This window comes from Gossypium hirsutum, chromosome A11, assembly GCF_007990345.1.
Source record: "Gossypium hirsutum isolate 1008001.06 chromosome A11, Gossypium_hirsutum_v2.1, whole genome shotgun sequence".
In the NCBI taxonomy this organism is placed as follows: domain Eukaryota; kingdom Viridiplantae; phylum Streptophyta; class Magnoliopsida; order Malvales; family Malvaceae; genus Gossypium; species Gossypium hirsutum.
Window position 1 is genome coordinate 54,219,536 of NC_053434.1, and position 72,089 is coordinate 54,291,624.

Here is a 72,089-nt window from a genome sequence, read left to right on the forward strand (position 1 = left end):
ACGACAATTTGCCTTACCTAGATGGTACTCAATCGAATAGTCATAGTCCGTTAACAACTCTATCCACCTTCGCTGTCTAAGATTCAGCTCCTTTTGAGTTAACAAGTACTTAAGACTCTTGTGATCTGTATAAATAATGCATCTCTCCCCATACAAGTAGTGCCTCCAAATTTTAAGCGCAAAAATCACTGCTGCCAACTCCAAGTCATGCGTAGGGTAGTTTACCTCGTGAAGCTTAAGCTGTTGTGAAGCATAAGCGACCACTTTACCCTCCTGCATCAACACGCAGCCCAAACTTACATGTGACGCATTGTTGTACACAGTGAAATCCTTACCAGACTCTGGCTGAATCAACACTGGCGCTTCTGTTAAAACCTTGTTCAATTTCTCAAAAGCCTATTGCTGCTTATTCGTCCAAACAAAAGGTGCTCCCTTCCTTATAAGTTTCGTTAACGGTGCTGCCAACACAGAAAATCCTTCCACAAATCTCCGATAATAACCTGCCAATCCCGGAAAACTTTGGATTTTTGTTACTGACTTCGGTGGCTTCCATTCCAAGATTGCCTCAATCTTTCCAGGGTCCACCTTGATTCCCTTAGCAGACACAACATGCCCCAAGAAAGTGACTTCCTTCAGCCAAAACTCGCACTTACTAAACTTTGCATAAAGTTGCTTGTCCCTTAGCACTTGCAGCACAACACGAAAATGCTCATCGTGCTTCTCTTCCGTTTCTGAATACACTAAGATATCATTGATAATAATGACCACAAACCGATCCAAGTACAGCTGAAACACCCGATTCATTAAATCCATGAATGCTGCTGGTGCATTAGTCAAACCAAACGGCATAACCAGAAACTCGTAATGACCATATCGAGTCCTGAATGTCGTCTTATGAATATCCACTTCTTTGACTCTCAGCTGATGATATCCTGATCGAAGGTCAAATTTTAAAAAATACCGAGGCTCCTCTTAATTGGTCGAACAAATCATCGATTCTTGGCAGAGGATACTTGTTCTTGATCGTCAGTTTATTCAACTATCGATAGTCAATACACATTCTCATGGTCCCATCTTTCTTCTTTACGAACAACACTGGTGCGCCCCACGGGGAAAAACTTGATCTTATAAACCCTCTATCCAACAGTTCCTGAATCTAAGCTTTCAATTCTACCAACTCTTTTGGTGCCATCCTGTAAGGCGCAATGGACACAGGAACCGTTCCAGGTAACAAGTCGATCCCAAACTCGACTTCTCTGTTCGGAGGTAATCCAGGAAGTTCCTCCAGAAATACATCTTAAAACTCTTTAATGGTCCTAACCGACTCCACAGTTATCCCCTCAGGTTCAACTTGACTTACAAATGCCAAGTACGCCTCACAACCTTTCCGAATCAACTTCTCGGCTCTTAAAGCCGAAACAACATTGGACAAATAATTCCTTCGTTCCCCTATGACCATTATCTCCTCATCTTCGGTAGTTCTTAGTACCATTCTCTTAGCAGCACAATCCAACGCCGCCCTATGCTTAGCTAGCCAGTCCGTTCCCAAGATAAGATCAAAATCCCCAAATGGCAGCTCCATCAAATCTCCTACAAATATCTTATCTTGTGTCTCTAAAGGCACCACCCTAAAGAGTTTATCTACCTTAACCGAGTGTCCTAAAGGGCTTATCACCGATACCCCACTCACCGTCTCCTCGGGAAGTACTCCCAAAGCCCCAGATACATCACAAGCAACATATGAGGGAGTGGAACCCACATCAATCAAAGCAGTATAAGGCGTGCTATGAATGAAGAACGTACCGGCTATAACATCAGGAGTGTCACCCTCCTCACAGCGTCGTGCAGCATAAACCAATGTCGGCTGTCGAGCTTCAGCATGCCCAGCACCCCTGCCAGGTGCCCCACGTCCTCGTCCATTTCCATTGCCACCTCTACCTTGCCCACGACCTCTCTGTGGTGGTGGTCCTCCTCACTGTGGTTGAACATCCCTTTGTTCCGCAGCTAGTTCCTGAGCTGCTCTTCGTTGACATTCTCTGAACTTATGCTCCTTTGACCCACATCGAAAACATGCTCCAATACGCTTCCAGCACTCCCCCATATGCACCCTACCATAGTCCCTGCAAGCCTACGGTCTAAAAGTATTCACTGGAACTGCTCGAATCGGTCCCTCCATTCTAGCTCTTTTAACATACCTACTTGCAGCACTCGAGGGTCCAGAATCCCTCCTAAGTTTGGGTCGATCCTTCTCACGATTCTGCCGTTCAGTCTGTTTTACCTCCACGACTATCTTATCCTTCTCTACCAATGCAGCAAAATCACGCTCCCTCTGTGGAGCTATCAATATCCTAAGCTCATCGTGGAGACCATCCTCAAATCGAACACTGCGCTCATTTTTAGTCGGAACTATCCCGCTGGCGTATCGACTCAGCCTCAGAAATTCCGCCTCATACTCCGCAGCAGTCTTATTACCCTGAGTCAGATTCAAAAATTCCTTTCGACGGGCATCCACATAACTAGCTCCAACATACCTCTCCTTAAAAGCAGTTTTGAACAGTTCCCGAGTTACTCGTTCAATTGAGGTACTCTCCCTCACGGTGATCAACCATCGGTATGCCTCGTCTCGTAGCAGCGACACAGCCCCCTTCAGCTTTTGCTCCACAGAACAATCTAGATCATCCATAATCCACTCTATTGCCTCTAGCCAATATTCTACCACATTTGAGGCTACTCCAGATACGCCCCTAAAAACTTCTACTCCGTTAGCCCGGAGTCGCTCCGAGATGGATCCCCTATTTACTGTCCCGGTACTAGCTCCAGCAACTCTTTCTAAAACCCTTAACATTGCTTAGGACAAAGCATCATCCCCCGCAGCCCGATCATAAGACCCAGTCTCAGTTGCCTGTGGCACGAATGCCTCCCCAGCTAGCCTATGTCCTGAGGATGAAGATTCAGCTTGCACCCTTCCGTGACCACGTCCGCGGCCTCGTCCAGGAGTTCTTCTTGTACTCATATCGAATTATCTGATTACGATTTTTATGATATTAGTATAATGTTCAATTGTTTATTATGAGATGTCTTATGGAAATATAGCAATTCAAGGATTGTTTTCGCAATGCCATAGTCTAGCTACAGTTCTCACTCCTACCGTTTTACAACTCTACCCTATCTAAAGTATCATAGTAGGGTCTCAATTCTATTCATAGCATCATATCATTATCACATAACGTAAATAGAGTATACTTACAGACTTGGTGCCGGGGATTCAGTGCGCCACTTCTTTCTCCAAACCACTTAAAACCACAAACCATGTATTTAGTCACGGAAAAATAGAATTTCTTGAAATTTGAAAAAATACCTTTGTTTTATAATTCTCGATTTTAGACCCGTAAAAATAGAAAAAACCTAAACCATTTTATCATATATAACTTGTAAAATATCTTGGGAAAAGAACTTTTCAAAACCATTTCAAAAAATACCCTTCCTGGACTAAGTTTGAATTTTTTTTGAACCAGATCCACAGCCGAGTTGTTACAACCTAGGCTCTGATACCATTAAATGTAACACCCCAAACCCGGCCCAGACGTTATGGCTGAATCTGACGTGCCACATTGAAGTTAAAAATCCATGTTTCATTTTAGTGTTTTAAAAACCGACTTTTGTTGAGCTAACAAAGTGAATGAAAGCTGGGCACCAGGTAGGAATCCGTAACAGAGGAGGTGAGCCATGAAGGCTGCTTAAGTACCAAGCTCCTCGATTGGATCCAATCCTCGACATGCCCAAAACTATTGCCACACTTGGTTACAACGAGTTGAAATTTCTTTGATAAATCGATTAATCGTGACATCGTGTTATTTTGAAACCAAGTATCATTTTAAAAATGCGTCCTAAGTCTAGCCCATTTGAATTATTATCAACCAGTTTAAAGTTATAAAAAGAAAAATAAATAAGTAAACCCAGAAAAATAAAGTTAAAATGGCCTTATTACAATCCAAAAATAAATAACAAATGAAGTAACCTAAAGAAACCAGTCATTTCTTTTAAAAGCCCAAAAGCGATCACCGTGGCCACTCTGAATCCCCTCCGACTCCAAGTCGCCATATCAAGGCCCACCTGTAAGGTTAAGGAAAGGGGGTGAGTTTGGAAACTCAGTGTGCAACAAGCCCCTTTCAGAGCCCAAAACAATATCAGCCTGCTGGGCCTAAGCCCAAATTCCATCTCAACATATACTAGGCCGAAGCCTTTTCATATTTCATATTTCATATTTCATAACACTGGGCTGAAGCCTTTACTGTAAACGGTTTGGCCCATAGGCCCATTTCAATATCACATGTAATGTCAATGAAAGAATGGAAGCCCATTTGGGGAGACTACTTGACCCACCATCCGCTACTCTCCACTCGTACCAACCAAGCTCTCCATGTGGGGAATAACTCAACTCACCCAACCAAAACTCTCCACTGGCAGCATCACTGGTTTATCATATAACTGGAGGCCTAGCCTCTTTTAATAACTGGGGCAAAGCCCTTTTGATAAACTGGGGCAAAAGCCTTTTTAATAAACTGGGGCAAAAGCCCTTTTCGGTAAACTGGGGCATAGCCCTTTTTGCACTTCCTCCATCCATATAATCCCAACCCAATGCATTATGAATACATCATGTGCATATCACACATATCATGTGCATATCATACATATCATGTGCATATCATATCAATCATGTATATCAAATACCATGTACCAAATTCATAATTAAACCCTAGGGGTATAATGGTCATTTTTACCTAGGGGCAAAATAGTCATTTTCATAATATAAGGGTAATTTCATAATTTTACCAAATATTAGGGATTTTCCATGTTCATTATCAGTTTCTAAGAATTCATGTGCTTAAACAGCGATTCTGGCCCATTTTTAGCGAAACTGAGTTATTGGGCCAAAAATCCCTAATGGGCCCTACATAGCCGAATTAGTCATCTAGGCCCATTTAGCCTATATTCCTCAACGGTAATAACAGTCTTAACACACAATTTATCAGAATTCCTTTTCCTCCCAAATTTACCCAAATGGGCCCAAAAGCCCATTGGGCCCGATTTCAGCCCCTCGAGGCCCAACTTACCGTGATGCCAAAAACCGTGCTCTTACCTGTTCCAACGATCTCGATAATCAACTTAGCGAATCTAACTAACCAATGAGCGTTCGCTTGCTCACAAGTCCTCGAAATGCTGAAATTTCGGATGGAAAAGAAAAAGAGAGAAAAAAAACTAAACCAAAAGAAGAAAATGGCACAACCTATACCCTAATGCCAAAAATTCTAACCTAATACCCTCTCTGCCGAAATCCCCTCTCCATACCCCCTAAACCGGCTAAACTCTATCTCCTTCTCCATCCCTAAAATCTCTCCCCTTATCCCTCCTTAATCCATGCATTTGACTGATTCAAACTCCCTCCCACAGAGTTCCATTCGGCTACAACTCCTACATGCTCAAAGCATAAAAATTAGCATCACATTTGCCATCACAGGGAATCGAACCCAGGTCTTCCCCCAACCACTTACATGCCACCTTTTTATCTCCCTAGTGGCGTCACTTAGCCACTTTACCAAAGGCTCATTTTATGATACATTTTACCCACAATTTTTAATAAGACCTCCTGTCCAAAACCCCTAACTTCTTAAGTCCAAAATTCTAAAATTCTTCCGGGTTTTGGCCAACACATGGGCCTTCCATAAGCCCATTTACACACTCCAATTATGAATTCACAACCAAATACCTAATTTTAAACACTTTACCAAAATATTGCGAATCACGACAAAACCCAAAAATTAGGATATTACATTTACCCTTTTGTAACATAGTCCCCTCAAAAGAAAGCGCATGCAAAGGGGATTCCAAAAGTACAAAAATTATCAAGGAAATCACTTACTAGTGTGAGTACTGAGTTGCTGAAATTTAAAGCTTCAAAAACCCTTCTCTTTGCTGAAATTTTTGGTGGAACAATGGAGAAGATGAAGTATGATATCATCTTTTCTTTATTATAATATTTCAAGTCAAATAGGTCCACCTAACTCACCTAAACCAAAATTTCTGTCTCCTATATTACTATGCCCGACCACCTTTGTTTTTAATGGGTTAATTGCCCTTTAAAAGCCTCCAAAAATTATTCCATGAAAAATTAACACTCGTTTTCTATATAATTTGGACTTTTGCACTTAATGCAATTTAGTCCTTTTTCACAATTAGACTCAAAATCGCTAAAATTAATTCATCAAAATTTTCATGTATCTATATAATCATGCTAGAAAACCAAAAATATAAATAAAATAATTTTCTTAGCCTCAGATCCGTGGTCTCAAAACCACTGTTTCGACTAGGCCCTATATTAGGATGTTACAATTCTTCCCCCTTTTAGGGACTTTCGTCCCCGAAAGTCTTACCAGAAAACAAATTCGGGTATTGTCTCCTCATGACTTCTTCAGGCTCCCAAGTGGCTTATTCCACTCCATGCCGATGCCATAACACTTTCACCAAAGCTATATCCTTTTTCGTCAATTTTTTGACTTCCCGAGCCAAAATCTTGACCGGTTCCTCACCATGGGTCATATCCGGTCTAATTTCGACTTCCGTCGGTGAAATCACGTGAGAGGGGTCAGATCGATATCTACGCAACATGGAGACATGAAATACATTATGTATCTTTTCCAATTCGGGTGGCAATGCTAAACGGTAGGCTAATGGTCCAACTCTTTCAATGATCTCATAAGGTCCAATGAACCGTGGACTCAATTTGCCGACTTTGTTAGCCTGTCAACTATAACCCAAATAGCGTCTTTTTTCTTCGGGGTCAACGGTAATCCGGTCACGAAGTCCATGGTAATCATGTCCCATTTCCATTCGGGAACCAACACAGGCTGTAACAAACCCAAAGGTACTTGGTGTTCAGCCTTGACCTATTGACATATCAAGCATTTCGATACGAATTCTGAGATGTCTCTTTTCATACCTGACCACCAATACATTTTCTTAAGGTCGTTGTACATTTTTAAACTACCCGGGTGGATGGACAAACAACAACCATGTGCCTCTCTCAGAATCTTCTAAATTAGCTCATCGTTCTTGGGTACACAAATTCTGTCTTTGAACATTATACAACCATCGGTACTAATACGAAAATCTGATTCAATCTCTGACTCACACTGAGTTTTCTTAGCTTGCAGTTTCTCATTATCTTTCTGAGCTTCACAGATTTCATGAAGAAAAGTCAGTCTAGCCCTCAACTCTACTAGGATCGAACCATCATTAGATATAGTTAACTGAGCGTTCATGGCTCTCAAAGCAAATAGCAACTTCCTGCTCAATTCATCGGCGATTACGTTCACCTTTCCCAGATGGTAATCAATGATCAGTTCATAATCTTTAATCAGCTCTAACTCCTTCGCCTCAGTTTTAATTCTTTCTGAGTCATTAGATACTTTAAACTCTTGTGGTCAGTGAATGTACGACATGTCTCACCACACAAATAGTGCCTCCAAATTTTCAAAGCTAAGACGATTGCGGCAAGCTCTAAATCGTGAGTCAGGTAGTTCATCTCGTGAGGTTTTAGTTGCCTCGAAGCATAGGTGGTCACTTTGCCCTCTTGCATAAGTACACAACCTAATCCATTTAGGGATGCATCACTATAGACCACAAACTCTTTTACTGACTCGGGTAATACCAAAACTAGAGCCTCGGTCAACAACATCTTTAATTTTTCAAAACTCTACTGACATTCCTCAGACCATTTGAACTTAACATCCTTTTGTAGCAATCTCGTCAATGGAGTTGCAATCATGGAAAATCCTTTTACAAAGCTTCTATAGTAACCGGCTAAGCCCAAAAAGCTTCTAACCTCGGTTACATTCTTCGGTGGTTTCTAATCGATGATAGCAGAGATCTTGTTTGGATCAACTCAGATACTATCAATCGAAATAATGTGACCCAAAAACCCCACCTCTCGGAGCCAGAACTCACTCTTGCTGAACTTAGCGTAAAGTTGCTTATCCCGTAGAGTCTGTAATACAGTCCTCAAGTGTTCTGTATGCTCCGACTCATCCTTGGAATAAATCAGGATATCGTCAATAAACACTACAACGAACTTGTCCAAGTACGGCCGAAACACCCTATTCATTAAATCCATGAAAACAGCTGGGGCATTCGTTAGACCAAACAGCATGACTAAGAATTCATAATGAGCATATCTTGCCCTAAAGGTAGTCTTGGGCACATCCGACTCTTTAACTAACAATTGGTAGTAGCCGTACCTCAAGTCTATTTCGAAAAATACAGTGGCTCCTTTCAACTGATAGAACAAATCATCAATCCTTGGCAATGGGTACTTGTTCTTAATGGTCACTTTGTTGAGTTGTCTGTAATCTATGCATAACCTCATTGATCCATCCTTCTTTCTAACAAACAAAATAGGAACACCCCAAGGCGAAAAACTCGGCCTTGCAAAGCCTTTGTCAGTCAATTCTTGCAACTGTACCTTTAACTCTTTCAATTCCATCGGTGCCATTCTATAAGGGGTAATAAAAATAGACGCTATTCCGGGTGCTAGCTCAATACCAAACTCTACCTCTCTAATAGGGGAAACCCAGGTAACTCTTCGAGAAACACATCCAGATATTCTCGTACCACTGGTACCGACTCCATCTTTAATTCAGATTCTTTGGTATTCAAAACAATGGCTAAGTAGGCTTCATACCCTTTCCTCAAATACATTTGGGCCGTTATCGAGGAAATCATAATCAGTGATGAGTCTGTCTCACTTGAGTTAACCCAGAGAGTCTCACCATTAGGACACGTCAATTTAACATACTTGCTACCACAATTTACAATCACGTTATGAATGGTCAACCAGTCCATGCCAAGAATCACGTCGAACTCATAAAAAGGCAAGAGCACAAGGTGGGCCAGAAAACAATGGCCTTGAATCGTCAAGGGACAGTTCTTACAAACTTTATCTACCAGAACAGACTTGCCCAGAGGGTTCGACACTCTAATTACAAATTCAATGAGTTCTATAAACAAGTTCATACTAGACGCCAATTTCATACAGATGTATGAATGGGTCAACCCCGGATCGATCAAAGCAATAACACAAGTATTATAAAGAGATAATATACCCGTTATGACATTAGGAGCAGAGGCCTCCTCTCAATTACGGGTCGCATAGGTTCTTGCTGGAGCTCGAGCCTCTGATTTTGCAGTGGAGTTTCTGGCAACTGTTCGACTATCACTAGCACTTCCGAGAGGTCTAGGAGGTCTACTCTGAGAATTAAGAGCAATTGATTTCAGAGCTGGCTCAACTTCTCTATTCGATCTTTCTAGGAAATCTCTAAGAAAGTGGTCGAGAGAACCACATCTATAACATGCCCCACTCTTCATTTGGCATTCCTCGAAGTTGAATTTGTTGCAACTCATGAACTTCAGCCTTTAATCATCAACGCTTCCCACACTTATGGCCAACGGAGAAGAAGACTTTGGGTTATGGCGCTTGGAACTCTTTGCACTGCCCGAGTATCCCACTGATGAAGTGGAGCGGTCTTGGCGACTCCTTGATTTCTTTGTAAGAAAAGAATACGCCTTGCTACTGGTCCTCTTACTTGATACCTGAGCCTTTTTCTTGGCTTGCTTCCTTTCATTGTTAAGCCCTTCGGCCTTCTTAGCCTGATCATCTAAGGCAGCGAATTCTTGTATCTCAAGAATTCCAATCAACAGCTTAATTTCTTCATTCAAACCATCCTCAAAACGTTTACACATTTCAACTTCTATTAGGACCCATTCATTCGAATACTGGCTTAGCCTCACAAATTCTCTTTCATATTCAAACACAGTTCTATCTCCTTGTTTGAGTTCTAGGAACTCTTTTCTTTTCTGATCTAAAAACCTTTGACTGATGAACTTCTTTTTAAACTCGGCTTGGAAAATTCCCATGTAATGGTCTTTCTCTGTGCCACCGAGGATATGGTCTTCCACCAATTATATGCAGTATCCTTCAGAAGAGATACCGCACATTTCAAACTTTCTTCTGGAGTACCAGACAAATCATCGAGCACTCTCATAGCATTTTCAAGCCAAAATTTTGCACGTTCTGGGTCATCATCTAGGGTGGCTCTTAACTCTTCGGCTCCATATTTCCTGAGTTTGTCTACCGGAGCCTTTCGCAATCTCACAGGTTCCACGACCCATGGTGCTGCTTCAAGTTGGGTGCCTGGTTGAGGAGGTCATGGTATCTCAGGATGATTTCTCATATATTCCTCGAACCACTCGTCCATCATCTCGAAGAAGGCAGCTTTCGCCTCTTCCTGGCCCCCAAACATGGGCCTTCTACTACTAGAGTTATCCCTCTGTACAGAAGCTGGAGCATAGCTCTCGGCTCCCTCGGACACATCTCGAGCTTGATTGGAAGACATTTTCTATATTCAAATATGGTTAAAAAGGTTAGGAGATGTCACACTATAATCACTTGTATAATGGCATGTATAACTAGACTTAATACATGCTACGTTAGTCTGAGAACCGACTAAACCGTAGCTTTGATGCCAATAAATGTAACACCCCTTGCCCGTATCCAACGCCAGAATAGCGCTTGAGGTGCTACCTAACTTAAACTCAATCAATCCTAGGAAATCAAGTCATAAAATCTTGATCAAATTAAAACTTTTTGTTTCACAAGCAATTTGTCCCTTAAATGACTTACAAGGCCCAAAACATGCATTCAAGATTGTTCGGGACCAAACCGAGAACTTAAGATAAACTTTGAAGAACTTTATGCTTTAGGCTCCACACGCCTGTGTAGCTTGGGCACGCCCATGTCCTTAGCCCGTGTGCAACATTGACTTCAACACGCGGCCATGGCACACTCCCGTGTGACCAACCCATGTACGATACTGACTTTAAGACACAGCCCTGTCACACGCCCATGTGGCCTGCCCGTGTACAACAATTACTTAAAATTTTAAGTGTAGGGGACGCACAGCCATAACACACACCCATGGGAGTGAGTCGTGTGTCATACACGGCCTAGACACACGCCCGTGTGTCCTGCCCGTGTGTCCTGCCCGTGTGGAAAAAAGATGCCATTTCCAAGCCATTTTGTCACCCATTTTACTCAACCTATACAAAATCATTTCAATATACTAATTTCGCCATAATGAACACCAACCCATCCATAGAAAGAATATTATATGCATTTACCAAAATGAATAACAGCCACTATTCTAGGCTTGATACAAAATGAAAGGCTTTTCACTTTGCCAAAATACATAACCAAATTCTCATTAAATCAAATATCCTGGTCTAGCCCTACACATGCCATTATAACAAAATAAAAGCTTTCACATATGCCCAAAATAGGATTAGATCGATAGTATGACCGACGCTCCAATCGTCTTCCAATCCTCAAGAGTCCACGAGTACTGTAAAACAGAGGAAAATAAAAAGAGGGTAAGCATTAACATGCTTAGTAAGTCCGGATAACGAAAAAGTAAACTTACCGATTATTTAACATGTAACCATAATAAATACTCCATCCAAACAAGTATAAAATAGATTTCCTATCACATGCACTCAACCACTAAGTTAGTCTCATGGCATGACAAGATAATAGTATATTTAGATGAGCTCATCACATCATTATTCCCAATTTACATCTGATGTTAGTCCCATTGAATTTCTCGGTTCTCTGATGGATATCTCATTTCCCAATTTACATCTGATGTTAGTCCCATTGAATTTCTCGGTTCTCTAATGGATATCTCATTTCCCGTCAATTCATACAAGTGATCATTTCGAGTATTCACTCCCGCAAACCTCGCATCTTACGGTAGAATTGCCAAATCAGGCTAAATTCCCCGTAATACAAACTCATTGAGTAAATGTCAGGATTACCAGTCTAGGCTAAATCCCCTTACAATGACATATACTCTAATGAATTCGGATATGAATTACTAGTCCAGGCTAAATTCAAATCCTAATTTGGATTACCCATCCGGGCTAAATCCTTAAGACACACATATTCTTCGGGAGGCTATATCACTTTAGGATCACTCTTCCAGGCTAGATCCTTTTCACCGTCAATTCATTCTCGAGATGTTCTATCGAATAACCCTATTCATTCAATCGGGATATTCTTATATGCATTCTACTTGCTTTATTAAATCTCATAAATTATCATGCAATAGGAAATTACCACATTTATACAATCAAGAATATACATTTTAAGTACATTAGAGTCTACTTTGAGTTATTCGAACTTACCTAGTGATCATTTCGGATTTGGGCTTTGATCACTCTGAAACCTTTCGTTTCCCTGTATCAACTTTCAGATTTGGTTTATTAGGGTATAAATTAGCAAAATAACTATATCAATACATCATTTAATTCCTTTGCAATCCCTATCTCATCCTAGGGTAAAATGACCAATTTTCCCCTGAACTTTCCTAAAATTATGATTTTACCCTCGGGCTCGTAATTCAATTTTCATTGCATTTTCTAATCAGTCAAGCCTAGCCTAATAATATTTATGCTTATGGAATCTTACAATTCCATATATATCATACATTTCTTACCCATTTCACAAACTTTGCAAAATGGTTCAATTAGGTGTTTTCATGCTAATTCCATTCATAAAAGTTGTTTGTCTAAAAACTAAAACTAATATTTTCCACCAAAACTTAAAAAACCTCATGAACCCTTTCATAGCAACTTCCTAGAACATTTGTCATTTTGTAACATAGTCCCCTCAAAAGAAAGCTTCTGCAAAGGGGATTCCAAAAGTACAAAAATTATCAAGGAAATCACTTACTAGTGTGAGTAATGAGTTGCTGAAATTTAAAGCTTCAAAAACCCTTCTCTTTGCTGAAATTTTTGGTGGAACAATGGAGAAGATGAAGTATGATATCATCTTTTATTTATTATAATATTTCAAGTCAAATAGGTCCACCTAACTCACCCAAACCAAAATTTTTGTCTCCTATATTACTATGGTCGGTCTAATTTGGACTTCTGCACTTAATGCGATTTAGTCCTTTTTCACAATTAGACTCAAAATCGCTAAACTTAATTCATCAAAATTTTCGTGTATCTATATAATCATGCTAGAACACCAAAAATATAAGTAAAATAATTTTCTTAGCCTCGGATCCGTGGTCTCGAAACCACTATTCCGACTAGGCCCTATATTAGGATGTTATATTTTTATCCCATGCTAAACACATTTATGGATTATTTATCCTTAGATTTGGTGAATTCGATGCTCCTAATCCTTTGATTTCATGTTTTATACTTAGGTGAGCATAGGAGAGTAAAGAGAGCGAGAAACAGCACAAAAACAAAGAAAATGGGTCGACCTAGGAAATCAACACGGCTTGGACTTCCTCACACAGGTAGTTCACATGCCCGTATCTACTTAACAAATTGTAACACAGCCTAAGCCATCTCCCACGAGTGTGTCCCTGTCGAGCCCAAGTCTAGTCCTATTCGAAAAAGGCTACTCTTGAGGGTTTTGAAGCATTTTAAAGCCTATATAAACACCCCTGGAGGTACCTAGAAAGGACACAGAGGGTAGGTAGGAAGGAATTACTCGAAGGAAGCCTATTGATCCATCTCAGAAGCCGAATTCACCTTTAAGACTGAAGATCTCTCTTCAATTCCCTTCAAGAGTTCTTGGGTTTTCTTTATGTTTTGTTATCATTATTCTTTTGAGATGTTTTCTTTCATAAATATGAACTAAACCCCCTAAATACCTAAGAGGAATGAAACCTAAGATGGATCTTGTTATTATTATTTAAATTATATACAAATATTTGATTTGTTCTTAATTATGTGTTCTTAATTCTTGCTTTGATATTCCAGGATATTAATTCAAGTTTTGATGCACTTATTTATAGGAGCAAAAGCCCTTGTCTAGGAGTAGATCTAACATAATTAAGCGGAGTTGATTGCACGCCTAGAGATAGGTGACATAATTTTGTCGAATTAGGGTGAAACCTAATAAGCGAATCCATAAATCAAGTTAATGCAACACTAGGGGTTTTAATTAGAAAGAGATTTCAATTAATCAACCTAGGGTTAGACTTTGTAGTCTCGAGAGAGATAATAATATAAATTAAAGATTTCTACGGATCAAGTCAAATGAATAAATCGTCTAATTCAGAGTCAATAACAAGTGAAGTCTAGGTGTATTTTTCCTTAGATATAGTCCAAATCATTTAGTTTTCCTAAAAGTTATTTCCCCAATTCACTTTCTGTGCATTCTTAGTTTAGTAATTAGTTTAGATAAAACAAATCCCTTTATTTTTAGGCTAGATAATAGAAAGAAAGTTAATATTAGTACTTTTAGTTCCTTTACGTTCGACATTCCAGTCTTGCCATAAGCTACACTACTGTTCGATAGGTGCACTTGCCTTTGTCGTGATAATAGTTAGTTTTCAAGAACGGTCATTCATAAATTATAAAACTTATCACGATTTGTTCACATCAATAACCATGCACAATTAGTAGGTTTACAACTTACGTTAAAATGAGCCATATCCCATGGCCATATACAAAATGAATAAGTATATCATTCACGCTCTTACATTGGCTAGTCAAATGACACATATAACAAAATGATCAAGAGCCCTATACATGTCATTATAACAAAATAAAATTTTCTATATATCCAACCAAAACAAGTTGATAGTGTTGACAATGCTCCAACCGTCTTCTAATCTTCATGAGTCCTCGAGCTCTATAAGACAAGGGAAATGAAAGGGGGGTAAGCATTTACATGCTTAGTAAGTCTGGAATATAGGAAGGTAAGCTTACCGGTTGTTTAGCATACAACCATATTAGATATTTATGCCAACATGCATCGTATAATTTCCCTATTACATACACTCAATCATCATGTTAGTTTCATGTCAATACAATTAAACATTAATCTTAGATGAGCTCATCATTTCAAGCATTTCTATTTTCGTTCCTTATTTTAATCCCATTGAACTTCTCAAAATGTGACAGCCCCAAATTGACCCTAGTCGAAAAGCAGTTTCGGGACCGCTAAACCGAATCACCGAAGTATTTGAATATGATATTTATTGTCTAAAATGTGTGAATATGAATGTGTGAAAGTTTTAAGCTTCGATTCAGTCGATTGCATGTGAATTCAGCTAATAGGACTTATGTGTGACACTTTTAAAATGTGACAGGTTAATCTATAAGGATCAATTAATGCATGTTATAAGAATGATGGGTTTGCATGTCAAATTTCCAATTATAATGAGTAGTGGCCGGCCATGGATGGGTCATTGATGATAATATGAATTTTCTATTAGCATTATTAGTTTAGAAAATAAAATAGTGAATTAAGAATGATAAAACATGAGGTGAGTGGGAGGAGAAACCAAAGTTGTCTCACCCTTACTCCCCCATTGCCGTGACTAGAGAAAGAGGAGGAAGAAAATTCTTTAGGGAAGAAATTCGGCCAAGGTGGATAGCAAGAGGAAGGTAAGTTCAATGCCATTCTTGAAAAAAAAACTTATGCTCCATTTAGATGATTAGTTAAATTCTACCTATTTTATGGTTTGAAGATAGGTTTTGTATGAGTTAAGTTTCGGCTAAGGTGGATTTGTGTTGATGTCATTAGCATGCTAAGTGTGAAGCTTTGTAATGATACATGTGATGGTGGATTGATGATTCTTGGATTTTCTTTTTAGTATTTTTGAGTTAGTCATTAAGTTCTTTGCTTAACCCATGGCAAAATTTGAGACAGTGTGGTAGCTAGAGCATTCGGCCATGGTAAAAAATGGAAGAGATATATGGTTGTTGTTTCGTGTTAAATTTAGATGAACGATGGTAGATGAGTGTTTGAACTATACAAATAATCATATGTGAGCATTGGGTGCTAAGGGTAAAGAATCGGCTACCTTATTATGTGCCAAGACCGAATGTGAATTTGGTTATGTTTGAGTAATTTATGTGCTTAAAATTGATGTAGTATAAATTATCATGTCCTTGGCGAATATATATTTGATCAAAGAGGAGTTTGTTATTGAATATTGGTTCGGCTACTAAGCTAGGAAATAATTGTTGGAAACATGGTATCTAAGCACTTATATAGATATATATATGGCACTTTAAGTAAAATTTTTCATTTGATAAAGTTGGCTAATAGTTCAAGTAAGGATTACTCTATTTGAGAATGTACATGAATTGAGGGTTGATGTTTAAGTGAGGTAAGTATAGGTATATTCGGCTTGTAGTTTTATAAATGTGATATGAGTGTTTTGTTTTGTAAATGAGTAGTATGTTAAGAATGGTTCTAAAATATATATGGATGCCATGTGATTGTGTTTGATTGGGAAGCAAATTGTTTGATTTAGCTCAAGAGCTTAGAGGATCAAAGTTGGATAAGGGAAAGGAAAAAGTGATCGAATAGCCGTTGAAATCGTTCGACAACTTCCGAGGTAAGTTTTAAGTGATTAAACGTTGAGTAAATTCAATCATAATGAGTTGATTTAATAAGATATGATGTGGCCATGATATGTCTTAAACTCAAATGGTAAGTTCATAAGTGTTTGGACTTGGAAATTTAAGAGCAAATTGTAATAATTTGCTTAGGACAGCAGCAGTAACGTGATTTTAGAAAATCACTATAAATTGTTGATGTGGAATTATAGGCTGAATGAAATATGTAATCAAAGCTTAATTAGTCTAGTTTCTTATAAAAGAGATATTTAAAGTTGTGTGAGACAGTGTCAGAATGACTCCGAAATCCCCTATTCTGTTTTTAGAAAATCATTATAATTTGTAAAAAAATGGTTATAAGATAAAATTTATATGCTTAGACTTCTTAGTGAGTCTAGTTTCAAATGAAATCAAATAGAACATATTTTGAATTTTGTACAATGAGAAATTTGATTCGTAGTGAAGAGTGGTCAGATTAGTCAAACAGTGAAACAGGGGAAACTTTAAGAAAAATCTGGTATTGATTGGCCAAACCTGAAATTCTGAAAATTTTATGGATGGAAGATATATGAGTCTATATTCAGGGAAAATTAACGGCAATTGATTTTGAGTTTGGTAGCTCCAGTTATAAATAATTTAGTGACTATTGCTCAGGAAAACAGCTTGTAGTGAATATGTGAATTTGTTGTAAACATTGATGAAACTATTTGAGTTGCTTATAAGCTACTTCTGAAATTGATGTACAAGATAAATATATATGTGTGTGGTAAAGCCGAATGGCTAATGTGAAATATATATGAGATATGTATATGTGGTAAAGCCGAATGGCTAGTGTGAAATATGTATGAGATATGTATATGTGGTAAAGCCGAATGGCTAATGTGAAATATATATGAGATATGTATATGTGGTAACGCTGAATGGCTAGTGTGAAATATGTATGAGATATGTATATGTGGTAAAGCCGAATGGCTAATATGAAATATGAATGAGATATGTATATGTGGTAAAGTCGAATGGCTAGTGTGAAATATGTATGAGATATGTATATGTGGTAAAGCCGAATGGATAATGTGAAATATGAATGAGATATGTATATATATGGTAAAGCCGAATGGCTAGTGTGAAATATGTATGAGATATGTATATGTGGTAAAGCCGAATGGCTAATGTGAAATATGTATGAGATATGTATATGTGGTAAAGCCGAATGGCTAGTGTGAAATATGAATGAGATATGTATATGTGGTAAAGCCGAATGGCTAGTGTGAAATATGTATGAGATATGTATATGTGGTAAAGCCGAATGGCTAGTGTGAAATATGTAGGAGATGTGTGTATATTGTGGCCGAATGACCAAATGTGAAAGGTGTGTATTATTAGATATTTGATGAGGCAAATGAATTACAAATATAACAGTCGATGTGAATGTTGTAACATGTGATTAAATGTACATGAAACTTGGAAATATATTCCGGGTAAGACCCGATGACTACGTGTGGAGATTATGTCCGGGTAAGACCCGATGACTACGTGTGGAGATTATGTCCGGGTAAGACCCGATGACTACGTGTGGAGATTTTGTCCGGGTAAGACCCGATAACTACGCGCGGGGACTATTCGAGCTAAAGGTTTCGCTGAAGATTCGAGTAAAGGATAAGATTATACGACTTCACAGTAACAATTGGTAATAAATACGTTCAATGCGTTAAGCTGGTCAGGTATGTATTTTGAGATTATATTTAAGCTTGATTTGGACTAAATCACAAGGTTGTTATGTGATGCATATGTGAGTAAAGCAATAAGACTGTTCTATGATTATTGTGCGTTTGGTCAATGTGGAAAGTTAGGTGAAAATATGTAATGTACCTATGTTTATAAGAGATCACTATCAAGTGAGAATTTATCTGCCTATTATATATGATGAGATGGGCATATTCGGTAAAGGGATGGTATGCCCGAAGGAAGAGTGAAATAAAAATACGAACAACTATGTTATAATTTGATTGTTATCTGTTGACACTGCTTAAAACTTACTAAGCATTGTAATGCTTACTCCGTTTACTTTGTTTCCTCTGTTTTATAGATCTCATTTGGAAGCTACAGGCTCGGGGATCGTCAGCAACTAGTCACACTATCACTATCCACTACTTGTTACTGTTATGTTTTGAATTATTTTATGGCATGTAAAGACTAGACCAGTGGCCGAAGAATATTTTGGTTAATGTATATAAGCCATGCGAAAATGGCATCTTTTGAATGTGTACTTATAGCAGTTAAATTGTATCCCTGACTGTCTTTAATATTTACCTAAAGGAACGTTCTTTATAAAAAAAATTCAAAATTTTTACTGTTCGGATATGAGCTTCAAGTCCGGTAATGCACCTTTACCTATTCCGGCGACGGATACGGGATAGGGGTGTTACACAAAATCTCGATGGATATCTCATTTACCGTCAAATCGTGTGAGTGATCATTTTAAATACGCACTCCTGTGAACCTCACTCATACGGTAGGATTACCAGTCCAGCTAAATCCTTTGAAATGTAAAGTCATAGAGTAATGTCGGGATTACCCGTCCATGTAACATCCTGAAATAGGGCCTAGTCGGAACAGTGGTTTTGGGACCACAAATCTGACATTGAAATATTTATTTTATGGTTGTTATGAGGCTTAGAATATGAGAATATGCATGTGCTAAATTTTCATGAAGAAATTCTATGAGTAAGGTGTCCAATTGGAAAATAATGACCAAATTGAATAAATTATAAAACTTGGATTCTAGAAGCAATTTGTATGAAATTGTTTTAGATTATTAATTAGAAGGTCTTAAAGAGAAATTTTCCCAATTTCTATGTTTTTGGACAAAAATGGGCTTGTATGGATGAAATTTTAAAGAAATGGCTTGAGGTCATTTTGGTCATTTGGCTAATTAATGAAATAAAATGGGAAAAATAAGCCAAAAATCAGCCATTCTTCTCCTGCATCCAGTCAAAATTCTCAAGCTCTCCATAGCTAGGGTTTTCAACATTTTCAAGCTCAATAGTAAGTGCTCCCTAGCCCCGTTTTTAATGTTCTTCGTACTTTTGAAATCCTGGTAGCTTACTCTCTCCATTTCTACCAATATTTTGAGTTAGGGTTCATGTTTGCAAAATGACCATGTGTGACATGTTTATTCTTTGATTTTTTATGGAGGAATAAGAAAGTTGGATGTGTGTTAAACATCTTTTTCTAAGTAATTTACATGAAAAACCCCTAAAAAGACCTTTTTGAAAAAGGTATAAAATATGTGGTAGAAATGTGGAATAATGGAAACTGTGGGCTGCCATAAGAGGCAAGAACATTTGGCTAGGCTTGGGTAATGTATAAATTCCATGCATTTCATTTTACGAGCCTAGGGACTAAATCGTAAAAATGTGAAAGGATAGGGGCAAAATGGTCATTTGGATTGGGGGTGAAATTTAGACTCGAATAGTATAATGTTAGGTATTAATGATTCATTTTTATTGTTATAGATCCCGACGAACAAATTTCAGAGGTCGATCAAGGAAAACGAAAGGTTTCGAAATAACCGAAACACGATATCGAGAAAGTATCAGGTAAGTTCGAATAACTTAAAGTAAACTCATAGTATGCTTAATTGCATGGTTTATTAATGTATGATAATTGCATTTGATGATGGCATGAAAATCCATGAAATGTATCTTTAATAATAACATATTGATAAATGTCTCGATTGAGGTTGAAAAGGAAGTTCGATGGATGAACCATGTTTTACATGTGACTTGAGGTCCTGCATGTGTTGTAGAAAAGGATTTAGCCTGGATGGGTAACTCGTTGAGCTAAAATATAGAAAGGATCTTGCCCGGATAGGTGTTCCTTAAGTGATCAAGCCTCCCAAAGAATATGTGTGCATTGTGGATTTAGCCCAGACGGGTAATCCGATTAGGGTTTAAATTTAGCCTGGACTGGTAATTCAGGTCCGAGCTCATTAAGGGTGCTTGTCGCTAATAGGGATTTAGCCCGGACTGGTAATCCCGACATCACCTTATGAGTTTATATTATGGGGATTTAGCCTGGACTGGTAATCCCGCCGTAAGATGTAAGGTTCGCAGGAGTGCATACATAAGATGATCGCTCTTATGACTTGACGGTAAATGGATAATCCATCTAGATTTCCAAGAAACTCAACAGGACTAATATGAGATATAAAAATGAAAATATTGGATGATAAGCTCATCTAAGACAAATTGCATGTTGTATTGTTATGAGACTAACTTGTTTATTGAGTACATGTGATAGGGAAACCATTTCATGCTTGTTGGTTTTACTGCCTAATATAGTTGTATGCTAATTACTCGATAAGTTTACTTTCCATTCATTCGGGCTTACTAAGCATGTAAATTCTTACCCCTCTATTTTTCCCTGTCTTACAAAGCTCGAGGACTTGTAAAGATTGGAAGAAGGTTGGAGAGTCAACACACTATCAACTAGTCCAGCTTTGGTATATAGACACTTTTATTTTGTTCAATGGCATGTATAGGGCTTTTGTTTATTTTGTCATATGTGTCATTTGATTTGCCAAAATGAAGGCATGTAAAGGTTTACATATCTACTTGTATATGGCCATGGGAATTGCCTTATTTTTATGTAGGCTATGACTTACAAATTTATGCATGCAATGAGGTTTATCAAGGCCATTTGGGAGTATAATTAGGCCATGTTATTTATCGTTAGAGTCCATAAGTAAAAGTGGATGTTAGAAGGTGACCAAAGGCTTGGAAAGTAGCCTAATAAGGTCCACACGGGTAGACACACGGGCGTGTGTCTAAGCCGCGTGTGACACACGGATCACCCTATGGGCGTGCGGTATGGTCGTATGTCCCTTGTACCCTAAATTTTGAAGTCAGAATGCATGGTAGTAAACACACGGGTCCGTGTGTCTCAACCGTGTGGAGGGCACGGCCTAGCACACGGGCATGTGTTTTGGCCGTGTGCCCCTAAATACATGTTGATGTCACAAAAGAATCCCGAGTTTTTGGACACGGGCAACCACACAGGTGTGTCTAGGCCGTGTGAAGGACACGGGCTAGGGACATGGACGTGTGCTTGGCAGTGTGAAAACCCATGTAGGTTCGAAATAGAAAATAAATTCCATTAATTCTACACGGGTAGGGGACACGGGTGTGTCCCAAAGCACATTGACGTGTGCATTATCTCCACATGGGCATGTGAGGCTTTACATAGAAAGTTTTTCACAAACTTTTGCAAGTTCTCGGGTTAGTCCCGGCGTTCTCAATATATATCTAGGGCCCCGTAGGCCCATAATAAGGACACTAAGATGTTGTCTGATTGGATTTAAAATAAAATGAAATTTTATAACCCGTATTTTTTGAAAATGTATGGGTATGTGTCTGGTAACGCCTCGTACCTGGTCCCAGTCTCAGGTACAGGTAAGGGGTGTTACAGTCCAGGCTAAATCCCTTACAATGACATGTACTCTAATGAGCTTAGATCTGAATTACCAGTCCAGGCTAAATTCATACCCTAATCGGATTACCCGTCCAAGCTAAATCAATTTTAGCACACTTATTCTTTGGGAGGCTAGATCACTAAAGGAACACCCGTCCGGACTAGATCCTTCTTACCATCAATTTATTTCGAGAAATCCATTAGACATCCTTTTATTTCAATCGGGACATTTATCGACACAATATTTATCATACCTTGTTTCACAAAAATTTCCAATTTTATAATGTATACATGAATATACATTTTTAAGTATATTAAGAGTCTACTTCGAGTTACACGAACTTACCTGGTAATTGCTTCGGGTTCGTATTTCAGTTATTCCGAAACCTTTCGTTTTCCATGATCGACCTCCAGAATTTGTTCATCAGGGTCTATATCAGTAAAAATTAAATTATTAATACCTTACATTGTTCATTTTCGGCTTAAGACTCACTCCGGGCAAAATGACCAATTTGCCCCTAACTTTTCACTCTTTTTACAATTTAGTCCTAAGGCTCGTATAATGAAATCCATGAAATTTCTAAGTTAACCAAGCCTAACCGGATATTTTTCTTGTTTATAGTAGCCCACATTTTCTTTCATTTCACATTTTTCTACCCATTTTCACAACTTTTACAAAATGGTCCCTTAAGCCATTTCCATGAAAAACTACTTAGTAAAAGTTGTTTACTATCCTTTAAACTCTCATATTCCTCCATAAATCATCAAAACACAATCATATCATGCATGGGTAAATGTTTTAACTTGAACCCTAGCTTGAAATATGGGTAGAAATAGAGAGAACATGTTACAAGGATCTCAAAAACATAAAGAACATAAAAAAAGGGGCTAGGGAATACTTACTCTCAAGCTTGAAATATTGAACCAAAACCCTAGCTACGGCTATAAAGAATTTCGACAGCCACAAGGAAGATGATGCATGATTTTAGCTTTCTTTTTCCTTTTTTATTTCATTTATTACCAAATTACCACAATGCCCTTCCTTAAAAACCTTTCATAATTTTCCATGCATGCCCATTTTTGTCCAAAAACTTAGAAATTGGGTAAATTGCTATTTAAGCCCTCCTAATTAATAATCCATAGCAATTTCATACCAATTGCTTCTAGAACCCAAGTTTTGCAATTTATTCAATTTGGTCCCTAATTTCCAATTAAACACATTGTACTTAAAATTTCTTCACGAAACTTTAACACATGCTTATTTTCATATCCTAGACCTCATAATAATCATAAAAAATATTTTAATGTTGGATTTGTGGTCACTATTTCGACTAGTCCCAATTTTGGGATGTTACATTTCTTCCCGCCTTAGGGACTTTCGTCCTCAAAAGTCTTACCAGTAAACAGGTTCAGATATTGACTTCTCATGGCTTCTTCAAGTTCCCATATGGCTTCTTCAATTCCATGTCTATTCCATAAAACTTTCAAAAAGGCTATATTCTTGTTCCTCAATTATTTGACTTCTCGAGCTAAAATCTTTATCGGTTCTTCACCATAAGTCATATCCAGTCTAATCTCAACTTCAGTCGGTGAAATCACATTTGAGGGGTCTGATCTATATCTACGCAGCATGGACACATGAAATACATCATAAATCTTTTCCAATTCAAAAGGCAACGCTAATCGGTAGGCTAGCGGTCCAACTCTTTCGGTAATCCCATATGGTCTGATAGACATTGGACTCAGTTTGCCCTTTCGACCAAATCTCAAGACTTTTTTCCGTGGAGACAATTTCAAGAATACTTTATCTCTGACTTGAAATCAATCTCTTTTCTTTTTAAGTCAGCATATGACTTTTGCATATCCGATGTCGCTTTCAAAAAATCCCTTATCACTTTAACCTTTTTTTCGGTTTCCTTAACTAAATCAACTCCATGAATCTAACTTTCCTTGAGCTCTATCCAATTCAATGAAGTTTGGCACTTTCAGCCATATAATGCCTCATAAGGTGCCATTTTTAATCTCGTTTGGAAACTGTTGTTGTAGGGAAACTCCACCAAAAGTAGGTATTTTTTCCAACTACCCTGAAATTCAAGAACGCAACACCGTAACATGTTCTCGAAAGTCTGAATTGTCTACCCAGACTGACCATCAATCTCTGGGTGGAATGTCGTACTAAAACTCAACTTTGTACCCAAGGCTTCTTGTAGTTTCTTCCAAAATCTTGAAGTGAATCTCAGGTCCCTATCTAAAATAATCGATAATGATACCCCATGTAATCTCACAATTTTGGAAATATACAAGTTGGCTAGTTTTTCAAGAGAGTAATCAGTCTATACCGGGATGAAGTGAGCTGACTTCGTTAGTCTATCAACCACAACCCAAACAGCATCTTTCTTTTTTGAGCTTAACGATAATCCAGTCACGAAGTCTATGGTAATCCTATCCCATTTTCATTCGAGTACCATCACAGGCTATAACAAACCCGAAGGTACTTGGTGTTCAGCCTTGACCTATTGAGATATCAAAAATTTCGACACAAGTTCAGAGATGTCCCTTTTCATGTCATTCCGCTAGTACTTTTTCCTTAAATGATTGTACATCTTGGTACTTCCCTGATAAACAGACAAACGACTATCATGTGGCTCTTTCAAAATTTTTTGAATAAGTTCATCATCTTTGGGTACACAAACCCTATCTCAAAACATCAAACAATTATTAGAATCAACCCAAAAATCTGACGCAACACACGTCTCACATTGTACTCTCCTAGCCTGTAAATCACTATCATTGATCTGAGCTGCGCAAATTTCTTGTAGGAATGTCGGTCTGGATTTTTACTCTGCCAAAATTGAACCATCATCAACACCAATCGTGAGTTCATAGCCCTCAATGCAAACAAGGACTTCCTACTCAAGGCATCGGCGACTACATTCGCCTTTCCCAGGTGATAATCAATTATCAGCTCATAATCTTTAATCAACTCTAACCATCTCCGTTGTCTCAGATTCACTTTTTTTTGAGTCATCAAGTACTTCAAGTTCTTGTGATTGGTGAATACGCGGCAAGTTTCATCGTACAAATGGTGTCTCCAAATCTTCAAGGCAAAAACAATGGTAGCTAGCTCCAAGTCGTGTGTTGGATAATTTTTCTCATGTGGCTTCAGTTGCCTCAAAGCATAGGCTATTACTTTGCCCTCTTGCATAAGCACACAACCCGGTCCATTCAAGGACGCATCACTATAAACCACAAATTCTTTTCCTTGTTCGGGTTCCATTAAAACTGGAGCTTCTGTTAGTAGTGTCTTTAATTTCTCAAAACTCTATTGGCACTTTTCTGACCATTCAAAATTAACATCTTTTTACAGCAACCTTGTCAAAGGAGCTGCAATCATAGAGAATCCCTTTACAAAGTGTCAGTAGTAACCGGCTAAGCCCAAAACGCTTCTAACCTCGGTTACGTTCTTCGGTGGCTTCCACTCAACAATGGCAGAAATCTTATTCGGATCAACTTGGATGCCATCACCCGACACAATATGACTAAGGAACCCGACCTCTCGAAGCCAAAACTCACTCTTGCTAAACTTAGCATATAGTTGCTTATCTTGTAAAGTCTATAAGATAGCCCTCAAATGCTCGGCATGTTCGGTCTTATGGTTGGAATAAATCAGAATATCATCAATAAATACAACAACAAACTTATCTAAGTATGGCTGAAATATCCTATTTATCAAGTCCATAAACACAGCCGGAGTATTCACCAACCCAAAAGGCATCAGAAGAAATTCGTAATGGCCATACCTCATTCTGAAAGCAATCTTAGGCACGTCCGACTCTTTGACCAGCAGCTGGTAGTAGCTGGATCTCAGATCTATTTTAGAAAACACAGTGGCTCCCCTCAACTAATCAAACAGGTCGTCAATCCTTGGCAACGAATACTTATTCCTAATAGTTACCTTGTTGAGTTGTCGGTAGTCTAAACATAATCTCATTTGAACCATTTTTCTTTTTCACAAATAGTACCGGAGCACCCCAAGGCAAGAAGCTTTGTCTTGCAAAACTCTTTTCCATCAGTTCTTGCAACTGTGCTTTTAACTCCTTCAACCCGGTTGGTGCCATCCTATATGGGGCAATAGAAATAAGTGTTGTTCCTGGTACTAGCTCAATACCAAATTCTACCTCTCTAACAGAAGGCAAACCAGGCAACTCTTCTGGAAACACATCTAGATATTCACGGACTATTGGTACCAACTCAATTTTCAATTTCGATTCTTTAGTATTCAGTACAAAAGCAAGGTAGGCTTCATACCCTTTTCTCATATACTTTTGAGCCCTCACTGGGGTAATCACAACCGGTGGACTCATTTGAATCAACTCAGAGAATTTTTCCATCTGAACATTTCAATTCAATATACTTGCTACCATAATTTACTATCACATCATGAATTGCCAACCAATCCATACCAAGTATTACATCAAATTCATCGAAAGGCAAAAGCATAAGATTAACCGGAAAACAATGACCTTCAATTGTCAAAGGACAACTCTTACAAACTTTATCTACTAACACAGACTTACCTAGAGGATTAGACACCTTGATTACAAATTCTACGGGTTCCACAGACATATCCATGCTAGAAACCAATTTCATGTAAAGGTATGAATGGGTTGATCCCGGGTTAATTAAGGCAATGACATGAGTATCATAGATAGAAAATATACCTGTAATGACATCAAGAGCTGAGTCCTCCTCCCTAGCGCGTGTGGCATAGGTTCTCGCTGGAGCTCGAGCCTCCGATTTTGCTATAGAATCCTTGGCAAAAATTCAACTGCAACTTGCATTTTCGGGATGTTTCAGTGGTCTAACTCGAGAAATAGGAGCATTCGGCTTCGGGGCTAATTCAACCTCTTTATCAGCTTACTCCAGGCAATCTCTAAGGAAGTGGTCAAGATAACCACACCTAAAACATGCTCCGCTCTTCATTCAGCACTCTCCGAAATGAAATTTATTGCAACTTTTACATCTCAACTGTTGATCATCTACACTTCCCTCACTAGTTACCATGGAGGGAGAAGACTTCGGGTTATAACGTTTGGAGCTTCTTGCTCTACCCAAATATCCTACCGACGAAGTAGAACGTTCCTGGTGACTCCACGATTTCTTTGTGGCAAACGAGTGCGTCTTACCATTGGATCTCTTACATGAAACTCGAGCTTTTCTCATCACTTGTCTTTTTTCATTATTAAGCTCTTTGGCCTTCTTGGCCTGATCAACTAATGCAGCAAATTCCCGTATCTCGAGGATCCCAATTAGCAACTTAATTTCCTCATTCAGACCTTCCTCAAAGCGCTGACACATTTCTGCCTCTGTTTGAACCCATTCATTCACATACTAACTTAACCTTATGAACTCTCTTTCGTATTCTAACACGGTTCTATTTCCTTGTTTGAGTTCTAAGAACTCTTTTCGCTTCTAATCTAAGAACCTTTGACTGGTGCATTTCTTTTTAAACTCAGCTTGGAAAATTCCCAAGTGATACTCTCTCTCTATGCCACCGAGGATACAGTCTTCCACCAATGGTATGCAGTGTCTTTCAATAACGACACTGTGCATTTCAAAATTTCCTCAGGAGTATATGAAGTTCGTCAAGAACCCGCATGGTATTCTCAACCCAAAACTCAGCACGTTCCAAATCGTCATCAATCGTGGCCCTAAACTCTTTGGCTCCATATTTCCTGAGCTTATCCACTAGGGCCTTACCAATTCTCACAGGTGCCGTAACTATACCTTGTGGCACTTCTTCTTCAGGTCGAGCAGGGGGCAGAGGATGTCATGGTATATTGGGCTGATTTCTCAAGTAATCCCCAAACCACTCATCCATCATCTCGAAAAAAGCAGCCTTCGTCTCTTCTCGGCCCTCAGACATAGGCCTTTTGCTACTACTAGAAGTAGCTCATTGGATGGAAGCTAGAGCATGGCTCTCGGCTCCCTTGGACTCATATTAGGCTTGATTAGAAGGCATTTACTATATCCAAATACAATATAAAGGGTTAGGAGATGTCACACTAGCATAACTTGTATAATGGCATGTATAACTAGTCTCATTACATGCTACGTTAGTTTGAGAATTGACTAAATCGTAGCTCTGATACCACTAAATATAACACCCCTTACCCGTACCCGAGACTGGGACGAGGTACGGGGCATTACCAGAAAATACAGGCTATAAAATTTCATATTAATTTAAAATCGATCAAATAGAATTGTATTGTCCCAATTATGGACCTATGAGGTCCAAAACATGCATTAAAGGTGATTCGGGACAAAACCGAGGACTTTAGAAAACTTTAGGGAGTTTTTAGGTTTAAACCTCACACGTCCGTGTGGAGGCAATGCACACGCTCGTGTGCATATGGGCACACGCTCGTGTGCATTGGGACACACCCGTGTCCCTTACCCGTGTTGAATTATTAGAATTTATTTTTCATTTCGAACCTACAGGGGTTTTCGCACGGCCGAACACACACCCATGTCCCTGGCCCGTGTCCCTCACACGGGCTAGACACACCCGTGTCATCGTTCGTACCCAAAAACATGGACAATCTATTTATGACGTCATCATTCATCTAGGGGCACAAGGCCAAGACACATGCCTGTGTGCAAGGTCATGTCCTCCACACGGTTGAGACACACGGTCGTGTGTTTACTACCATGTATGCTGACCTAAAAATTCACGGTGCAGGGGACACATGGCTGAACAACACGCCCAAAGGGCAGGCCGTATGTCACACACGGCCTAGACACATACCCGTGTGTCTACTCGTGTGTACTTTTTTGGAGGCTATTTTCCAAGCCAATGGTCACCCTTAACATCCATACACATTTATAAACTTCAATTGTATTTAACATGGCCTAAATATGTCCATAATCCACCTTGGCATAGTCTATTGCATGTTAACCTCATCTCATTGGTTTAGCACATACTAGGTTATCCTTTTTGTATTAAGGATTATCACTTCAATAATCACATTCTATACTTGGCTCATTTTATAACTCATTGCCAATTTTGACCTAACCATCTCCAAATGATTTGGCCACATTTCACATGTCCATCCATTATATACCACATTTAACCATCACATTAAACATTTAAGCATAACCATGCACAATTAGTAGGTTTACAACCTACATCAAAATGAGCCATATCCCATGGCCATATACAAAATGAATAAGTATATCATTCAAGCCCTTACATTGGCTAGCCAAATGACACAAATAACAAAATGATCAAGAATCCTATATATGCCATTATAACAAAATAAAAAATTTTTACATACCCAAGCAAGACAAGTTGATAGTGTTGACAATGCTCCAACCGTCTTCCAATCTTCACGAGTCCTCGAGCTCTGTAAGACAAGGGAAATGAAAGGGGGTAAGCATTTACATGCTTAGTAAGTCTGGAATACAGGAAGGTAAGCTTATCGATTGTTTAGCATACAACCATATTAGATATTCATGCCAACATGCATATTATAATTTCCCTATCACATAAACTCAATCATCATGTTAGCTTCATGTCAATACAATTAAACATTAATCTTAGATAAGCTCATCATTTCAAGCATTTCTATTCTCGTTCCTCATTTTTATCCCATTGAACTTCTCGGAATCTCGATGGATATCTCATTTACTGTCAAATTGTGTGAGTGATCATTTTAAATACGCACTCCTGTGAACCTCACTCATACGGCAGGATTACCAGTCCAGGCTAAATCCCCCGAAATATAAACTTATAGACTAATGTCGGGATTACCCGTCCAGGCTAAATCCCTTACAATGACATGTACTCTAATGAGCTCGGATCTAAATTACCAGTGCAGGCTAAATTCATACCCTTATCGAATTACCCGTCTGGGCTAAATCCATTTCAGCACACTTATTCTTCGGGAGGCTTGATCACTAAAGGAACACACGTCCGGGCTAGATCCTTTTTACCATCAATTCATTTCGAGAAATCTATCAAATATCCTTTTATTTCAATCAGGACATTTATCGACACAATATTTACATACCTTGTTTCACAACAATTTCCAATTTTATAAGGTATGCATGAATATACATTTTTAAGTATATTAAGAGTCTGCTTCGAGTTACACGAGCTTACCTGGTAATTGCTTGGGGTCGTATTTTAGTTATTCCGAAACCTTTCGTTTTCTATGGTCGACCTCCAGAATTGGTTCATCGGGGTCTATATCAATAAAAATTAAATTGTTAATACCTTAAATTGTTCATTTTCATCTTAAGACTCACCTCCAGGCAAAATGACCAATTTGCCCTAACCTTTTACTCTTTTTACAATTTAATCCTAAGGCTCATATAGTGAAATGCATGAAATTTCTAAGTTACCCAAGCCTAGCCGAATATTTTTCTTACTTATATTAGCCCACATTTTCTTTCATTTCACATTATTCTACACATTTTCACAACTTTTACAAAATGGTCCCTTAAGCCATTTCCATGAAATACTATTTAGTAAAAGTTGTTTACTATCCTTTAAACTCTCATATTCCTCCATAAATTATCAAAACACAAGCATCTCATCATGGGTAAATTTTTGAACATGAACCCTAGCTTGAAATACGGGTAGAAATAGAGAGAACATGTTACAAGGATGTCAAAAACATAAAGAACATAAAAAACGGGGCTAGGGAATACTTACTATCAAGCTTGAAATGTTGAACCAAAACCCCTAGCTCTGGCTATAGAGAATTTTGGCAGCCACAAGGAAGATGATGGCTGATTTTAGCTTTCTTTTTCCCTTTTTATTTCATTTATTACTAAATGACCAAAATGCCCTTCCTTAAAAACCTTTCAAAATTTTCCATGCATGCCCATTTTTGTCCAAGAACTTAGAAATTGGGTAAATTTCTATTTAAGCCCACCTTATTAATAATCCATAGCAATTTCATACTAATTGCTTCTAGAACCCAAGTTTTGCAATTTATTCAAATTGGTCACTAATTTCCAATTGGACACCTTATACTTAAAATTTCTTCATGAAACTTTAACACATGCTTATTTTCATATCCTAGACCTCATAATAATCATAAAAAATATTTTAATGTCGAATTTGTGGTCCCGAAACCACTATTCTGTCTAGGCCCAATTTTGGGATGTTACACACAAGATGTACTTAACATTGATCTGTAACACCCCTAACTCGTATCTATTGCCAGATTGGGGTTATATGGTGCTACCAATCATATCACAGTTCAGATAAATATGCATTTCATTTTACAGATCGAAATTACAACTTATGCATATACAAAACATATGTCACATCATTAACTTCATTGACCAAATATTAGACCTATATATATTATATATATATAAGTCATACGTACACTCCAAATCATACATCAATTGAAATAAATTTTCATTACTAACCCTTTTATCCATGCATGCAGCATTAATGTGTTTGTCTGTGTGAAATTCACATGTTTGCATCATAACATAATTTAAAACATGCATTCGGTTATAAGTAAACCATTTATACATATATTATCATTTACAATTAACTAACAATCTATATAGCCACGTGACCTACCTTAGTTCAATTAACATCCAAATAAACATATGGCTAAAACATACTAGCAATGCACATGTATATAATACGCAACTTACTCCAAAATAAAGACTACACTTAGCATTAATTACATACTAAAACAACCAATCAAAATGATCATGCAATACATGCAACACTTGCCATTTAGCAATCGAATAATTTAAAATAGGATACATCCATCCATCACTTTAATTATCACATTACACATTTTCCATCAAAAACTAGCTAATATACCAAGTATATATATTATGCTATTATTCTATCATAGCCGAACCTTATTACCCAGAATTACATGCATAAATGAAGCTTCCATTATCATTTTACCAACAATCAAGCTCATTAAAATGCTTTAACTAAAGACATGTAAAATTAAGACTAAACATAGTAATCAAATTAAGACTAGTATGAAACATATCTAAAGAAACTAAACATATTTATGACCAGTTTTACCATGCCACATACAAAGTCAAAAACCAATCTTAACATAAAATCACATAGCACAATTTATAATTGTTCATAGCATACGGCATCTTGACCAAAATAGACTTAAACCATAACTAAACCAAAACCAAAATCAAGCAAGGTAGTTAAGCCATTTTTGCATGGCTAATATACAAACATTTTCAAAATAACTAACCCCAAAGCCAGCCTATAAATGCCATAATTTAAGTTTAGCTTATAAGGTACCCAAACAGTAGATAGTGTGATGAACTTGACTGACGGTCCCTGAGCTTGTAGTTTGACTCCAAAATCTATAAAACAGAGTAAACATAACACACAGAGTAAGCTACCTCAGCTTAGTAAGTCATAAGCAAATAAATAACCCAATGATGTTATCAAATTAACTAAACTAAACCAGATTATTTCATCATTTCACATTTAGATCCAATCATCTATATATATTCATATTAAGTATATATAAACATATATATTTATTTTCATTTATATCATCACCTTCACCTAATGTTTATATAGCCAAAATTTACATATTATCATTTAACCTTCAAGGCTGAATATCCATTATATACCTAGTTCACATACACAAATACAAAACTCATATGTCTTAATATAATTTCATATACATATGTTAACCATATAACCGAATATGTATTTCATCATTTATACACATATACATAAGAACCATTCATAACATACTTATTACTCATTCACGAAACGTATCATATACACATATTTTCTTAATTTGCACTTACAAGATTCGTAACAAATAGCCAAGGTTTTTACTTACCTTTTCTCAAGTAGGTGGCAAGTTAATTCATACCTGACATATAGCTCGTTTTACACATTCAAACTCATTATACCTTTGCCCAATGAACCATTCGGAATTGGATAGGACACTCGGATAATCACACAAGTCGTACAATGCCAACGTCCCAGAGGTGGTCTTAAATGTAGTCACATATCGATGCCACTATCTCAAACAGGGTTTTACTCGTAAACATATATCAGAATCACATATCGATGCCATGTTCTTACTCGCACACATATATTGAAATCCTATATCATGACATATGTATCCTAACTATTCCTAAGGTTCATACGGGGCTTTTGGACGTCATAAATCGGTCGAAACGAATTCAGAAATGTAGTAACCAACCCTTTTCACATTCAGCCATAACAAATATAAATTCATACATTTCAAAACAGCATGTATCTCTAGCATTTAACTACAATCAAATACGTCTATTTGCTTATAAACTTACCTCGGACGTTATAAAACGGAACAGGGCTGCTAGTCGCCAACTTTCGCTTTCCCCAGATCCAAATCTGATTTCTTTGGTTCTTGATCTAAACATATTCAAATTAAGCTCATTCAAACATATTTTCATTCAATTTAGTCCAAAACATAAATGGGAAAATTACCATTTTACCCCTGACATTTATAATTTTTACAATTTAGTCCCTATTGCACAAAACACAAAATACACAAAATTTCATCATACCCATGTTGAGCCAAATTTTACCCACTCTCAAACCAATTCATATATTCCATTTATTTCACATTTTAGTCCCTCAAATTATTATTTTTGCAATTTGGTCCTAATAACTCAAAATCATCAAAAACTCCAATACAAAATATGTTAATCTAAAACATATCTTTCATCTTTCATCATCAAACAACAAAAATCACAAGTTCTCAACAATGGCATGACTCAAAATATTCGCCAAAATCAAAAATTCAAGCATGGTTTTGTAGTACTCGAAGCAATGATCTCAAAAACATAGAAATTATCAAAAACCGAACAAAAACGAACCTTGATTGAGCTTGAATAAATGCCGAACCCTAGCTTTGTTTCTTTCTTGTTCTTTGTTTTAACTTTCGGCAAGAAGAACAAATGAATATAAAATGAATTTTGATAACTTATGTTTTAACTAATAAATGTTTATTACTAAATTACTTTTATAACCTTAATGAAATAATAATAAAATCTAATAATATAAGTCCATTACCGTCCAAAAAATATGTTAATGGAATTTTTACAACATAAATACTCCAATTTAGAAAACCATTAGCAATTAAGTCCCCTTTTAGAAATAACCACCAAATTTCTCTTTTACGCGATTAAGTCCCTTTTATTTAATCGGATACCTAAACGACAAAATTAAATACGAAAATTTCATAGATATAAATTTACACAAAATAAACATAGTAAATAATTTTTAAATATTTTTTTCTGACTCAGATTAGTGGTCCCAAAACTACCGTTCCGATCAAGGTCTAAATCGGGCTGTTACATGATCCGTCAATTTATATACAAGGGTGCTCTTTAGAGCACATAATCGGGAAGCACACTTTCAAGCCTTGTAACGAGAAGCTCACACAGAGCCATTTCGGGAAGCTCACAAAGAGCTTATCGAGAAGCTTATCTGGGCTATATAACGGGAAGCTCATAAGAGCCATAATCGGGAAGTTCACAAAGAACCATATCGGGAAACTCACAAAGAGCCTATTGGAAAGCTCAATAAGAGTCATGTAACAGGAAGCTCCGGGCCATATATCGAGAAGTTCAAGCGAGCACTATCGAGAAGCTCATAAAGAGCCAATTTAACATGAAGCTCACAAATAGCTTATAATCGGGGTACTCATAAGAGCTAAGGTGTGTCCACAACACATGTAGGATCACACCCTATTGGGACACTCCAAAGAGCTATAACAAGAAGCTCGTTGAACCATATAACAGGAAGGTCAAGAGGCTAATAACAGGATGCTCTTTCGAGTTGCGGTGTGTCCACAACATATGCAAGACCACAACTAATTCGGGAAAAACTTGTATCCATCGAATTTCATCTATTCAAACGAGACTTAAAAATTCTCGAGCATGTTGGATATATAATCAATTTCATATACATAAACAAATTCATAATTCACATATAAAACATTCAATCCAAACATGAAAATATACATAATTTAGTTACATGAACTTTCCTCGATAAACGTTCGTATACAAGGATCTACTAATCTGATACTTTTTTGTTTTCCACAATCCAACTCAGTATTAGGTCTTTTTGGATAAATATAAATGGATTTAACATCAATTTCATCCATTTCGTACTCAATTTAATTCAATTCACATCATACGAAAAATTATCATTTTGCCCCTATACTTTTCATAAATGACAATTTTGTCCCTAGGCTCGGAAAAAGAAATTCATGCAATTTACTCCTTATTCCAAGCCTAACCAATTTTTACATATAACATTTACAGCACATATATTTCATAAAAATAAAAAATTTTCTATGAATTTTACATCTTTACAATTTAGTCCCTAAATCATAATTTCTTGAAAATTCACTTTACAAAAGTTGTTTATCTATCAACAACCTTTCATTTTCTACCATAAATTTCAGATTTTCAACATATTCATCCATGGAAAAATTTCAATACTTTAATATCTTTATAAATTGATCCCCAAAAATAGTTAGATTAGGTTATTATGATCTCAAAAATATAAAAATTACTAAAAACGGGACATGATTACTTACCTAATTAAGCTTGCTTGATTTTCTTTCTCTTTCCAAGGGTTTCCATAGAAAATTTGGGGAAGATGATGAAATAAGATGATATTAGGTTATTATCATCTTTATTTATTCCAAATTCCAATTTAGTCCTTTTCTTTTTTTAATTTTCTCTGGATGAATCATCAAAATTATCTACTAACTTTTCTTAATGGTCTCATTACCATATAAGGACCTCAAATTTTGAATTCCATAGCTATTTGATACTTATAGCTACTAGAATTCAACTTTTACATTTTATGCAATTCGATCTTCTATAATTAAACATGTAACCGGTAAAATTTTCTTATCGAAATTTTCATACGTCTTTCCTATCATAATACAGGCCATGCAATATTATTAAAATAAATTTTCTTTCAGACTCAAATTTGTGGTCCCGAAACCACTATTCTGATTTCACTGAAAACGGGCTGTTACAAGTAGCATTTTCCAGAAAGAAAACCTCTTTTACAAAACCCTTCTCACACATATATGTGACTCATGTCCTTATAGTGGAACTTTACAAGTGTTACAAATTTCAGAACCTGTCCTCCTTAATTGTCTACAGTTTTCAAGAGAAACATAAATGAAAATCTTGTTCATATGTTATTTGACCAGTCAATTTAGTTGGTTTATAACCAGATCTAGTTACCAAAACATGTGCTTCACAGGGCTTGAACAAACTAGGCATACTATACCCTTTGGCGTTAACTTATACCATAATTACCTTTTCACTTAACCAAATATTTGTCTCTAAATAGCAGAATAATCTAAAGTAAAGTATTCACTTACTTATACAGTGGTTACTTTACGTCCACACCTATGCTCTAAAAGAAACATACAGGTGGATTACACTTTGCCAAATAGATTATTTTACTAGAATAGGCCTAAATTTCAAACTCGCCAAACTTGGGATGTGACATCCTTAATCTCTTTGGGATAAATTCGTTTTCCCAATATGATCCTATTTTATCTATGGTATTCATACATCTTCCTTATTGAAAATTCAATTACTATTAGTAATCAAGTCATCTATCACAAAGGCAAACAACTCGTGGTCACGTTTACTTTCCATCTATCTGTAATGCCAATGAGAGGATATCATTTACCCATTAGCTGGGCTATGAATTTCACTATTGTGAATGATTTTACATATTGTAGAAGTCGTATATCCAATGCACCAACTTTCGATTCCTTATCTATTTTAAGTCAAGCTTTTACCTACACCAAACTATACGAGTCATGACATACAGGTGGATTACACTTTGCCAAATAGATTATTTTACTAGAATACGCCTAAATTTCAAACCCGCCAGACTTGGGATGTGACATCCTTAATCTCTTTGGGATAAATTCGTTTTCCCAATATGATCCTATTTTATCTCATAGTATTCATTACATCTTCCTTCTTGAAAATTCAATTACTATTAGTAATCAAGTCATCTATCACAAAGGCAAACAACTCGTGGTCACGTTTACTTTCCATCTATCATGTAATGCCAATGAGAGGATATCATTTACCCATTAGCTGGGCTATGAATTTCACTATTGTGAATGATGTTACATATTATAAAAGTCGTATATCCAATGCACCAGCTTTCGATTCCTTATCTATTTTAAGTCAAGCTTTTACCTACATCAAACTATACGAGTCATGCATACATAGTTCACCATCAAGATTTAGGTATTTCACACTATGAATTTCACAACTGGATAAATCCATAAACAAATTTAAGATCTATTCTACTTAGGTCATATCTGATGTACCGTTAATTTAGTCAATCACATCTATGTTTCTATCTTTTGAGAGTCATCTGCTCCAATGCTCAAAGACAAAGCATCTTCCTAATTGGACTTGATAGACAACATATTGGTCTTTTAATATGTTTGCTCATTTCTAATTATACTAAAGACATGTTTAGGTTCATCTACTAATACAAGTTGTCTTTCCATATTACTATCTGACCAGGTACTATAACTCAGTATTAGTCAAATATTAGATACCTAACAAGTCAATATTTGACTGCATTTTGCTTTGCATGCAAAAATATTGAGGACACTGATAAATGGTATTAATATAATTAATAGATATTTTTATTAGACCAATTGTTTGAAAAATACAATTATCTTAGATGAAAATACCACACTAAGGGCAATAGATCCCCAAAAGTATCATCCTTCCTTCACCAAGCCTTTATCGAAAGTTTGAAACCTGTAACATCCCGAAATAGGGCCTAGTCAGAATAGTGGATTCGGGACCACGATTTTGACATTAAAATATTTTTTTATGATTATTATGAGGCCTAGTATATGATAATATGCATTTGATAAAGTTTCATGAAGAAATTCTTTGAGCAAGGTGTCCAAATGGAAATTAGGGACTAAATTGAATAAATTGCAAAACTTTGATTCTAGAAGCAATTTGTATGAAATTGCTTTAGATTATAAATTAGAAGGTCTTGGGGAACAATTTTCCCAATTTCAAAGTTTTTGGACAAAAATGGGCTTGCATGGATGAAATTTTAAAGAAAGGGCTTAAGGGCATTTTGGTCATTAGGCATTTTAATAAAATAAAATGGGAAAAATGAACCAAAAATCAGCCATTTTCTCCCTTGTACCAGCCAAAACTCTCAAGCCCTCCATTGCTAGGGTTTCCAAGGGTTTCAAGCTCAATAGTAAGTGCTCCTAAGCCCCGTTTTTAATGTTCTTTGTATTTTTGAAATCCCGGATAGCTTACTCTCTCCATTTCTACCCATATTTCATGCTAAGGTTCATGTTTAAAAATTTACCCATGCATGAGTTACTTGTATTTTGATGAATTATGGAGGAATATGAAAGTTGGATGTGTGTTAAACATCTTTTCCTAAGTGATTTTCATGAAAAACCCTTAAAGGGACCTTTTTGCAAAAGTTGTAAAATGTGTAGTAGAAATGGGAAAATAATGGAAAATGTGGGCTTCCATAAGAGGGAGAAGTGTTTAGCTAGGCTTGGGTAAGGTAGAAATTGCATGTGTTTCATTATACGAGCCTAGGGACTAAATCATAGAAATGTGAAAGGTTAGGGGCAAAATGGTCATTTAGAATGGAGGTGGAATTTAGACTTGAAATGTATAAATTGGAGTGTTAATGATTTAATTTTGTTGTTATAGACCCCGAGGAACAAATTTCGGAGGTCGATCGAGGAAAACAAAAGATTTCAGAATAACCGAAACACGACACCAAAACGAGTACCAGGTAAGTTCAGATAACTTAAAGTAAACTTATAATGTGTCTAATTATATGATTAATGAATGCATGATAATTGCATTTATTGATGGCATGAAATTCCATGAAATGCATCCTTGATAATGATATGGTGAAAAATTGTCTCGGTTGAAGTTAAAAAGGGAATTCGATAGATAAACCATGCTTGACATCTGAATTGAGATCCTGCATGTGTTGCAGTAAGGATTTAGCCCGGACGGGTAATCCATTGATCTTAATTATGAAAAAGATTTAGCCTAGACGGGTGTTCCTTGAATGATCAAGCCTCCCGAATAATATATATGCATTACGGATTTAACCCGGATAGGTAATCTGATTAGGGTCTGAGTTTAGCCTAGACTGGTAATTCAGGTCCAAGCTCATTAAGAGTGTTTGTCACTATAAGGGATTTAGCCAGGACTAGTAATCCCAACATCTCCTTATGAGTTCGTATTATGGGGGATTTAGCCTGGACTATTAATCTTGCCATAAGATGTGAGGTTCGCGGGAGTGCATACCTGAAACGATCATTCGTACGAGTTGACGGTTAATGGATATTCCATCGCGATTTCCTAGAAACTCAAGGAGATTGATATGAGATATATGTACAAAATGAGATGTTGAATGTTGAGCTCATCTAAGTTAATTTCATGGTGCTTTGTTATGTGACTAACTCATTAATTGAGTGTATGTGATAGGAAAGCCATTTCATGTTTATAGATTTTATTTCCCAATTTGGTTGTGTGCTAATTACGGGTGTGTGTCTAGGCTGTGTATGACACACGGGCCACTCCCATGGGTGTGTGTTATGGTCGTGTGTCCCTTGCACCTAAAATTTTAAGTTAGTGTTGTATACGGGCAGGCCACACGGGTGTGTGTCTTGGCCGTGTGTCCCTAATTGTATGATAAGGGTAAAGTCAGTGCTGCACATGGGCTGAGGGCATGGGCATGTCCTAGGCCACACGGGCGTGTGACACTTCAAAGTAAGGGAAATTTTCCAAGGTACCTAAAGTTTGTTGAATGCTTCTGATTTTGTCCCGAACTACCCCTAGGTATGCTTTAGGCTTCGAAGGCCTATATAAGAGATGAGATGTACATGTTTGAAAAGTTTTAAATTTGAACAAAATTTGGTGACCCGATTTAACATGTTTGTGAATGCGAAATCTTGATAACACCAGAAACCCTATCTCAGTGTCAGATACGGGCGAGGGGTGTTACATTTAGTGGTATCAGAACTACGGTTTAGTCAGTTCTAGGACTACCGTAGAGGATATTGAGGTTTGCTATACATGCCATTATTCAAATATTGATAGTGTGACATCTCCTAAATGTTTAAATTGTTTTAAATATAGTAAATGTCTTCCAATCAAGCGCAAGATGAGTCTGAGGGAGCCGAGAGCCATGCTCCAGCTTTCGTACAACGAGTTGTATCTAGTTCTTCCATGTTGTATCTAGCTTCCGAGGAAGACTGTATCCTCGGTAGTGCCAAAGGAAAATATCACTTGGGATTTCTTCCACGTAGAATTTAGGAAGAAATATATTAGCCAAAGGTTTTTAGACTCGAAGCGAAAGAAGTTCCTGGAACTCAAACAAGAGAACAAGACTATAGTAGAATACGAAAGAAAGCTCGTGAGGCTAAGTCAGTAATCAACTGAATAGGTCCAAACTGAGTCGAAAATGTGCAAACGCTTTGAGGAAGGTCTGAATGAGGAAATTAAGTTGTTGATTGGGATCCTTGAATTACAGGAGTTTTCTGCATTGGCTGATTGGGCCAAGAAGGCTGAGAAGCTTAATAATGAAAGAAAGCAAGCAAAGAGAGAGCTCGAGTTGCGAGCAAGAGGTCCAGCGGTAAAACACTCTCGTTTTCTACAAAGAAAGCAATGAGCCAACATGAACGCTCCACTTCATCAGTAGGATATTCGAGTAGAGCGAGAGGCTCTAAATGACAAAGTCAGAAGTCTTCCTCCCCGATGGTGACCAGTGTGGGGTGTGCAGATGATCAAAAGTTGAAGTGTAAGAGTTGCAACAAATTTCACTTCGGAGAGTACCGAATAAAAAGCGGCGCATGTTTCAGATATGGTTCTCTTGACCACTTTATCAGAAACTGCCCTAAGCGTGTTGAAAAAGAAGTGGAAGTAATCCCGAAGTCGAGTGCTCCCATTCCACAAGGTAGACCTTCGAGATACCCTAGGAGTGCTAGTGACAGTCGAGTTGCGACTAAAGAAGCTGCAAAACTAGAGTTTCGAGCCCTGGGAAAAACGTATGCAATACGCGCTCGAGAGGAAGCCTCTACTCCAGGCGTCATCACAGGTACTTTTTCTCTTTTCAATACATGTGTTATTGCCTTGATTGATCCGGGGTCGACACATTCATACATTTGCATGAGTTTGGTGTCTAGTATGAACATACCCATTGAGCCTACGAGATTTATTATTAAAGTGTCGAACCCACTAGGCAGGTCAGTCCTGGTTGACAAAGAATGTAAGAATTGTCCTTTGACGATTCAGGGTCACTATTTTTCGGCTAACCTTATGTTGTTACCATTTAATAAATTTGATGTAATACTTGGTATGGATTGGTTAGCCCTGCATGATGTGATTGTAAATTGTGGTAGTAAGTATATCAAATTGAAATGCCTGGATGGTGAGATTCTACGGGTCGATTCAAGAGAATTGAGTTTGCCACCGGTTGTAATCACGGCAATGGCTGCTCAGAGATATATAAGGAAAGGGTATGAAGCCTACCTTGCATTTGTATTGAACACTAAAGAAACAGAGTTGAAGATTTAGTCTGTGCCGATAGTATGTGAGTATCCAGATGTGTTCTCGGAAGAATTACCCGGATTGCCTCCTGAAAAGGAGATAGAGTTTGGTATTGAATTAGTGCCAGGGACAGGTCCCATTTCTATTACTCCGTACAAAATGGCGCCAACCGAGCTGAAAGAGTTAAAAGCACAATTGCAAGAGTTGATGAATAAAGGGTTTGCAAGGCCAAGTTTTTCACCTTGGGGTGCCCCCGTACTATTTGTAAAGAAGAAAGATTGTTCGATGAGGCTATGTATAGATTATCGCCAACTGAATAAGGTAACTACCAAGAATAAGTATCCTTTGCCAAGGATTGATGATTTGTTCTACCAGTTGAGAGGAGCCACCGTGTTCTCTAAGATAGACGTGAGGTCCGGCTATTATCAACTGCGAGTTAAAGAATCGGATGTACCTAAGACAGCTTTCAGGATGAGGTATGGTCATTATAAATTTCTTGTCATGCCGTTTGGGTTGATGAATGCACCGGCCATATTTATGGACCTAATGAATAGGATCTTCCAGCCATATATAAGTTTATCGTTGTGTTCATTGACGACATCTTGATTTATTCCAAAGATGAGGCAGAGCATGTGAAGCACTTGAAAATTGTGTTGCAGACCTTGCGGGAAAAGCAGTTGTATGCTAAGTTTATTAAGAGTGAGTTTTGGCTCCAAGAAGTTGGATTTTGGGGTCATATTGTTTCGGGTGAAGGCATCCGAGTTGATCCAAGTAAGATTTCTGCTATCATCGAATGGAAACCGCTTAAAAATGTAACTGAGTTTAGAAGCTTTTTGGGCTTAGCTGGTTACTATCGAAGATTTGTGAAAGGATTCTCCATGATGGCCACTCTGATGATGAGATTGCTACACAAAGACGTTAAATTTGAATGGATGGAAAAGTGTCAGCAAAGTTTTGAGAAGTTAAAGACATTGATGACTGAAGCTCATGTTCTAGTTTTGCCTGAGCCGGGAAAAGAATTTGTGGTTTATAGTGATGCATCCTTGAACGGGCTGGGTTGTGTGCTTATACAGGATGGCAAGGTGATACCCTACGCTTCATGACAGTTGAAACCATACGAGAAAAACTGTCCTACATTCGACCTAGAGCTTGCCGCCATCGTTTTTTCTTTGAAAATTTGAAGGCATTATTTATATGGTGAGACTTGCCGCATATTCACAGACCACAAGAGTTTAAAGTATTTGATGACTTAAAAAGAATTAAATCTGAGACAGTGGAGATGGTTATAATTAATCAAGGATTATGATCTGATCATCGACTATCACCCGGGAAAGACAAATATAGTCGCCGACGCGTTGAGTAGAAAATCCTTGTTTGCATTAAGGGCCATGGATGCTTGTTTGGTATTGCTTGATGATGGTTCAGTCTTGGCAAAGCTAGAGGCTAGGCCGACATTTCTTCAGGAAATCTATAATGCTCAAACTAATGATGATGACTTGCAAGCAAAAAGAACTCAATGTGAGTCAGGTATTGAATCAGATTTTTGGATTGGTTCTGATGGTGTTTGATGTTCAGAGATAAGGTTTTTGTACCCAAAGATAATGAGCTTATTGGGAAAATTTTGCAAGAAGCACATAATAGCCGTTTATCAATTCACCCGGGAAGTACCAAGATGTACAACGATTTGAAGAAAATGTACTGGTGGAATGGCATGAAAAGAGATATTTCTGAATTTGTATCAAAATTCCTGGTATGTCAGCAAGTTAAAGCTGAACATCAAGTACCTTTAGGTTTGTTATAGCCTGTAATGGTCTCCGAATGGAAGTGGGACAGAGTTACTATGGATTTTGTGACAGGATTACCGTTAACTCTGAAAAAGAAAGATGCCATATGGGTCGTGGTGGATAAGTTGACGAAGTCGACTCATTTTATTCCTGTAAGGACAGATTATTCCCTTGATAGATTGGCCGACTTATACATTTCTGAGATTGTAAGATTGCATGGAGTACCTTTGTTGATTATTTTAGACAGAGACCCGAGGTTCACTTCGAGATTCTAGAAAAAGTTACAATAAGCCTTGGGTACGAAGTTGAACTTTAGTACAGCTTTTCACCCTCAGACCAATGGTTAGTCCAAGCGGATGATTCAGATTCTTGAGGATATGTTGCGATGTTGCATCCTCGAATTTCAGGGTAGCTGGGAAAAATACTTGACGTTGGTAGAATTTGCCTACAACAACAGTTTTCAAACAAGTTTGAAGATGTCACCTTATGAGGCCTTGTATGGCAGGAAGTGTCGAACTCCATTCTACTAGACAGAACTCAAGGAAAGTTAGATTCATGGAGTTTATCTAATTAAAGAAATTGAAGAGAAAGTTAAAGTGATACGAGATTGTTTAAAAGCAGCATCGAATAGGCAAAAGTCATATACTGATCTGAAAAGAAAGGAAATTGAGTTCTGAGTTGGAGATTAGAGTATTCTTAAAAGTATCTCCATGGAAAAAGGTGTTGAGATTTAGTCAGAAAGGCAAGCTGAGTCCACGATTTACTGGACCATATGAGATCACCGAAAGAGTTGGGCCATTAGCCTATCGTTTAGCATTGCCACCCGAATTTGAAAAGATTCACGATGTGTTCCATGTATCTATGTCAAGGCGATATCGATCAGAGCCCTCTCATGTGATTTCACCGACTAAGATTGAAATTCAGCCAGACATGACTTATGGAGAGGAACCGGTTAAGATATTAGCTCGTGAAGTTAAACAGTTGAGGAATAAAAATGTGGCTCTAGTAAAGGTTTTATGGCATCGACATGGTGTGGAAGAGGCTACATAGGAGCTAAAAGAAACCATGATGAGCCAATATCCAAACCTGTTTACTGGTAAGACTTTCGAGGACGAAAGTCCTTAAGGGGGAAAAATGTAACATCCCAAAATAGGGCCTAGTCGGAATAGTGGTTTCAGGACCGAAAATTTGACATTAAAATATTTATTTTATGATTATTATGAGGCCTAGTATATGAGAATATGCATGTGATAAAGTTTCATGAAGAAATCCTTTCAGTAAGGTGTCCAAATGAAAATTAGGGACTAAATTGAATAAATTGTAAAACTTGGATTCTACAAGCAATTTGTATGAAATTGCTTTAAATTACAAATTAGAAGGTCTTGGAGATCAATTTTCCCAATTTCTAAGTTTTTGGACAAAAATGGGCTTGCATGGATGAAATTTTAAAGAAATGGCTTAAGGGCATTTTGGTCATTTGGCATTTTAATGAAATAAAATGGGAAAAATAATAAAAAAATCAGTCGTTTTCTCCCTTGTACCAGCCGAAACTCTCAAGCCCTCGATAGCCAGGGTTTCCAAGCTTTTCAAGCTCAATAGTAAGTGCTCCCAAGCCCCGTTTTTAATGTTCTTTGTATTTTTGAAATCCCTGTAGCTTACTCTCTCCATTTCTACCCATATTTCATGCTAGGGTTCATGTTTAAAAATTTACCCATGCATGAGTTACTTGTATTTTGATGGATTATGGAGGAATAAAAAAGTTGGATGTGTGTTAAACATCTTTTCCTAAGTGATTTTCATGAAAAACCCTTAAAGGGACCTTTTTGCAAAAGTTGTAAAATGTGTGGTAGAAATGAGAAAATAATGGAAAATGTGGGCTTCCATAAGAGGAAGAAGTGTTCATCTAGGCTTGGGTAAGGTAGAAATTGCATGTGTTTCATTATACGAGCCTAAGGACTAAATCGTAGAAATGTAAAAGGTTAGGGGCAAAATGGTTATTTGGATCGGAGGTGGAATTTGGACTTGAAGTGTATAATGTGGAGTGTTAATGATTTAATTTTGTTGTTATAGACCCCGAGGAACAAATTTCAGAGGTCGATCGAGGAAAACGAAAGATTTCGGAATAACCGAAACACGACACCGAAACGAGTACCAGGTAAGTTTAGATAACTTAAAGTAAACTCATAATGTGTCTAATTATATGATTAATGAATGCATGATGATTTCATTTATTGATGGCATGAAATTCCATAAAATGCATCCTTGATAATGATATGGTGAAAAATTGTCTCCGTTGAAGTTAAAAAGGGAATTCGATGGATAAACCATGCTTGACATGTGAATTGAGATCCTGCATGTGTTGCAGTAAGGATTTAGCCTAGACGGGTGATCCGTTGATCTCAATTATGAAAAGGATCTAGCCCGGACGAGTGTTCCTTGAATGATCAAGCCTCCTGAAGAATATATGTGCATTACGGATTTAGCCCGAACGGGTAATCCGATTAGGGTTTGAATTTAGCCTGGACTGGTAATTCAGATCTGAACTCATTAAGAGTGTTTGTCGTTATAAGGGATTTAGCCTGGACTGGTAATCCCGACATCTCCTTATGAGTTCGTATTATGGGGGATTTAGCCTGGACTAGTAATCCTGCCATAAGATGTGAAGTTCGCGAGAGTGCATACCTGAAACGATCATTCATACGAATTGACGGTTAATGGATATTCCATCGAAATTTCCTAGAAACTCAACGAGATTAATATGAGATATATGTACAAAATGAGATGTTGAATGTTGAGCTCATCTAAGATAAATTTCATGGTGCTTTGTTATGTGACTAACTCATTTATTGAGTTTATGTGATAAGAAAGTCATTTCATGTTTATAAATTTTATTACCCAATTTGGTTGTATGCTAATTACTTTGTAAGTTTACTTTCCGATTATTCGAGCTTACAAGTATGTAAATGCTTACCCCTCTCTTTTCCCCAATTTTCAGAGCTCAATGACTCGTAAGGATTGGAAGATGGTTGGTAGAATCGGAACACTATCAAATAGATCAGTTTTGGTATAAAGACATTTCTAATTTGTTCCATGGCATGTATAGGACTTTTGAGTATTTTGTTATATGTTTCATTTGATTTGCCAAATGAAGACATGTAAAGATGTACCTATCTTTCTGTACATAGCCATGAGAATTAGCTTATTTTGAAGTAGGCTATGACCTACAAATCTATGCATGTTTATAATCATATGTAATGGTTTGTTTATAATTGGCAATGAGTCACAAGAACGAGCCAATTTTGAAAGTATTAAAGTGACATGGAAACTCATAAATACAAGATGGGAAATAACCTAGCATGTATGAAACCAATGATATGAGGTTTCCATGCAATAAGTTTTGCCAAGATCATTTATAAGAGTATAATCATGTTTTGCTTTGTAATTGGTAATCATTAAGTATAAGTGATGAAAAGGGTAACCAAAGGCTTGGAAAATAGCCTATTAGGGTCCACACAGTTGGACACACGGGCGTGTGTTTAGGCCGTGTATGACACACGGGCCACTCCCATGGGTGTGTGTTATGGCCATGCGTCCCCTGCACGTAAAATTTTAAGTCAGTGTTGTACACGGGCAGGCCACACGGGTGTGTGTCTTGGCCGTGTGTCCTTAATTGTATGATAAGGGTAAAGTCAGTGTTGCACACGGGCTGAAGGCATGGGCGTGGCCCAGGCCACACGGGCGTGTGTGATCACACGGCCCCATCCACATGGCTGTGTGACGCTTCAAAGTAAGGGAAATTTTCCAAGGTACCCATAGTTTATTGAATGCTTCCGGTTTTGTCCCGAACTGCCCCTAGGTATGTTTTAGGCCTCAAAGGCCTATATAAGGGACGAGATGTACATGTTTGAAAAGTTTTAAATTTGAACGAAATTTGGTGACCCGATTTAACATGTTTGTGAATGTGAAATCCTGGTAATGCCTCGAACCCTATCCCAGTGCCGGATACGGGTGAAGGGTGTTACAAAACCCATCAACCAATTTACTCGATCATTATCATCACTCCAAAATTGACCCTCATAAACCCATTCAAGAACAGTGAATTCATCAACTAAACCAATAATAAAATATCAAAGTTTCAAATTGAAAGAAATAGAAAATCAAAGCAAAGAGGAGAGAAAACTCAAGATTTCGGGTTCCATATCTTGAAGGGTTTGAGGTTTGATCTAAACAATCTAAACGGTGAGGAAGCGATCATTAATGAGGAGAAGTTCATATTCTAAAATGGTGTAGGTTCAACAATGGACAACGCAGATCGAGGTTGTGGACTTCAAAACATCGCAAGTAAATTCTTTAAAAAATTGTTATAATAAAATGCATATATATATGGACTTTTTTTTAAAGTGTGATAATTATTTTTTAAAAAATATTTATGTTAGAATCAAAATTTAAAATATATAATATTATAGATAATATATAAATAAATATTTAAGTTAAATGAAGAAGAAAATTTATTTAATTAGTTTTTATTTAAATTTTGATTACCTAATTAAAATTATAACTTAATATTTATTATTATCACACCTTAGTATTTAAAATATTGATGGGTGTATGTAAATATTTATGGAAAATGGGAAAAAATTAATGCTAAAAAAATACTTGGATGTAAATATTTAACTTGAACAAGTCGACCTGGAGTTAATTTTTCTAACATTAATTCTATTAAAAAAATAAAAATAAAACCACTTACGTATTTTTATACTTAAAAAGGTTTTTGCTAATAAATGTCTAAGTACATTTTCTAAGATTAGCCAATATATTATTTATAGAAATGATATTATATTAAATTTAATAAAATAGAAATACGAACCATTTTTAGTAAAAATATTAATATAATCTCTAATAATCTTTTCATAAATTTAACTAAGATAAAATCAATAAATTAACAACTTAAATTTATATTTATTTAATTTTTAAATTTATGTTTAATTAAGAAAATATGTATTTTTAAACTTAAAATTAACCTAAAAACTAAGTATGGGTAATATTTAATTATTAAAATAAAAACTAACCTAGATAATATAAAAGCTATTTTAAATAAATAGAAGTTTATTTAAGTTAAATTAATGGATGATAAACTATAAATCATTTAATTGAACTTAAATAATGATTTAAAAACATAGATATTATCTTTAAAGATATAGAAATTAAATAAAAAATGAAAATGTTGAAATAGGATAAATTTAACTATAAATCAATGTTTAACAAGTGGAACATTTTTAATTTTTTATTTAATTTCTATATTTTTAAAGATAATATCTATATATATATATATGACATGAATTTTGGGTAGAATTGGAAGGGGAATCATTAATTATTAATGTCAAACAGCTTGTGGCCTCTTGATTTTATCCCGAATTTTCAATATATATGTACACATTATGCTATTTTGAACCAATAGAAAAGCGGTAGATTTCTTATGATTTTATATTCAAATTAAATTCTTGACCTAAAATTTTCTAATCGGCTTTTTACTAACACTATTTCTATTTTAAATTTTGAGGAAAGAAAAAGCAATAGTCAGAAAAAGAACATCTCCCCCAATCAACCTATTGTGTGCATGCCATGCCTGCATGGTTTGGGTTTGGCAAAGACACTTTTGACCTCGAAACACAAACCGCCGCACTAATGAGTTACTAAGCACGTTCCTTGCACGCGAATCAGAGGAGAGTATTAATAACCATATTTATGCTCCTACTATTGCCCTCTCTATCCTTAATTTTCTCTCTCTCTTACAGAACCTAGCGGGAAAATTAATTACATGTTGACGCCAACAGCGCGTCACCACTTATGTCGGAAACTTTGGCACACACGTAAGACGTCGTGCCCAAGCTTCGCTTTTAATGCCGACAATTTATTGCTTCCCCAAGTAATTCCGTGTCCCCCATCTTCTTCTGCAACCCCCGTACTATCTCATTACGCGCCGTCTCACGCGCCACCTGACCTCACTTCCATGTCCCACCTTTCGGTAACGAGATTACGCGAGAGTACAACACCATCTGAAAGGGTCCCATTCCAATCCAAAATAAATAACGTAAGTTTCAGTGTTGAGAGAAGAGCGTGGTTAGCGCGTGAAGCGTTGGATTCCTTTATTTTGTCCGCTCTGCAGACTGTACCCAACAGTGGACAAACCCCAGCCCTGCTATCTTCACAGTACCCACTCTAATTCTTATAAACCAGCCCAATGTATTTTACAGTTCAGTAAAAAAAAAAAAACCAATCAACACATAAATAAATGAGATGAGGAGTTGAAAGATATTTGTTTTGGAATGGGAGAGTGATCAAGAAGGATCCTTGGTAAAAAAAAAAAAAAAGAAAGGAAAAGAGAGAAGAAAACTGCTTCTTTTGCAGATAAAAAGACAGGTTCAAGGGGAAAAAAAAATTATGGTCACACTGTCTTGCTCCTCTTATCTTCTTTTTCGTCTCTATTAGTGAAGAAAAGGGTGCTTTTTCTTTTTTATAAAAATCTCTTTTTTGCGGGGGTGTAAATTTTTGTCTTTGGTGGGAGAAATGGAGTTTGAGGATCAAGAGGAGCAAGAAGAGGAGATGGGTTTGGCACCGAGTTATGACCCGCTTGCAAACTCATCTCGAGTCAAAATGTCAGGTGTCGAACCGGGTTCGATAACTCCAACGGCTCAGCAGCAGCAACAGCAGCAGAGGAAACCAAGGTATAGAGAGTGCTTGAAGAACCACGCGGTGGGAATCGGCGGTCACGCCGTCGACGGTTGCGGTGAGTTCATGCCAGCTGGAACCGAAGGTACCCTCGATGCTCTTAAATGCGCAGCTTGTAACTGCCACCGGAACTTCCACCGTAAGGAAACGGACCTGGGTTCCCCACACTCCGTCCCCATGACGGACCTCTACTTCCACCACCCCCACCACCAACCACCGCAATTCACTCCTTACTTTAGACCCCCAACGGGGTTCCTCCACATGGCTGGACAGCAAAGGCCGTTAGCCCTACCATCGATATCAGGAGGCGGCGGAGGACACAGCAGGGAAGACCAAGATGATGTTTCGAATCAAGGGAGTTCGAGGAAGAGGTTTCGAACAAAGTTCACGCAGGAACAAAAGGAGAAGATGTTGGCTTTGGCTGAGAGGTTAGGGTGGCGGATTCAAAAACAAGATGAAGCGATTGTTCAACAGTTCTGCAATGAAACTGGGGTCAAAAGGCATGTTTTCAAAGTTTGGATGCACAATAACAAGAATACTCTTGGTAAGAAACCCTAGAAACACCTTCTTCACGGTTTAGAGTGAGTGGAAAACAAAAATGAGAAAAGAAAAACTTGGGGGGGGGATTTTTAGTTAGAGTATTTAGGGTTACTATGGGGGTGGGGGGCGGGTTAACATTTAGTACTTTTGTAGTGATTATGATGTTGAAGGGTAGGTTACTAATATTAATATTGTTACATCATGTTAATGGCTACTTAATTTTAGCTCTAATGAGATGAAATTTTTTTAGTTCTAATATACTTTGATTTTGTTGCATATCAAAGCTCTATTTTAATGTGAACATGGATTTAGATAATGGTGCATTGAGGCAAAGTGGAGACATGCAATGCAATACAATGCAAGAGGCGTGAACATGGAAGAGCTTTAACAGTTTTATGAGCATGGGGATGGATTATGAGCTTCTCACGAGTAAGATCTTTTTTGTGTAATTAACCCGGATAAGAAGCAAGGAATTGGATTAACCATGATTTTCCTTGTATGATATATTAAACATTTCCTTTGTACGTGAGTTTATCTGCAATTTCAGAGTTAATGGTCCTTTTCATGAGATCTTTTGCTTCTTCTAATCAAACTTTTTTGTTTAAGGAAATCTTCTTGCCGCACTAACATTGATATTGTGCTTGGGAAAAAGTGAGAGGAAGGAAGGGGAAATGAGGGGGTTTGAGCTTGAGTTTGAAACATACAATGGCATGGCATCATCAATGAATGCACTTTTTGATCCTTCTTTCCTCCACCCAAATGCACTTTGCTTTCCTTGTTGCACACTTGTTTTGTTTTCACTTCCTTTTTGTGCTGTTTTTGTTTGCATTGGTACATTTCTAAGTTCAATCAAACAAAGTTTTCTGATCAGATGGGCTACTTTCTGTTACCAATTGCAAGCCTCCTTTTGTTTTGTTTTATATATATATATTTCCCGGTAATGCATTTACTTTTTCAGTCTTTCTTTGAGTACAGAAGGGGCTCTTCTTGCTTTTTTTTTTTTTTTTTCTGAAAATTTCTTTTAATTAGTAATATATTTGCTCTTTCATTAGTATTCTTGTAGATAGTATAAAATAATGGGTTCTCAAACTTTATATGATATACATTTATTGTCAAACTTTAAGAACCTAACCAGATGTTCATGTAAGAATCACTTTGGGAAGGAAATGCATCAGCTACAGTAATATTTTCTGCCATGCAAAGCTCAAATCCAGATGTGGGTTTATAACGCCATGCTCGAGAAACTCAGTAGACCCTAAACTTGACCTTTTAATTCCATCTTCGTTTTCTTTGTTTTTTTTTTGTTTTTTAATCCTTGAATGGAAACATGTGGAATCCCCAAGCAGCAAGGCAAGTAAAAAGACACATGTTTTTGTCTGCAATTTTCTCATCAATCAAAACCCATGGCTTCATTTTCAGCCTTTTTGGTGGCTAAATTCCCTTAAGATCCCTAGAAAGCAATGTTCTTCTTTGTCCCTTCTCAATTCCCTAGTAAGCTTAAGTGAGTCTAAACTCCCTAGATGCCCATTAGGCTACATAGGCCTTCACTAGATGTGCTCTGATTGGTTGGTCGATCCATGTCTTAAGTTTAAATTCCTATGTAACCAAGCATGTTGTGTTAAGTAAAAAAAAAAAACATGTACTAGTGAAGACTAAGAGAGATTATTTACTAGCACTACCATCAGTGAGCTGTTTATGTCAGAATTCACCTGCAATGCAGGTAAAAGAGGGATATGGATTCCTTATATAAGGCAAGGTTTTTAAATGAGGGATGTGCTTATTTTTGGGCCATTTTGCTACTACTACTAAAGATAGGGCTTGGGGTTTCAAAGTTACAGTGGCGAATTTTTTTTATGGTTTTTGTGATGTTATTTGCTTGCTCTGGTGTCTATATCTTACCAACAAGATATGCACATTGCTTGATTCGGGAATTCTAACCACAGTATCAGTTAAAGCTGCATATGCTTGTATGGCAATTGCATATAGATGGAATAGTGTGGTCCAGTCGATATATCTTTGGTCAAAATGTTTAATTGCATCAGATTGTGATTGATTATCTTCTTCCTACCTGTACTACTTAATATGGCACATTGTCTTTATTCATGATTTTGGCTACTTAATTAAAGCTATGTGTTGACATCAATTTAAAATAGAAGCTTTAAAAAACTCTATTTCTGAGAGCACTCGATGCGAGCATATTCAATTTTTTTTCATGTATAAGGAGTTACGTCTTACAAATACTTAAAATTAAAATAATAAATAGAGCAATACAGCTAAAAACAGCCAACTGAGCGGTATATGGAGAGGGGTTATCCAAAGACTAAACTTGGTGGGAGTTAAAATTAAATTTAAGAAAATTAAATATAAATTCACTATTATATTAATTTATAATTTTAATATTTTTCAAAGGAATTTAATTGAAAACTTATTACTTTAGGATCAAAATTCTACTTACATCTTAAAACCCAAGATGAATGGTAATAGAAAACTTGAACAAAAATCTTTTATCACTCAACTTTTATTTACTAGATTAATTTAAGGGTTAGTATTAGGGGTGAGTATTCGATCGAATCGAATCGAGTCAAAAATTTCATGTTAGTCGAGTTGATGAATCCTATTTTAGCAACCGAACTTAATTTGAATTTTTTTCGAATTGAATCAAATCGAGTTAAAAAATTTTAGGTCAAGTCGAGTCGAGTTAATGAATCCTATTATTTATACTCAATATTGCGTTTACATGGACCGATTATTTAACTAGTAGACGATGTACAATATTATTTAATTACATAAACAATATAATGATTTTGTCTTTTAACTTAATGGGTAAACATTTATCAAAACGATGTAGTTTTGTGTTTTAACTTAATGATTTTGACTTTTAACTTTTTAAAAAAATAAACATTGATTAAAATAATGTGATTTTGTCTTTTCTTATTCGAATTTTTGGATAACTCAAATTGTACAATTCATATTCGAGTTAAATCGAAAAACTTAAATTTCCATCCGAGTTTATTCGAATAACTTAATTAACTCAAATAACTCGAACTATTTAACTCAAAATTTGAAATTTTTTATCGAATTTTTTGAATCGAATTGGATTTTGCTTACCCCTAGTTAGTATGCTTATTCCCATAAGAGGAACTCTGATGATGTTTATTATCTATAGGCTTAATTTATTATTTTGTACTTGAGTTTGACATTTTTTTTAATTTAGTACCTGTATTATTTTTTTATCCAATTTGGTACTTGTATTTAACAAAACCTATATATTTTGGCATTCAAAGGTAATAATATTAATTTTTTAGTGTTTAATTCAGGTTTAAGGATTAATTCGATGAAAGCTAATTGCTAATATTATTAGGTTTGAATTTTTCATGATTTTGTTAAAATAATTAATTTAGTGTTAAATGTGAATTTATTTAATTTTATGTTTAATTTGTCAAATATAGTTCAATGAAAGTGATTTAATTCAAGTTTTAGGATTGATCGATGAAAGTTAATTGTTACTAGTATGAGCTAATTATAAATGTTCTTCAATTCAATTCTAAGACTTGAATTAAGCACTAAAAATTTAACAATGTTATTTTCAAGTACCAAAATATATAGCTTTTAGCAAATATAAACACCATATTAAACCAAAAATAATACAGATACTATATTAAAAAAAAATGAAAGAATCAAATTATATTAAACCTTATCTAATAATATACATTATTTATATATCTCCAAATATCTGGGTTGATTTGACAGAGTCTAAAGCGAAATTCTTTTCAAATCATATTCGCTAATGCTTTCAAATAAATTGATGTATAAGCATAATAAATTATCAAATAAGATGATTTATTATAGAGCACTTATCATTTTAGCAGTACATGATCCCAAGATTCCTTAGCCTTATATTATAATATAAACAAATTTTGCCAATCTTAATCAATACTCTAACTAATGTATAAAAATTCATAATATTAACAGTAAATTATCAAATTTCTTTTAAAGTATCCATATATTGAACGGTCGAATTTGAAAATGAAGAAAAAAAAACAATATAAAATTTTAGCATTTAATGAAAGACTTTGGATTTTAAACTAAGACTGAATTTGTTTTATTGTAAAAAAAATTTATTAATTATACTTCATATATACTTTGATCAGTGCAATTAGATACCAATTAGCAGTTTTCAATTTTAAAAGGAGCTGACTAGGGTTTCTATTACTAAGCAATAAACTGATAGAGAGAGAGAGATTGGGTGCAAAATGAAAATGTAGGAAGAAATGGGTGCAAAATAAGACACAGAACACAGTGGGTGGGTTTGGGTCCTATATGACTCCAAATAATAGTGCACAAGAGACACAACACAACAGGCCGGGGGCAACCCAATGGAAGGGTGGGGGTCCTCTTAAGATTCGTTTGGATTGTTACCTTTTGTAAAGCAAAAGAACCAAAAACAAAAAATTTAGAATCGCGAAGGGGAAAAAAGTTAAAAAGTTTGGACTTTTTTAAACGCCCTATCGAGATAACACTTTTCCTTTTATAATTTTGTTTTGAATAGTTGATGGATGGACATAGACTAGACTATGACGGTTCATTGCCAGACCATGATTTCCCTCTTTATATCTCTTCTGGTCTGCTCTCCGACCTGACCATTAATTTTCTTGTCCAACATAACTGTGCAATCAACACTTTTAATGTGGGATGCCACACCCTGTTTGGAGTATACCAAATGAATATATTGTCCAAACCTTTGTAAAATTAAACATACTTTGTTTGTTTTTCTGTTTTGAAATTAAATAAATACTCCTCTCATAGTTAGTTTGCCTTTAAATTTTAATTTTTATTACTGTCATCATCATCACCATCGAAATAGAATTTTTCAAATGACCTATATAGGCTTTATATTATAAAGGGAAAGCCCATAACAATACACCTCAACTAAAAAATGGAGTTGAAGACTAGTTGCAGCAAGGATTGTTCCAGAACTTACACAACTCAGTTCTAGACAGTCGAATAACGTAGGATTAGGTATTTGGGAGCCAACTCCAACACTAATTTTATATATTGTTGACTTTAACAAATAGTTAAAATCCAAAAAATAGTATATGAGTAGAAGTGACACTTTTTATAATACTGCGACGAATAACAGAAAAATAAAGGACAAGTGTCACACCCAAAATCCTTTAAACTTGGAAACTAAGGACAATTTAGGGGTTAAATTGAAAGATATCGTAAGATGGTGATCTTTACTGAAAAATCAGGATAAGATAGTAACTAAAATTGGGCAGGTTTGAAACCCATTTGGTTCGGTTGAATTAGAACTAGTCGATCCCCTAGTGGGAGACAAAATAATTATGGAACATGAAAGGCTATAAATAGCGGGAGAGTGACTTCCCGATAGACTTTTTCTCCAATTTGTTTCATTTTCCTCTCTTCACCTTCTTCCTTGGTCGCCCCAAGGAAGCAATTATTAAAGAAAGCTCTGCATGGAGTGACGATTGTGAGGTTTAAGTCGGAAAAGTGGATTTAGTAAAATGGCAAGTTCTTAGTCCTTCTGTAAATATAAGGATTCAGAGAATGAAGATAAAGGTTTCTAGAAACCATTTTAAGGATTCTATATGTTTCAAATGAAGGAATGAAGGAATGTATGGAATGAGATGGGAAAAGTAAAGATCATGGCTAGGCCATGAGTCCAATAAAAGGTTATATGCCTAAAGATGAGTAATACCATAGCTAAAAGATGCTATGACATCACCAAACTGATGTGTAAGACCATAGTTGAAAGATGTTATGGCATCATGATAACAATGAGTAAAACCATGGCTGAAAGATGCTATGGTATCATGGTAATAAGGAGTAAGACCATAGCTAAAAGACGTTATGACATCATGTGAAAGCACACTAGAATGGTTAAATAGGATTAAGACTGTGGCTGAAAAACACTATGACATCCTTTGATAGTCCCTCGGGACAGTAAACACACGGTTACATTATGTAAGATTGTATTTAAAAGACGTTATGGCATCAGGGAAGGTCCGACGAGACAATAAGCACGGGATAGTTCGATAAGATGATAAACATGGGATAGTCCAATGGGACATTAAACACAGGATAGTCCGGCAATACATTAAACACGGAGAAGTCTGCTAGGACATTAAAAATGAAGATTATAGGGGTAAGACCTTAGTTCGGCTATGACAACCAATTGAGTCCGTTAAGACATTGGATAAAGAACTTGATGAGTAAGACCATAGGTTAACTATGACAGCATAGGGAGTCTGCTAGGGCAATAATCTTAGGTGGTAAATCAGAACAGGAATTGTGAGACAACCCGCAAACAAGAAAAAATGAATTAGAAGGAAAACGAAAGTATGGACTTGCAATAGTCGAGCAGTGGGTCGAAGGAATCTGCCAATGAATGAGAATGTAATGGAATGCTAAAGGACTGCAAACATAGTATTCATGTAAACCTGCAGGGCAATAGGTGGTTAGTCCAGCAGAAAATAATCATGGAAATTGACGTGTCAATAGTGCCTAATGTACAGGCAAAAAAGAAATGGTTAATCAAGGATCCTAGATAATGATTCGCCATTAAAGAACATCGGGGACCATTCAAAAGGATCCACCATTTTCTAGGTATCATAAAGGATAGGATGACAATGAGCCCATCAGGATTAGGGTAGTAGTAAGAATCCACCATGGACCATTCATGTTGGGAATGATTGCTAAAGGAAATATACTCAATGGTTTTTAAGGGTAGGCTGGAGGTTCGCATTAATAAGGCATAATGGTGGGAGAAAGAGACTTCATTGAAGATGAATAGAATAAAGAAAATGAGTAGAAGAAAGGATAGAGTCCACAAATTGGTGAGACATTCAGAGGAACTACCAAGGCAAATTGAAGATCAATAAAATGGTTGGAAGGAAATCGCTCAATAATCTATCCGCTAGAGGATAGGATCAGGGATATGATAAAGTCCACTACGATGACTTAAGAGAAATGTTTACAATGAATAGGGAATTGTTGTAATAGTAATATTATTATTTATCTAAATCCTCGGCTAGGTGGGGTATGTTTTGTATAGTGAAGGAACTCACAAGTTTGTTTGAACTTACAAGGTTGACTTATGATTGTAGGATTTGTGGAACAAGGAACTCAGGAGGGGCCAAGCCAGGTCGGGTGGAATCGTGAATTCATTTGAGTAGAGTTATGCACGAACTTTATTTAGAAATTGTCTCTGATGAAAATTTAAATTGTGAATAGGAAATACATTTTTTATAAATTAGTGAGATTTCAGTATGTACGATAACCCAGTTCTATTGTAATGCCCATACCTAAATCCAACAAATGGATCAAGTGGGGGTGTTACAATAAGAAATTGTTTACGTATTCCGATTTTCCTACATTTGTAGAGTTCAAACATATTGGATTTATTTGTGGAGCCTAACTCAGTGAAATGAATCCACTATGGTTGAACTCAATACAACCAGTGATCCTAGTTCTATCACACCGAGTATATAATCTTCACTCTTTCAATAATGTTCCTCAATAAACTAATAAGTGCTCTAAAAAATATTTAGCACATATATCTATACAAGTATCTCAAATATATTGTAACACCCCTAACCCGTGTTCGTCGCCGAAACAGGGTTACGAAGCATTACTAGATTATTTATAACATTTACAGATAATTCATGATAATTACTATTCATTTTCCGAGATTATTCATAACGTCCCTTAAATGATCCTTCGAGGCTCAATATGAGTATTAGAATCGAGTCGAGACTAAATCAAGAACTCAAAGAATTTTTCGTAAATTTTTAAAATTCCCCTAGATGCAGGGCTCACACGCCCGTGTGGTTCAGGGACACGCCCGTGTGACCCTAAGACACTCGTGCTGCAAGCCGTGCTAAAAAACATGTAGCTCTCTGACTTGTGCCACATGGCCAGTCAAACGCCAGTGTGAGTAGGTCGTGTGATCAATTTAATTTTCAAAAATTAGGTGCAGGGTTCACACGGCCAAGACACACACCCGTGTTTTAGGCCGTGTAGCACACACGGCTAAGACACACGCCTGTGTCTCTGCCCATGTGCTCAATTCTGAACATTCTGTTTCTCAAATTTAGATGCAAGGGACACATGGCCAAACCACATGCCCATGTGCCAGGTCGTGTGTCACACACAGTCAAGACACAAGCCTGTGTATCTACCTGTGTGGAAAAAATAAAGCCATTTCCTAGCTTTATTTCTCACCTAAATTTGCCAATAACCTACACCAAAACTTACAAATATATATACCGGCCAATTCAAGCATTAAATCCAAACAAATTTTAACATCTAATAAGATATTTTATCATATGCATTCATGATTATAATCTTACCTTTGTTTAGCTTATATGTTAAACATAACTTGATAATTCATATTCAATATACTTAACACATAGATATTTTCCATAATATAATCTTATAAGTATATCTAAACAAAAATTAGCCATATCAATAACTAATTTACAAACCACATTTATATGCCAACAATGGCCAAGTTACCTATACATGCCATTATACCAAAATAAGTTTCCTATTTATACCAAAACAAGTTAGTTGATAGTGTGATGATGCTCCAACCTATCTCCAACCTTTGCGAGCTTTCGAGCACTATAAAACAGATAAAATAAAACCTAGTAAGCGTTAAATGCTTAGTAAGTTCGTATAACATGAACTAAAACCTACCAATCACATTTAACAACATTAAGCATACAATTAACATGCTTTCACTATTTTGGAAAGTTTACCTAACCATATATACTCAATCAAGAAAGTTAGTCTTATAGTACATTTATATATTAAATAATCATAGATGAGCTCATCATATAATCTTCCATCAAATAATTCAGAAATATTCAGGACATATATCTATTTCTTTCATCATTTTCTCATGTCAAGGGTTTTATCCGTTGAATTATTGACATATCGATGGATGCTTAAATAGTACATTCAAGGTGTACATATTTATAAACTGTCAATTCTTATTCAGGAAGCATACTCTCGAGCCACATGTTAGGATGCTCAAATGAGCCATGAGATCATGTAACAGGACACGCATCCGAGTTAATCAGGAAACTCATAAGAGTTTTTACTCAAGAAGGTCATAGAGCCTTTCATATCTCCGGAGAGATAATATCATAAAGCTTTGGATAAGGTAACAGAGAGTTCAAGTGAGCTTAACAAGATGCTCATGAAGAGCTACGTTTGTGTCTGCATTATATGCAGGATCACAACCGATCGTATGTGTAACAGCCCATTTTTGGGTCAAATCAAAACAGTGGTTTTGAAACAACAAATATGAAGTATAAATATTTATTTTATTAATTTTTTAAGGTCTACAACATGATAGAACAATTTTGTGAAAATTTCGTTAAGAAATTTTATCGTTTGAGTGCTCAATTTGACTAGAAGGACTAAATTAAAATAGGTGCAAAATTTGAGTTCTATAGGCTAAAGGTAGTAAATTGTTATGAAATTCTAAATTAGAGGTCCTTCAATGGTAATTAGACCATTATACTATACTATGGACAAAAATGGAATGGTTAGGGAAAAATTTCAAAGTTTAAGTGAAGTGCATTTTGGTAATCTAGTAAATAAAGATAAAATTAACAAATAAAAGTGTCCATATTCTTCAATTTAGTCCCCCATAGCCAAAAATTACAAGAGAAGACATGGCTAGGGTTTGGCCAAGCTTCCAAGCTCGATTGTAAGTCTATCTTTGTCCTGTTTCTAATGATTTTTACGTTTTTGTGAATATTGTAACTTGATCTAGCTATTCTAAGCACTAATTTGAAAGGAAATCAAAGTCTAAAATTTTACCCATGTTGAATAAGCTTGTATTTTGATGTTTAATGGTAAAAAATACATGTTTGTTATTACTTAAACAACATTTATAATGTGATTTTTGATGAAAATGTTAAAAGGGACCTATTTGTAAAAGGTTGTAAAATGTGTAGTAAAATGTGAATAAATGGAAAATGTGGGCTGTCATGAGCATGAAAAAGGTTCTGCTAGGCTTGGGAAATGAAGAAATCGAATGACAATCATTTTACGAGCCTAGGGACTAAAATATAAAATGTTAAAAGTTTAGAGGCAAAAATATAATTTTTGCCATAGTGTGTTTTTGGGTTGAATTGAATAATGTGATGATTAAATAAGTTAAATTTGATATTATAGATCAAGAAAAATGAAATTCGAGTTTAGACCGGGGAAAGAAAAAGGTTGTGGACTAAATTGAAGTAATAGTCGTTTTTGTAACCAAGGTAAGTTCGTATGTTAAATATGATTTAATATAATTGTATTTAAACGCTTTAATATTGCATGAACTGTAACACCCCTTACCCGTATTCGACACCGGAATAAGGTACAAGGCATTATCGGACTTAAACATGAGCAAACATACAAAATCGAAACGTAAATTTTCGTCCAAATTTAAAACATTTCATTTACATTCACATCGTCCCTAAAATGAGCCTACGAGGCCCAAAACATGCATTTGAAGTGGTTCGGGACTAAACCGGGAACTTTGGAAAATTTCATAACACTTAGAAAATTTTTCATGTTTTAAGAGACACACACCCGTGTGGCTTGGAACACACCCGTGTGGCTTGGAACACGCCCGCGTGGGAAGGCCGTGTGGTCACACACGCCCATGTCCCTAACCTGTGTAACTCTCTATTTGTCATCCAAGAACAAATTGAAGTCACACAGCAAGGCACAAGCTCGTGTGCTTAGGCCCTGTGGTCGATTAAATTTTCATAATTTTTCATAAAATAGGTGCAGACTTCACACGCCCAGAGCACATGCCCGTGCCTGAGGCCATGTCATCCACACGGTTGAGACACACGCCCGTGTCTTTGCCTGTGTGCTCAATACTGAGCATTCTGTTTTGCAACAATTAAGGTGCAGGGGACACACAGCTGGATTACATGCCCATGGTGTGAGCCGTGCGTCACACATGGCCCAGACACACACCCGTGTGTCTTCCTATGTGGACAAAAATAAGGCTATTTTCCAAGCCATATTGTCACCCTTCCATGCACAAACCTACACAACAAAACATAGCATCATTCCAAGTATATACATCCAACCAAATCAGCCACAACCAAGGCATCAGTACCTCATTCACATACTATCATTTATCATACACAAACATCACATATATTTCAACTCAAATCATGCAATTTTCCACATCCATGAAAGACATCATCATATGCATATATACTTAAATCATTATTAGCCAATTTCAATGGCCATTTACAAAATGAATTATCAACCATCATAAGCTAACACATTTGGCCAATCAATTATGACACATAACAAAACGACCAAGTCCCTATACATGCCATAACCCAAAATGTTAAAATCATTGGTACCCAAAATAATAAGTTGATAGTGTGACTGGATCTTCGACAATCTTTGATCCCTGAGTTGGCTTGGTGACACTATAAGACAAGGAAAAAAAATAGGAGTAAGCTTTAAAGCTTAGTAAGTTCCCATGCAAATAATAAGCATTACAAACTCACATTTAACAAAAAATTAACTTGGAGTAAATTAACATAAATGTCATTATAAATCTCACAATTCAACTTACTCAATCTCAACCTTACCGAGGGATTCATCACATATCAAGATCATTAAGCATGAGTTTTATGTACAAAGCTGTAACAATTTACAACATACCATAGTCTTTCATAACTTTGACATTCTCATTTAAATTCCCGTTGAACCACTTGGAATACTAAAGGATACTCGGGTATCTTGCACACATAGTACCACACCAATGCCATATCCCAAATATGGTCTTATATGAGATCTTGTTTCTATGCCAATAGCCCAACTATGGTCTTATACAAAGTCTCATATCGATGCCATATCCCAGATATGGTCTTACATGAAATCACATAATGATGCCATATCCCATATATGGTCTTACACATAGTCTCGATAACCCTAATGTCATGACATTTGTATCCTATCTATTCTTAAGGTTCAAGCGGGATTTCAAGCTTGTCATAACTTAGTTGAACACGCTCAATGGTCGATCAAAATTCATACAATAATAAAGCATTTAAATTATAATTAAAGTAATGCATTATTTACATAAGAACTTACCTCGGTACAAAAATAGTAGGAAATGGACCTAATCGTCAAATACTTTGTTTTTTCCCTGATCTAGGTCCAAACCTCTTTTCTCTTGATCTATAATAGCAATTTTAACTCATTTATTAATCACATTACTCAATTCAGTCCAAAACTTACATTTTTCATTAAATCGAATAAATTGGGTTAAATTTGATGAAATCGAATAGATGAGTTAAATTTGTTATTATAGATTAAGAAAAACGAAGCCCGGACATAGACTAGGGAAAGAATAAAATTTTGGACAAAATCGAATTAATTGACCATATTTTGTACTGAGGTAAGTTCATGTGTAAATAATGCAATGATATATCATGTTTTAATATTTTATTAATGTACGAGTCTTTATGTTTAATTATTATGACAAGTGTATGAACGATGCTATAGTCTATGAGGATGAAATTGTGAACGAGTTCGACAAACATGTGATATCAGGAAAATCCCATTTGAACCTTAGGAATAATTTAGGATACAATGTGACATGTCACTAGGAACTATATGTGATATGTGTCAATGTGAATCTGAGTGCTAGTCTTGTACGTTCTACCAGTGGCTGGTTAGCCCGACATCTATTGCAGGTACCTGTCTTCTTGTGTGAGCAGCCCAAGTAGTTATGTCCTGACTGTCAACTTGTGTGAGCAGGCCCATGATTAGCTCGAGAGCGAGCAATGTGTGATTGTGATATGAGGTAGCATGTGGCTACGTTTGAAGCACTATGTGCAAGTCTTCCGTGTATCCAATAGTATTCTGAGTGTTCAACGGGTAAATCAGCGAGTTGTTCAACAAGTAAGTTATTGATAAGGAAATATGAGAATGTATTACGAGTTAGTACAGGTATGTACGAAAAACTCTTATGAATGAACCTCGTATGTGATGATCTTTTGGTAAGGTTGAAAATGTGTAAGTTATGCCTATAAATTTAAGCTATGCCTATGAATTTATGATGACACATATGTAAACTATGTTATGTCAATAGTATTTATATATATTAATGATTATGTAGCTATTTATATGCATGTGGACTTACTAATCTTTATGCTTACTCCCTTTTCTTTTCCATTTTCTTATAGTATCGCCAACCTAGCTCGGGGATCGAAGGACGACGGAGACTTGATCACACTATCAATTGAACATTTGGGTATAGTTAGTCTCAACATTTTGAGTATAGCATGTATAGGGACTTGGTCTTTTTGTTATATGTCATATTGGGTTAGCTAAATGTGTTGGCCTATAATGACTTGATGATTCATTTTGTATATGGCCATGAGATATGGCTTATATTAATTATGGGGATGTAATCTTATTCATATATGCATGTTTATGCTAAGGTCATTCATGATGTGGTTAAATTTATTTTGACATGGATGAATTGTGGATATGATCATTAATGTTTGACGATGGATTGTGAGTAAATAACATAATAACAACTAAGGCATAAATGTGTAAAATGGAAGCAAATTGATGTTTTATATTGCATGTGATTTGGTAAGCCTAGTTTAAATAAAATATGGAGTCTTAACAAGTACTAATTGATAAGAAGTTGATATGCATGAGCTTAGTTTGTAAAGGTGTAAGTACTCATTTATGCCATGTAGGACGTCATTGAGATGTGTAAGTGTGCATGTAACATTAAGGGTGACAAAAGGCTTGGAAAATAGCCTCAAATTTATCCACACGGGTAGACACACGGATGTTTGTCTAGGCCGTGTGTGACACATGGTCTACCCTATAGGCGTGTGCTCTGGTTATGTGCTCTGGCCGTGTGTCCCCTGTACCCTGATTAATGGAAAATAGAATACCCAGTAGTAAACTTACGGGGAGAGACACGGGCGTGTGTCCCTACCGTGTGAAGGTCATGGCCTTAGGACATGGGCGTGTCCCAGGCCGTGTGAAGTCTGCACCCGATTTTGGAATTTAATTCGCCACACGGCCTAAGCACACGGGCGTGTGACTTGGCTGTGTGGCCCTATTTGTGTTGATGACATCATAAGCAGAGAGTTACACGGGCTGAGGACACGGGCGTGTCCCAAGCCACACGAGCGTGTGTGACCACACGGCCTACCCATACGGGCGTATGACCCTGTTTCATGAAAATTTTTCTAAGTTTTCTAAAGTTCTCAGATTAGTCCTGAATTACTCCTGACGTATGTTTTAGGCCTCGTAGGCCCATATAAGGGGTAATTTTCATATGTATGATTGAATTTATTTTGAAAGAAGTTTTATGGCTGGTTGTGTGTGTGTTTGCTGGTATTTAAGTCCGGTAATGCCTAGTATCCTCTTCCGATGTCGGACTTGGGTAAGGGGTGTTACATTAGCTCTCTTTAGCTTCCAATTTCACAGAAACATAAAAATGAGTCGATTCAGGATCAATTAATGCAATTGCATTAGTAATATGGAGAGATAAAGTTCCAGTGATAACATCGGGAGATGCCGCTTCTTCGCAAGCACGGATGGCATAGGATCTAACAGGTGCTCGAGCTTCGGATCTCACGACGGTGTCTTTCGTCACACATTTACTACTACCTTCATTTTCGGTATTCCTTGGTGGCCTACCCGTATTAGCAGTATTACTGTGCCTCACACTCTGAAATTTTTCTTTCTCAACCCTTTCGGGGAAATCTCGGATAAAATGCTCTTGAGAGCCACACTTGAAGCAAGCCCGGTCATTCATTCTACACTCATCGGGATGATGTCTGCCACAATGCTGACAATCAGGTCTGTTAACCTTACATTACCCACACTTTCCATTGAAGTGGCTTGTGATTTAGAACCCGAGTATTGTTTCCTATGATCTTTGTGTGAATATCCCATTGAAACATTCGAACGGGAATATATTTCTTTAGACTTCTTTGACTGAGATGGAAATGACTTGCTCATAGGTCTTTTCCTCAAATCTCTAGTTTTAAGATCAGCTTTCCTCTTTTCTTTATTCAATTCCTCAGCCATACAGGCTCACTCGACCAATACCACAAATTCTTTCAGTTTTAAGATCCCAACCAACACACAAATATCCTCATTCAATCCATCATTAAACCTCGTGCACATGATAGCCTCGGTGGAAACACACTCATGAGAGTGTTTGCTAGGTCTGAAAATTCTCACTCATACTCGGTCACTGTCATACGACCCTATTTCAGCTCAAGAAATTCCTCACATTTCTGATCAATGAATCGCTGACTAATATATTTCTTTCGGAACACTTTTTGAAAGAATTCCCTTTTAATCCTTCTCTCGGTACCACCGATACTAGGGTATTCCACCAGTGATATACAAAATCTCTCAGAAGTGAGATGGCACACTTTAAACATGCATCTGGTGTGCAGGACAGCTCATCAAATACTCTTATGGAGTTTTTGAGCCAGAACATGGCCCTCTCGGGATCGTCATCCACATTAGCTCTAAAATCCTCAGCCCAATGCTTCAGGATCTTATCGACCGGGGGCTTATTCATTCTTACAAACTCCATACCTTGTGGGGTTACGGGAACCGGTCGAGGAATAGGTGGGGGTGGAGGAGGTTGGGCATTCGGAATTGTTCGAACAAATTCCGTATACCACTCATTCATCATATGGAGTGTAATAGCCCAAATTAGACCCTAATCGGAACAGTGGTTTTGGGACCACGAATCCAAGTCAGAAAAATATTTTAAAATTATTTTCTATGTTTATTTTGTGTGAATTTATATTTGTGAAATTTTCGCGATTTAATTTCATCATTTAGGTGTCCGATTAAATAAAAGGATTTAATCGCATAAATTGAAAATGTGGTAGTTTAATATATAAAGTGTCAAGTTGTTAGTGGATTTTAAAAATGAAGGATTTAACTATTAAATAGTCCATTGACATATTGAATGGACGGCTATGGGCATATATTATGTGAATTTGTTATAATTTAAAAATGGTTAAAAAAGTAAACTAATAATATAACTTAGTATAATATAAAATATATCATAAAAACAAAGTGTTCATACTTTTATGTCCACCATTGCTTAATATAAACAAAGAAAAGAGAAAAGAAAAACCAAGCTAGGGTTCGGTCAATTTAAAGCTCAATCAAGGTATGAGTTTAGCTCGATTTTTGATAAATTCTACGTTTTTGAGATCGTTGCTTCGAATACTACAAAACTCAAGCTTTAATTTTTTATTTTGATGAATATTTTGAGTTGTGCCATTGCTAATAACTTGTGATTTTTGTTGTTTGATGATGAAAAATGAAAGATATGTTTTAGATTAACATATTTTGTATTGGAGTTTTTGATGATTTTGAGTAATAAGGACTTAATTGCAAAAATAATATTTGAGGGACTAAAATGTGAAATTGGTGAATTATTTGAGGGTAAGTTTATAAGCAAATAGACATGCCTAAATGTAGTTAAATGCTAAATATATATGCTGGTAAGTATTGTATGAATTTATACATGTAACTGCTGAATGTGTATAAGCTTGATAACTATGTTCGAGCATTCGTTTCGACCAAGATACGACATCCAAAAGTCCCGTATGAACCTTAGGAATAGCTAGGATACATATGTCATGACATAGGATTCTGATATGTGTGTGCCGAGTAAGACCATGACATCGATTTGTGATTCCGATATGTGTTTCGAGTAAGACCTTGTCTGGGACAGTGGTATCGATATGTGGCTATATGTAAGACCATGTCTGGGATGTTGGCATTGTATGATTTATGTGATTATTCGAGTGTCCTATCTAATTCCGAATGGTTCATCAGGAAAAAGGTAAACTGTGTACGGATATGTATTACGAGTTAAATGGCCAAGTATGAATTAACTTAATTTTTACTTGGGATAAGGTATGTAAGTATCATGGACTTTTGCTGTAAACCATGCACATTACAAATGAAGAATATATGAGTATTTGATGTGTATGTTCAGCTTGTGAACGAATAAACTTGTGTATCATTGAAATGTTTCTCATGTATGTGCATATATGATTTGGTATATTCGGTCATATAAGTAATACTTATATATATATGTGTGTTGATAACTATTGATTTCTTGAGTTTTGGATGAGAGTAAATGTATGTAAGGTTTATTATGTCCATTTGGTTCGGAAGTTGTTTATTAACATAGTAAGCATGCTTGATTATTTGGTAACATTTTGGACCCGAAATCTTAAATAGTGATAATTTATTTGTCTATGTAAGCATTCGGTAAAGGTATAAAGTAATGGAGTTTGGAAATGTATCATTGTATCTTATATGGGTTTAAGATTAGGATTTGGTCATGATAATATAATTCGGTTTATAAGATTAATTGAATGTACTATTGAACTGTTTATTTGCTTATTGCTTACTAAGCTAAGATAGCTTACCTTGTGTCTGTTTACTCTATTTTATAGATTTTAGATTCAAGTTACAATCTCAGGGATCATCAGCAAAGTCAAACACACTATCTACAGCTTCGGTATTTAAATAATCAAACTCGTATTATGGCATGTATAGGCTAGAACATATGTTTTGAAGTGTTGATTTTGGTTATGTATTAAAAGCCATGTGAAATGGCTTGTTATATATATGTTTAGATTTGGTCTTATGTGTGTGCTTGGTTATGATGTTTCTTGTTTTTGGTATGATATGTGCGATTATTCTTGATGATGGTGTGTGCCATGGTAAGTATTTTGTGTAATGGAGATGACTTTTTTTTTAGGCTTGAATTCGGTTTTGAGCTGAATTATTGCTTGAATCTTTTGATAAATATGCCCTATGACGTGGTAGTTTAAGATCCTTGTAAAATTTTTGAGGTGTATTTAAGTATTTATATAGCTTGTAAGGTATTTGTGGTTCGGCCGTTTGTCTATAATTGATATTATTTATGTTAGGGTTGCTATGGGTTTGTCATGTAAAAATTATGACTTATGTTTGCAGTAAGTTGATGGCTATCAAAACTTATGCTAAAACATGTGTACATGTGATGTTCGGCCACCTTGTTTTAGTTAAATTTTATTTATAACTTACTTGCGTATAAGGTACATATACTTCGGACATTATGATAGTTAAGTTTTTGCATGTTATATATGTGCAAATATATGAGCTTATGTATTGTTTGATAAGTATAGTACATGTGCTTGGTTGTATAAATCCATTTGATATTTGTAAATTATTAGATATGAATAAATGGTTTAAGTTAGTTAAGTAGACTCTGAAATGAAATGGGTTACTTATAATTGGATGCTTGTTATTCTTTGAGTTAATATATATATGTATGAATTTTACATGGACTAATGCATTAAACCACTACATGAATTAAATAGGTGGTAATAAAACCTAGTTCAATTGTTATATAACTGGTATTTTTACAGTACCTAATAGATATATATAATATAGGGTTATTAGTCAAAGAATGAAAATGTTGTTATGATATATGTTTTGTATGTGTATTTAAATTAAGTTGTAAGCATTAACGCGATTTAAATCTTGAACGGTATTGAACGTAAGATTTACCCTAGTAGTGCATATGTGCTTACGACTTGAATTGCTATGAAATATTTAGAATTGTACATTTGTTTAGTAATGTCTTGCAACATCATTCCAGCGACGGAATACGTGTTAGAGGTGTTACATGGAGAAAGGCTTCCCTACCCCCTTCTCCTTGACTAAACATTAGGGGTCTACTATCAGACGGTGCTGGCCCTTAAGTGAGAGCCGGTGCATTACTTTCAATATCATGAGCCTCAGCTCGATTGGAATCCATTTACTATATGAAAACACAATTTAATATAGCCAGGAGTCATTACACTATCACAGTTCATTTATGGCAAGTATAGCTAGACTCGTACACACACTAAGTTATTCTGAGAATCGACTAAACTGTAGCTCTTAGACCACTAAATGTAACACTCCTTGCCCATATTCGACACGGAACAGGGTACGAGGCATTACCAGACTTAAAGATAAGCAAACATACAAAATCGAGACGTAAATTTCCATCCAAATTTAAAAATTTTCATTTACATTCACATTGTCCCTAAAATGAGCCTACAAGGCCCAAAACATGCATTGGAAGCGGTTCGGGACTAAACCGAAAACTTTGGAAAATTTCACAACATTTAGAAAATTTTTTATGCTTTAAGAGCCATATGCCTATGTGGCTTGCGACACGCCCGTGTGGGCAGGCCTTGTGGTCACAAACGCCCGTGTCCCTAACCCGTGTAACTCTCTATTTGTCATCCAAGAATAAATTGAAGTCACACGGCCAAGGCACACGCCTGTGTGCTTAGGGCGTGTGGTAGATTTAATTTTCATAATTTTTCATAAAATAGGTGCAGACTTCACACGCCCAGAGCACATGCCCGTGCTTGAGGCCGTGTCATCCACATGGTTGAGACACACACCCTTGTCTCTGCCTGTGTGCTCAATCCTAAGTATTCTGTTTTGCATCAATTAAGGTGCATGGGACACACGGCTGTATCACATGCCCATGGTGCGAGCCCTGTGTCACACACGGCCAAGACACACGCCTGTGTGTCTAACCATGTGGAAAAAAATAAGACTATTTTCCAAGCCATATTGTCACCCTTACATGCATAAACCTACACAACAAAACATAGCACCGTTCTAAGTATATACATCCAACCAAATCAGCCACAACGAAGGCATCAATACCTCATTCACATACTATCATTTATCATACACAAACATCACATTTATTTCAACTCAAATCATGCAAATTTCCACATCCATGAAAGACATCATCATATGCATATATACTTAAATCAATATTAGCCAATTTCAATGGCCACTTACAAAATGAATTATCAACCATCATAAGCCAAGACATTTGACGAATCAATTATGACACATAACAAAACGACCAAGTCCCTATACATGCCATAACTCAAAATGTTAAAATCATTGGTACCCAAAATAATAAGTTGATAATGTGTCTGGATCTCCGACAATCTCTGATCTCCAAGCGGGCTGAGTGACACTATAAGACAAAGGAAAACAAAGAGGAGTAATCTTTAAAGCTTAGTAAGTTCCCATGCAAATAATAAGCATTATAAACTCACATTTAACATACAATTAACTTGAAGTAAATTAACATAAATGTCATTATCAATCTCACAATCCAACTTACTCAATCACAACCTTATTGAGGGATTGGTCATATATCAAGATCATTAAACATGAGTTTTATGTACATACCTGTACCAATTTACAACGTACCATAGTCTTTCACAACTTTTACATTCTCGTTTCAATTCCTGTTGAACCACTTGGAATACTAAAGGATACTCGGGTATCTCGCACACATAGTACCACACCAATGCCATATCCAAAATATGGTCTTATATGGGATCTTGTTTCTATGCCAATAGCTTAGCTATGGGCTTATACAAAATCTCATATCGATGCCATATCACAGATATGATCTTACACGAAATCTCATAATGATGCCATATCCCAAATATGGTCTTACACATAGTCTCGGTAACCCTAATGTCATGACATTTGTATCCTATCTATTCCTAAGGTTCAATCAGGATTTCACGCTTGTCGTAACTTAGTCGAACACGCTCAATGGGTGATCATAATTCATACAATAATAAAGCATTTAATTTAAAATTAAAGCAATGCATTATTTACATAAGAACTTACCTCGGTACAAAAATAGTAGGAAATGGACCTAATCGTCAAATACTTTGTTTTTCCCTCGATCTAGGTCTGAACCTCGTTTCTCTTGATCTATAATAGAAAATTTAACTCATTTATTAATCACTTTACTCAATTCAGCCCCAAAACTTACATTATGGCAATATTACTTTTTTCCCCTAAACTTTGACAGATTTACGTTTTAGTCCCTAGGCTCGTACAATGAAATCTATTCGATTTCATCAAAACCCAAGCCTAGTTGAACCTCTTTCACGCTTATAACAGCCCATATTTTTTATTAAATCACACTTTTACACACATTTTGAAATCTTTTTACAAATTGGTCCTTTTGTCATTTTCATAAAAAATCACCTAGAAAAAAATGTTTATCTAACATTAAACTTACATAATCTACCATTAGGCATCAAAAAACACAAATATCTAACATGGGTCAAACCCTAGACCCCAATCATCTCTCAAATTAATGGTAGAAATAACTATATTAAGTGATAACGACTTCAAAAAAGTAAAGATCATTAAAAACGGGTCAGGAACGAACTTACAATCGAGCATGAAAAGTGGAAAAACCCTAGCTACGTCCTCCTTCAAATTTTTGGCACCAAGGGAAGAAGATGGACTAAATTT

General features: G+C 36.4%; 2 protein-coding genes across 2 annotated transcripts; one reads left to right on the plus strand and one right to left on the minus strand.

The window, feature by feature from the left end:
- Window positions 1-10,259: 10,259 nt before the first annotated feature.
- Window positions 10,260-27,315, minus strand: LOC121210011 (uncharacterized). The gene is made up of 5 exons (XM_041082075.1): window positions 26,979-27,315; window positions 26,535-26,759; window positions 25,758-25,827; window positions 25,409-25,535; window positions 10,260-10,451 (listed from the first exon to the last, which is right to left on the minus strand). The coding sequence occupies exons 1-5, from the start codon at window positions 27,313-27,315 to the stop codon at window positions 10,260-10,262; spliced, it is 951 nt and encodes a 316-aa protein (XP_040938009.1).
- Window positions 27,316-49,314: 21,999 nt separating this feature from the next.
- On the plus strand, window positions 49,315-51,222 carry LOC107915016 (zinc-finger homeodomain protein 2). Its single transcript, XM_016844141.2, has 2 exons — window positions 49,315-50,658; window positions 50,967-51,222. Exons 1-2 carry the CDS (start codon window positions 49,953-49,955, stop codon window positions 51,023-51,025), a joined length of 765 nt encoding a protein of 254 aa, XP_016699630.1. The 5' UTR covers window positions 49,315-49,952; the 3' UTR covers window positions 51,026-51,222.
- The last annotated feature ends 20,867 nt before the right edge of the window (window positions 51,223-72,089 follow it).

Bases quoted from the DNA above. Each gene is read 5' to 3' on its own strand.
- LOC121210011 (XM_041082075.1), bottom strand. From the start codon at position 27,315: ATGTGTCAGCGCTTTGAGGAAGGTCTGAATGAGGAAATTAAGTTGCTA. The intron at 26,760-26,978 runs GTAAAAGTTGCA...AGGATTCTATAG, and splicing joins AGATGATCAACAGTTGAGAT to CAAAATCGGAGGCTCGAGCT. The intron at 10,452-25,408 runs GTTAGAAGCGTT...ATTTGAATATAG, and splicing joins CACCGAAGAACGTAACCGAG to AAAATGTCTTCCAATCAAGC.
- LOC107915016 (XM_016844141.2), top strand. From the start codon at position 49,953: ATGGAGTTTGAGGATCAAGAGGAGCAAGAAGAGGAGATGGGTTTGGCA. The intron at 50,659-50,966 runs GTAAGAAACCCT...ACATGGATTTAG, and splicing joins CAATAACAAGAATACTCTTG to ATAATGGTGCATTGAGGCAA.